The sequence below is a fragment of the Eubalaena glacialis genome, chromosome 3 (assembly GCF_028564815.1).
Source record: "Eubalaena glacialis isolate mEubGla1 chromosome 3, mEubGla1.1.hap2.+ XY, whole genome shotgun sequence".
Taxonomy (NCBI): Eukaryota; Metazoa; Chordata; class Mammalia; order Artiodactyla; family Balaenidae; genus Eubalaena; species Eubalaena glacialis.
Genome location: NC_083718.1, coordinates 194,955,897 through 195,016,737, shown reverse-complemented (window position 1 = coordinate 195,016,737; position 60,841 = coordinate 194,955,897). Strand labels below are relative to the sequence as shown.

At 64.1% G+C, this 60,841-nt stretch overlaps 5 protein-coding genes across 23 annotated transcripts; 3 read left to right on the top strand and 2 right to left on the bottom strand.

Moving 5' to 3' along the window:
• The first annotated feature begins 8,230 nt into the window (after positions 1-8,230).
• On the top strand, positions 8,231-27,146 carry SAMD11 (sterile alpha motif domain containing 11). 9 transcript variants are annotated; one of them, XM_061185212.1, is made up of 16 exons: positions 8,231-8,829; positions 9,882-9,973; positions 11,504-11,560; positions 12,513-12,725; positions 12,977-13,155; positions 14,492-14,542; positions 18,515-18,639; positions 21,739-21,828; positions 22,029-22,139; positions 23,831-23,993; positions 24,922-25,037; positions 25,256-25,334; positions 25,423-25,937; positions 26,143-26,267; positions 26,580-26,690; positions 26,806-27,146. In XM_061185212.1, exons 1-16 carry the CDS (start codon positions 8,313-8,315, stop codon positions 27,049-27,051), a joined length of 2,790 nt encoding a protein of 929 aa, XP_061041195.1. In that variant the 5' UTR covers positions 8,231-8,312; the 3' UTR covers positions 27,052-27,146. The 9 variants fall into 9 exon arrangements, with proteins under 9 accessions (XP_061041195.1, XP_061041194.1, XP_061041199.1 ...); XM_061185211.1 differs by having other exon boundaries at positions 22,005-22,139; XM_061185218.1 differs by lacking the exon at positions 8,231-8,829 and adding an exon at positions 9,175-9,252 and having other exon boundaries at positions 22,005-22,139.
• A 7-nt stretch (positions 27,147-27,153) lies between these two features.
• NOC2L (NOC2 like nucleolar associated transcriptional repressor) lies at positions 27,154-39,713 on the bottom strand. 6 transcript variants are annotated; one of them, XM_061185221.1, is made up of 19 exons: positions 39,661-39,713; positions 39,365-39,517; positions 38,012-38,210; positions 37,806-37,925; positions 37,061-37,181; positions 36,884-36,974; positions 35,084-35,162; positions 34,863-34,973; positions 34,417-34,530; positions 33,553-33,741; positions 33,241-33,380; positions 32,236-32,347; positions 31,325-31,438; positions 30,971-31,072; positions 29,645-29,788; positions 29,426-29,539; positions 28,475-28,616; positions 28,091-28,156; positions 27,154-27,799 (listed from the first exon to the last, which is right to left on the bottom strand). In XM_061185221.1, the coding sequence occupies exons 1-19, from the start codon at positions 39,684-39,686 to the stop codon at positions 27,693-27,695; spliced, it is 2,244 nt and encodes a 747-aa protein (XP_061041204.1). In that variant the 5' UTR covers positions 39,687-39,713; the 3' UTR covers positions 27,154-27,692. The 6 variants fall into 6 exon arrangements, with proteins under 6 accessions (XP_061041204.1, XP_061041205.1, XP_061041207.1 ...); XM_061185222.1 differs by having other exon boundaries at positions 37,061-37,178; XM_061185224.1 differs by having other exon boundaries at positions 38,012-38,186.
• Positions 39,714-41,216: 1,503 nt separating this feature from the next.
• Positions 41,217-47,031, top strand: KLHL17 (kelch like family member 17). Of its 3 annotated transcripts, none has more exons than XM_061187211.1 (12): positions 41,217-41,234; positions 42,245-42,504; positions 42,592-42,713; positions 42,874-43,095; positions 43,574-43,690; positions 43,871-44,084; positions 44,365-44,509; positions 44,594-44,761; positions 45,181-45,269; positions 45,355-45,428; positions 45,628-45,809; positions 46,148-47,031. In XM_061187211.1, the coding sequence occupies exons 2-12, from the start codon at positions 42,294-42,296 to the stop codon at positions 46,374-46,376; spliced, it is 1,773 nt and encodes a 590-aa protein (XP_061043194.1). In that variant the 5' UTR covers positions 41,217-41,234; positions 42,245-42,293; the 3' UTR covers positions 46,377-47,031. The 3 variants fall into 3 exon arrangements, with proteins under 3 accessions (XP_061043194.1, XP_061043193.1, XP_061043195.1); XM_061187210.1 differs by lacking the exon at positions 41,217-41,234 and adding an exon at positions 41,277-41,389; XM_061187212.1 differs by lacking the exons at positions 41,217-41,234; positions 46,148-47,031 and adding an exon at positions 41,277-41,389 and having other exon boundaries at positions 45,542-45,697.
• A 695-nt stretch (positions 47,032-47,726) lies between these two features.
• Positions 47,727-55,334, top strand: PLEKHN1 (pleckstrin homology domain containing N1). Of its 4 annotated transcripts, none has more exons than XM_061187209.1 (16): positions 47,727-47,955; positions 48,055-48,154; positions 50,632-50,778; positions 50,865-50,945; positions 51,066-51,138; positions 51,438-51,565; positions 51,671-51,766; positions 51,881-51,961; positions 52,726-52,801; positions 52,920-53,068; positions 53,204-53,332; positions 53,528-53,668; positions 53,836-53,967; positions 54,130-54,339; positions 54,594-54,642; positions 54,724-55,334. In XM_061187209.1, the coding sequence occupies exons 1-16, from the start codon at positions 47,873-47,875 to the stop codon at positions 54,837-54,839; spliced, it is 1,791 nt and encodes a 596-aa protein (XP_061043192.1). In that variant the 5' UTR covers positions 47,727-47,872; the 3' UTR covers positions 54,840-55,334. The 4 variants fall into 4 exon arrangements, with proteins under 4 accessions (XP_061043192.1, XP_061043191.1, XP_061043190.1 ...); XM_061187208.1 differs by having other exon boundaries at positions 51,635-51,766; XM_061187207.1 differs by having other exon boundaries at positions 50,916-50,945; positions 51,438-51,766.
• Positions 55,335-56,238: 904 nt separating this feature from the next.
• Positions 56,239-59,385, bottom strand: PERM1 (PPARGC1 and ESRR induced regulator, muscle 1). The gene is made up of 3 exons (XM_061187204.1): positions 57,316-59,385; positions 56,616-56,741; positions 56,239-56,354 (listed from the first exon to the last, which is right to left on the bottom strand). The coding sequence occupies exons 1-3, from the start codon at positions 59,324-59,326 to the stop codon at positions 56,269-56,271; spliced, it is 2,223 nt and encodes a 740-aa protein (XP_061043187.1). The 5' UTR covers positions 59,327-59,385; the 3' UTR covers positions 56,239-56,268.
• Between the last annotated feature and the right edge of the window lie 1,456 nt (positions 59,386-60,841).

Here is a 60,841-nt window from a genome sequence, read left to right as displayed (position 1 = left end):
CCCACCCAACCATCATCCACTCAATCACCCACCCATCCACCCATCCCTCCATCAGCCATCCACCCATCCATCCATCATCCATCCAGCCAGCCAGCCAGCCAGCCATCCACCCACTCACTCATCCATCCAGCCAACCCATGTTTAAGGAGTGAGTAAGGCAGAAGGATCGGGAAGGAAGGAATGAGGAGTGAGGGAATGGGAGGCTGATCTGAGAGGAGGCTCTCAGGGCATGTGCCCACGAGTGGAGCTCGTCTAATATACATTCACCAACTGAAAGCACTAAGAAAGATCCCAATGTGCCAAGGCCAGCGTACAGCAGAAACAGGAAGCAGAACATCAGCACCAAGCGGAAGCTGACGAGTTTGCTGAGGGCCACGTTCCTCCTGGAGGACGGATGACCCAGCCCAAGTCCTAGGGTTACCCTTGACCAATTTTTTGGTTTTTTGGTTTTTTTAAAAAAAATACTTATTTCTTTATTTTGGCTGCGCCAGGTCCTAGGTGCGGCTCACGGGATCTTCGTTGCGGCATGTTTAGTTGTGGCATGCGGACTTCTTAGTTGCGGCATGCAAACTCTCAGTTGCGGCATGCTTGTGGGATCTAGTTCCCCGACCAGAGATGGAACCCGGGCCCCCTGCACTGGGAGCGCAGGGTCTTCCCCACCAGACCCCCAGGGAAGCCCCCCTTTACCAGTTTTGAATCACCTGTCACATCTCTGAGGACTCAGGGGCTCAGGAACCCACACATACCCACTGGATTTCAGACACAAAATTACTCAACTGCTGACATGGGGCAAACTCTCAGATTTTGACAGTGCCACCGAGTCCAGGAGAATGATCTGTCTGTTCTAGCAGGAGAGTCTGTTGGCATCTGCATGTACACAGAGCATCAAAATTTGGGCTCCTCTGGCCTGGCAGGGCAGGAGGACCCCACATTTGGAGATGCCTGCACTCCTCTATAGAGAGGTGCAAATACCTCAAACCAGCCCCAGCCCTGCCAACTGCCTCTTCTCCTCCCACTTCTCAGTGGCCTCTGAGCAGTCTTCCCAGTTCCCCAGTCTGCAGGCGGGAAGCCCCCAGTGCCAACCTGGGACTTTGTTAAATGCCCTGGGAAAAGCGTCAGGTTGTGGCCTTGGACAGAGGCATGGAGCTGCTGCCCTCCCATGTCTGTGGTAGGTCTGGTCTGGCCTCTGCACACGGGCTCCACTCAGGGTCTCAGCCAGTCCCAGGCTGTGCCCTCCAGCCAACCCACTTCTGGGCACCGTGCATAACTCCAGGGGCATGCACATCCCAGGGCTGCCCGCGTGACACCCCAGACATCAGCACAGAAGACAGGATGGCCTCGTGGAGAGCTCAGCAGGTCACACCCAAACAGCGCCCACAAAGACATCAAAGCACCGCACAAGGATGTCACTGACTCAACCTGCCCTGGAGGGATAGGATCGTTGGCAATGGGAGTCCAAGACTTGGCCTTGGATGGGGTCAGGCTAAGTCTGTGACCTCAGAAAGCCAGCCTGGGCCAGAGTTGTGAGGATAAACAGTAAAACTCACTATCCACCTCAGCTCTCCACTTCTGAAAATCCCTGACGGACAAATCAGTGCTGACAAAGTGATCGCTGGCCCTCCAGGTGACCCTGTGGGTGGGACTGTGTACGAGAGACTCAGACCACCCACCCCTCCTCCTGGTGCAGGCAGGTGCAGAGCACAGGTGGATGAGTTCCTAAAATATACAGCCAACTGTACGGTGAAGCCCTGTAAATTCTGTTGGGGTGCAAGTTTCATTAAAGAAAAATGAACGGGAATCAGGCAACTGCGGTTTACGTGATGTTCCTCAACACCCCTGGCCCCACTTAATGGCCGTGAGGTGGGCACCCTGGAGAGCAGCCGGAGGCGGCAGGTAGGTGTGTGCGGGGGCCGCAGGGGGGATGTTCCGCATTGCACACCCATGTGCATGGTCCCATTGTGTTGTGTGCCCACGTGCACTTTGCCGTTCTGTGTCACATGCTACGTGTACCCAGGCCACACTGGGGCAAGGGCAAGTGCCCATGTGATGAGCTCTACGTGTGTGCTGGGACCTGCACCTGGGCCGCTGCATCCCCACCATCTGTGTCGGGCTCTCCAGGGCTGGTTCTTAACAAGGAGCTCATTACCCAGGACAGAGTGGAGGCCATTTCCAGGTAACTCTGGCTGTTTTTCTTTATTTTGAGGTTCCACTCTGCTTCCCCTGTGCCTGAGTTCTGCCCTCTAAGGCCCCAGAGACCTTGTCACATGCTCGTGACCCCTCCACGTAGCACAGAGAAGGCACTTCGTGGGAGGAACACGGGGTCAGGAGGCCCCAGGTGGTCACAGCCTGTGCCGGGGGTGCAGCGTCTCGGAGCCCCCTCCAAGGCCTGCATCTGCTTCTTCACGCGGGAGCAGATGCAAGCCCTCGCCCACTGCTGCTGGGTGGGATCCATCACAGGGCCTCTGTGCCACCCCCAGGTCACCGGCAGGGACCTCAGAACAGACCACCACACCTGTCCTTGGACTCTGATCTCCCCCCTCAGTGTGGGCAACACCTGACAACAATCAAGGGTGCCCACCCTGACTCCTGCCGGGAGGGTCTCCCAGGCTCCTGAGTTTTCTCTCTTGCTCTGGTGAAGAGGATACCTGTGGCCAGCTTCTTAAGAAGCTTCTGGGACAGGAGGGTATTCAGAGTCCTGCCCGGGCAGCAGCTCAGCGGGCAGGCGCTGGGAGAAGAGGTGAGCAGGGGTGGAGCTACCCCAGGCAGGGAGGCCAGGCTGGGCTGGGAGGGGGCTGCACTGGTACGGTCCCTGAGGGCAGTCCTCAAACACTGACACGTGAGTGTGTCGGAGGACAAACCAAAGGCCTGCTCGCAGGGAGCTCACATTCGGCAGGAAGTCCAACATATAAACGGTCGCTGCTGGGCCAGCCTGGACTCCCTGCACAGCCTGGGAGACTCTCAGAGCTGGGCCTGGGGGCAGTGACTTCCGCCCCCAACCAGCGCCTCAGCTCCAGCTTCCCTCAGTCTCGAGGGTCCCTGCCTGGATGTCCTCTCTTCTTCAACTTGCGCCCAGCGGCCTGGCAGAGAGCCCGCCTGAGCCCCCTCTTCCACAACCCCCTCCTACTGCCCCCAGGGTCCCTGACTGGTGCCCTGTGGCTGAGGACAGCACAGTGGTGTCTCTGGGGGCCCTGGAGGACTCTATTCCTTCCCTTTGCTTGGCCCCACTTTTGGGGGGAGCCCTCCAGCTTCTGCACCCTGAGACCATTTATGGAGGAAGCATGTAGGGTATGCCAGGCCCCCTCACCGTACGGCCCAGGGACCCTGCAGCCACGTTTCACCCTGACCGCTCTGCTCCAAGCCAAAGGGGACCCCACAGATTTTGAGGCCCTCTCTCATTTTCAGATGGGGAAACCAAGGTCACGATAAGGGCAGAGGGGGCTATGTCACACAGTGGCCAGCCAGGAGGACTCAAGTCTCAGGCCACCGCAGGGTCTGCTCTCTCCACCGCCTGCTTCAGCCTCCCCAGCACAGCTCAGGCCCAGGCAGGGCCACAGCACCGAGCAGGCTGCCCTGAGGCAGAGCCTGCTCTCTGCCCCCAGTGATGCCAGTAAGGGGGTATTTTCACTCCTAGGGAGGGACCAGGCATGCAGAGCCAGTGGCAGCCAAGAGTCCCACCCATGTGAGCAGACAGCTTCCTCTGTGCTGACGTCAGTGGACCCAGTGCACCCCATGGTGTGTCAAGCACGTGTGTCACTGCTCGTGTCTGGGGTCACTGCATCTGTCTGAGAAGGTGTGTATATGTCAGCATGTGTAACATAGCCGGTGAATATCATGGCATATGTAACCGACAGTGTGTGCCCGGTGGGTGCCCCAAGTCTGGACACCAGGCCCTAACTCTTTGCTTCTTTAAATGGCATAAGTTAAGGTCAGTGGACAGACCAGCCTCAGAAACACCTCATTTCCTGAGGGAGAGGTGGCATGACCTGCAGCCAGCTCACAGTTGGCCAAAAGCAAGGCATGTCCCAGCAGGGCAGCCCCTCCTGTGTCTGACCTGGAGCCAAGAACAGACACATTCCTGGAGGCTCTGACCACTCTTGCAGGGGTGTCTGACGGAGCCCCAGCCGAAGAACCACGAACCTCTGACCTCCCAGGCTAACCCTTCCTGGTGGAACGGTGCTACACACCAGACCCTTGCACCAGACAAGCTGTCTTGGACATGACAACTCTATCCATCTGGCATTCATGCTGCAGGCCCGTGTGTCTATGTGTGTTTTGTGCACAGGTCGTGGTGGTGTCTTCGATCTTGGCTGCCGTGTAAGTTAGCACACACACTGTCTGTGCATGTTTGTGGCTAGGATGTCAGCATCTGTGCCTGCATCTGTCCTGTGCGAGCAGCTTTGGGAGCTGCTGTGCATGCGTGTGGGTGTGAGCACACGTGTGGGCTGCTGTCTGTGTGCTTTGAGAAGGCATGCATGTGTTGGTTGCCGTGGGTGCTGTGTGGGCATGTGTGTGTGCGCTGTGCCCACACCTGTGGGGCCCCTGTGATCTGTCCCTGCATGCCTTCCTGCGTCTGGGCAGGTCTCGGCCTGCGCTCCCAGCCCTTCAGGCACCCGGGCTGAGCACAGGAAAACGGAGGCTGAGGGGGGCAGGCCCGGCCCTGCACCTGTGGTCTCAGGGACACACTGCTTTCCTCTGCATCTCTCTCTTCTTCCAACCTCACCTCTGGGTTTCTCTTCCTGGGGTTTTACCACATCTGGTGCTCAATAAATGATTGATTGGTGAACGAATGGATGAGAAGGGGGCTCCAAGGGGGCGGTCTGGCGAGGAGGTAGGCGGGCACTCCCGGATGGGAGGGAGCACCAGCTCTGGACAGGCCGGGCAGCGCCAGAGGGGCGGTCAAGGCTGGCCGAGCCTGGGTTGGGGGCAGCAGGGTCTGTGGGCCGCCCCCGCGCTCCCCGGGGACGTCTCGGGTCACCGTCTGCACCGCCGGCCGCGCCGCCCCGCGGGTTATTTATGACCCCCTCTCCCTCCCTGGCGGCGGCGGCGGCGGCGGCGGCGGCGGCGGCGGCGGCGGCGGCGGAGGGCCCCGCGCGGGGGTACCGCGAGCAGCGATGGCGCCGCGGAGGCCGGCGGGCGGCCAGGGGCGGAGCTCTGCCGGCCGGAAGAGGGGCTGCAGCCGCCGACCCGACCTGTGTTCTCCGCGGGGCCGCCAGGCCTGAGGGCCAAGCAGCGGTGATCCTACCGCCAAAATTCTTTCCCTCTGACCTCTGGTTCCAGTCTGAGAAGTACAGAGGAACGTGCGGGCTCAGGTGCCAGACCTGGACACCAATGGACAGGCGGGAGGAAGTGAGCAGATCCTCCTGCGAAGAGTATGATGTCCAGGGGTGAGGATGCCTGGTCCCGTCAGCGTGGGAATGTCGCTCTGAGCCCCGTGGGCAGAGGGCGCTATTTCCCAAGGACAGGGGAAACATGTGGGGGTGGCGGTGAACTGCCCTGATCAGCCAGACCCCCGACAGCCCCTGGAAGGAGGTCTCCTCAGAGTCAGGGAGTGGCCCTAGAAGGAGACAGCGTCCTGCAGAGGGCTTTGGACCCAGTCACGGTCTTTTCAGGAGGGAACCCTGGTCCTCCAAAGAGGGCTGGAGCCAGATGGTGGCGTGGAGGTTAGGCTGGGTGAGCTAGGTCAGCCACCACACCTTGCCAGCTGGACCCCTCCCCTGAAAGCCAGAGTTGGGGCCCCCCATAACCGTTGTGGGCCAGTGTGTGATGAAAGAGGCCAGGGGTGAGTGAGGGGTGGTCCTGCAGAAGGGACGGGAGGCCCCCCTCCTCAGGCTCAGGACAGAGGAGAGGCCTGGCCTGACAGCTGCCTGGTACCTTCTCACATCTAGAGATGTGCTTTGCCAGCCTCCCCTCCCCAAACCGCAGTGGGAAGGTCAGGGGTTAGGAGGCCTAAGGCGCAACAGACAGGTGCAGGCAAACATTAGAAGGGCTGGGTGGAGGCTGTCTTTTGGCAGCAGGGTCAGGGCTGTGGCCAAACAGTGGGCACACAGGCCCACTTGGCCTCCAGCTGAGCCCTGATGGCCTCTCCACACTGAGCTATGACCACAGATTAACATGAAGGCTCCTCCATGGGCCTTGGCTCTCAGGCGAGGACAGCCTCCTGCATCCATTTGACATGGAGGCATCACACCTGAGAGCAAGACATAGGCCACAGAGGCTGGGTGTGGGGGGGAGCTCCCTAGCTATCACTCCTGGGGCCAGGTATGTGCAGGTGTCCAGGTTACAGAGAGGGCAATGGGGCTGAGGGTGGTGAAGTAAGGAGGGGTCACTCACATTCACACCCATATTCCCACCTGCCCCTTAAACTCCCACAGACAGAGATACAAGGAGTAAAGGGGCAGAGGTTCGCAGACACATTCCTGGTCTGAACCCAGACCTCACTCCCCAGGTTGGTCTTGGGGCTGGCTGGTACCTTAGCTGAGGATGCGGTGGGCAGCATGCATTAGCACACGAAAGCAGAGTGGTCCTCGGCAGTCAGCCACATGCCCAGGTGGTGCTGGCGTCTGGTAGGAGGGGGGTGAGGTGGATTGTTCCCTCACTCCCAGCCCCTCCCTTGCAGAAGGTGCGAGCACTCCTATGATCCAGCTCAGCAGCCCCCCGCCCAAGCCTGGTCAGGAAGATGCCCACATGGGTGCCCTGCCAGGTGCATCTCAGAGGGGCAGGGGCAGGGGTCTGGGAGCTGGGTTGGGATCAGAGGCTACTCTCTAGCTTGTCCAAAATGGCACACCAGAGAAATACAAGGTCTCGCCAGCTACTATCAAAACCACCGAGGTTCTCAGTTTCTCTTCCTAGTTATCCCACTGCAAGGCCACCATGCTGACCTGCAGGGAGGTGTGGGTTGATCCCAGGGGACAGCTGCCCTCATACCTGGCCTAGACCAAAGCTGACCTGCTCCCCCCAAGGCACGGAGGTGGACGTGGATGCGTAGGTCCCTCGTCCCCAGACTTGCACATGGCAAGGAACAGCAATATGCTCAGGTGCACAACCCCCCATTCAGCTGCCCCTCCTCCTCCCCACGTCCCCCACCCCTCACCCAGATTGGATCTAGCCCACTTTCTTGCCCCACCCTATGGCTCAGATACTGTTTGTCGTGGAAGCAGACAGCCTGGATTTGAAACGTCAGTACAGTTACTTGACCTCTTTGTATCTCACCTTCCTCATCTGTAAAATGGGGATAATAAAGGAAAACTCGTGTTGGGATGATCAGGTGAACTAAGTTGTGTGAAGTGTATGGTGAGGGGGCAATGGTTGATGGAACTGTTATCGTTGTTATTCACAGACCACGAACCCTCCCAAACACCTTTGCCGAGGCCACACAGCGCACACCCTGTAGAGCAGAGGAGACCACGCATGCCCTCCCCACTGATGCCCACCACCTACCCAGAGCTGCCGGCTCACACACACCCGCCAGGCAAGCGGCGATTCCGATCCCGGATCCGCTCCTTCGCAAGGAGCCAGCCCCCGCCCCACGTGCAGTCCAGGACTCCGGCTGGGGCGCCCAAACAGTGACTCCCTCAGCACCGACGCGGTCCATGCGCGCCGCGTCTCGCTGGCATCCGTCCCCCGCACCCCCACCCCCACCCCCACACACACCAGTCTCCTTTCCTCCTGTTCTCTCCCACTCGGGAATAGGGCAGAGGGTGCAGCCGGGGCCCGTCGGGTGCCCCGCATGAGCCCAGTCGGCCGTCACGCACCCCCTGCTGGAGCCCATGCCGCCCGCCCGCCGCGCCGGGGCCGTTTAAATGGGCCAAGTTGTGGCGGCGGCGGCGGCGCGCGAGTCTCCCAAGTCCCCGCCGGGCGGGCGCGCGCTGGAGTACGCGGGTGCGCGGCTGGGACGGCGGGGCGGGGGCCTGGGACCCTCCGGCGGGGCGGGGCACGCGGCCGGAGGCTCCACAACTCCTCACTGCCCGGCTCGGCCCGGCGGGCGCAGCAGCAAGCCGGGCGCGGGGCCGCCCCGGGGGGCGCGGGCGCAGGTGGCCCAGCGCCCTGTGGAGCCCCAGGGTCCTGGAGCTGCGGCGCTGGGCAGGTCGATCGGGGATCGATACAGCTCCGGCAGCACCATGTCTCAGGCAGCAGAGGCCCCGCCAGCCGGCCGGGCAGCGGTCCGAGGTGGCCCGGCTGGGGCGCAGTAGCGGCGAGGACGGGTGCGCGGCCAGGAGCCTCCCAGGCCCCCGCCCTCGAGACCCAACTCCAGCCCGGGCCGGAACTAGTTGGGCCGGCTGCGGAGAGCCAGGCTGCAGGACCACCCGCCCACCATGCCGGCGGTCAAGAAGGAGCTACCCGGCCGCGAAGACCTCGCCCTGGCTCTGGCCACCTTCCACCCGACCCTGGCCGCGCTGCCACTGCCGCCGCTGCCCGGCTACCTGGCGCCACTGCCCGCCGCGGCCGCCCTGCCCCCGGCCGCCTCGCTACCAGCCGCGACCGCGGGCTACGAGGCGCTCTTGGCCCCGCCGCTCCGCGCCCCGCGCGCCTACCTGAGCCTGCACGAGGCCGCCCCGCACCTCCACCTGCCCAGAGACCCTCTGGCCCTCGAGCGCTTCTCGGCCACTGCGGCCGCGGCACCGGATTTCCAGCCGCTGCTGGACAACGGCGAGCCGTGCATCGAGGTGGAGTGCGGCGCCAACCGCGCGCTGCTCTACGTGCGCAAACTCTGCCAGGGCAGCAAGGGTCCGTCCATCCGCCACCGCGGCGAGTGGCTCACACCCAACGAGTTCCAGTTCGTCAGCGGCCGCGAGACGGCCAAGGACTGGAAGCGCAGCATCCGCCACAAAGGTGCGGCCGCCGTGGGGGCGCGGGCCTCTCCGGTCCCTCCCCTCTGCTCCCCGAGGACCCGGTGGGTCCGGACCCCCCTCGTCCTGCCACCTGGGAGACTCCATCTCTGCCTAGAGAGGGCGCTGCGACTCCGGGGCCACAGCAGAGACGCCCCCTCCCCCCAAGCACGGTCGCCTAGTGGACCCGGGCAGAGCGCCCTCGGCTTCCGCGGTCCCCCCAGCGCTGGCCGCACGAGCCGGCGGCTCCTTCCGTCCGGAAGGTCTTTGCGGGATTCCTGGGCCTGAGGCTCCGGGGAAGTTTACGGGAACTCGGGGGAGCGGGCGGGAGGCCGACTGGGCGGGATACTCCCCTGCGGGGTCGAGGAGCCACCGGTTCTGGCGGGAGTGGAGGGGCACACGTGCGGCCGGGTGCGGACGCGCGCTGGTAAAGCGAACGGCAAGGTGCAGGGGTGGCGCAGGGGCGCGCGTCGGGGCGGGAGCGCGCGCGGAGCCGAGCGGCGGCGGGGCTGGGAGCAGCCGCTGCGGCTCCCGCAGGAGTCTGGCTCCGAGGGCGCGACGTGCGGGCGCCAGAGCGGGCATGCGGTGGGGGAGGGGGGGTGAGCGTCAGGCCGGGGGTGGGGGGTGGTTAGAAAGTTAGGGACCCAGTCACGCTCGTCGACTTTGGGGCTCGCGACTCCACGAGGTCAAGCGCAGTCCCGGGTCCTGACCGCGCCGCTCACCTGCGCCGGGCCCGACCCTCCTCCGCCCAGCTCCGGGTTCCGGCGGACCGGCTTGGAGAGGGTGGAGCGCGGGAGGAGTGGCGCAGGGTGGGGGGAGAAGGCCGCCCTTCGTCAGGGGAGGGCGCTCGCCGGATCTGGAGTTTCTGAGCTCTGCAGATCCCCGCGGCGTCCGCGAGAGTGGGGTGAGCGGCAAGGCCTGGCGGTGGGTTCGGAAGTTGGTCGGAGGCGGGTGTTCATAGTCGTGGTGGGAGAGAACCTGGCCTTGACCCTGACAGCGCCCCGGAAGCGTGCCCGCCCCGCTGCCTCACTGGTCCTGCCTCGGCTCTCCTCGCAGGGAAAAGTCTGAAGACGCTTATGTCCAAGGGGATCCTGCAGGTGCATCCTCCGATCTGCGACTGTCCCGGCTGTCGAATATCCTCCCCGGTGGTGAGATGCGGGAGAAAAGCTGGGGCTTCGGGGTCTTGTTTCTCCGCTGCGGAGCTTGTGCCTGTATTTTCTAGGATCAGTCCTAACCTCAACCCTGCCGATGGGCAGGAGGGAGCCCCCAGGGACTAACAGAGGAGACGGCTTTGGGTGGGAATCCCGGGGCACCAGAGCCCTCGCCCCCTTGATGCAGGGCAGGGTCCTGCCTATCCTGGAACCTCTCCTTGGGAGTCTGGGAGCTGCTTCTTCTGAGGTCCTGGGGACAGCCCACGCTGTGAAGGATTCCTCCCTGGACAGTGTCACCTGACTGGGGCTTGGGGACTTTGCCTTGTCACAGGTCGGGAGGGGGTCACCGTGTCAGCTGGCCCAGCCCGGGAGAGGGACCGGTCCTAAGGGAATGCTTGTTCTGGGATGTGACAGTGTGACAGTGTCGTCTGGCCTGGATGTACATTCTGGGGTGGCCACAGGCTTGGATGTGAGTGACGTGCATCTCTGGGAGCCCAGGGCTGGAGCCCTACAGGGCAAGGTTCTAGATGTCCAGGAGTGTCTGAGGATACAACCCGGCTGGCGGCACAGGAGGTGCAGTGTGGGCCTTGGGTGTCAAGAGAACTGCAGCTGGGAGCTGGTGTGGGGCCTCTAACCCAGTGTAGACGTCTCTTGATCCCTCATTAGCCTAGAGGAGCAAGAGAGATGGGGCCTGCGCCTGCCCCTGCAGCACTGCCTTCCCCATCGCATGCCCGCCAGGCAGCAGTGGTTGGAGGGTGGACCTGAAAAGGAAATTTCGCCTTGAGGGGGACAGTTTGAGCCCCTGGGGGAGAGCCCATTAGGGCCATGGTTCCTGGCACCATTCAGTAGCCCCCTCTGCCAGGAAGGCCTGAGAGGACCCTGCAGGCTGCCTTCAGCTTGTTTACTTTGGACTGGCAGTAGGGTGGGGGAGGGGATGTCCTGGATTCCTCGTGGGCCCTGGGGGTGGGCAAGCTGGGAAGCCACACACAGTCCTGTAAAGACACACAAGTTGGGCAGGGGAAGAGGACACAGCTGAACCTCCCCGCGTGCCCACCCCACACACTGTCTGGCATGAGCTCGCCATACTCACAGGCATGCCCGCCCCCAGAGCCCCCCAGACAGAGCATGTACACAGGCAGCCCCCCCTTTGCCCGCTGCCACCATACCTGCCTGGGGCAGGAGGCTGAGCTCTCGCTCCCCTTCTCAAGCAGCTGGTGCCCAAGAGGGCACTCTCCAGGCTGGTCTGGGTTTTCTGCTCGGGTGGGAGGAGCCCTGCCTCTCCCATCATCCCCCTTTGAAGGTCTCCCACAGGAGGGGGGTGGGCAGGTGGCCTGAGCACCGCATCAGTCCCCTCTAGGACATTGCTTGGCAGGGCTGCCTACCTGTCAGGGGCTCCCAGGTCCCTGCCCTGCATGAGGGATGGCTCAGACCTGGGCCTGCCTCTTCTGAGCCTGGTGCCTCCCAGGCCCATCCCTGCACCCCTTCCTTAGGAAGGAAGGAGCTTCATGGACCCCCTTGTCTTTCCAGGCCCCACCTTTTCCACAGAGAGACTGTTTCCCCTACTCCCCATGGCCAGGTACACAGGTATGTGCACACTTCACGGTCACAGAATATGGGTGTGCACACGGTGCAGGGGTCACGCAGCCGGCCTCCACACACCCCCCTCTTGCTGGCTGAGGAACCAGGGCTTGGCTGGGGCAGGGGCTTAGCACCCAGTTCTTAAATTTGTGGGCTGAGCAGGGGCGAGCAGCTGAGGTCTCGGGTGTGCGTGGGAGGCACGTGTGTCCCCTGTCCTTGGCCGGGGTCAGCAGGGCTGCCCATCCTGGTCCCTCTTCCTCAGCACCCCCCCCCCCACCGGAGCCATCCCAGGCCACCCTAGCTGGTCTGGCCTCACCCCAGGTGGCAGTCTTACTGCTCTGTTTCCCCCTCCTCTTCCTTGTCCCACAGATGAGAAGCAGAAAGAAATACATTTACTTTTTTCGTAAGACAATAGTTTAATTAGAGCGGAAAGGCAGGAGAGGAGGTCCTTTTGCTTGGGCTACAGCAGGCTAGAGGAGGGCACAGCTGAGAGGGCTTGCAGCTGAGCACGCGCCTGACAGGCCAGGGCTGTTGGGAACCCTCCCCCAGAGCCTGGCCTGAAGAGGCAGGGGGCCCAGATGGGCAGTCACCCCCCTCCACGCCACCCCGCCTGGCCTGAGCTCTGCTGTCGCTGGTGTAGCACCGAGCCAAGGCCAGGATCTTACAAGCACAGGGCGAGCCCTCTCGTCCTGCAGGCCTACCCCTCTCGTCCTGCAGGCCTACCCTGGCTCCTGCCGCCTCCACGCCACCCATCCCCAGCGCTGCCCAGTCCGTCTTGCTGAGTGTGTGTTGCAGAGCCGACCATGGGGGGCCTCCTGGGTGGTGTGAGGGCAGGTGTGGCAGAGACTGTGGCTCCCAGACCCTGTCAGGGGCACTGCCCAAATCTGGGGCTGGGGTGGGCCGTGCGTCTGGAGGTGGGTGGTCTGGGTCTGAAGAGAACCTCTCCTCTGGAGGATAGCACTGTGGTGGCTGCACACCGCTGCCCTTCAGATCCAGGGCGACGCTGTGTGGGGAGGGGCGAGAGCCCCCTGGACACCTTCTTCCCCAAGCCCCTGCGTGTGGCGGGGACACGTTGTCCTGGCAACAGGAGGGAGGGGTCCTAGCGTCCCGCGGGTACTCGCGGCCCCTCGGGGCTCCCTGGAGCTGGGAAAGCCGCGTTGGTCTCCAGCAGGTGAGTGCCTGTGGAGGGGCCTGGGCTGAGTGTGGAGTCCCGACAAGGCACTGCCCACACCCCAGCCCCCCAGGGTGGAGTGGAAGGCAGTCTCTGGAGGGGTTCCTGGTGGAGGCCTTGCCTCCCTGCTCTTGTCTTGGCCTCTGGCCGGTTGTGATGGTCCTGGAGGCTGGAGGCCCCTCTGCTGTAGGCACCCAGGAAGCTGAGCGACCCGGTTTGGCCTAACCTTCCTCTCCCCCCTCCCTGTCCAGAACCGGGGGCGGCTGGCGGACAAGAGGACAGTTGCCTTGCCCCCTGCCCGCGTCCTGAAGAAGGAGCTGACCCCAAGCTTCTCAGCCAGTGGTGACAGTGACAGGAGTGGCCCGGCCTGTGGGCAGCGGCTGGGCTTGAAGCAGGAGGACGACCCGCATGTCCGTATCATGAAAAGAAGGTGCTTCAAGGGCCAGGGTGGGAGGGCACGCGGGCTCTGGCAGGATGGGGACATCAGAACTGGGGTCTCCAGGCAGCTGAAGGCCACATCAGGCTTCGGGTGGGGGGCCTTTGCCCTGGGGATAGGGCCCCGGTTTAGCTTGTTGTGTCTCCGTGGACGCTGATAGCTGCCACGGCTGAAACAGAACCTGGACCCCCGGGGACATGCCGCAGGATGGCTTGCCCCCGCCTGGGGGCCGAGTGCTGGGCCAGGACTCGGTGGCGTCGCTGGGGAGCAGGCACCAGTGGTCACCAGTAGTCACGGCCAGAGCAGGCCAGGGAGGGCTGTGGGCGAGGAGGCACGGAGCCACTGGGTGTGAGGAAGGAAGAAGTCTCTAGGAGGAGGGTCTGGTGGCACCACAGCCAGGCGGGGAAGGGGGAGCTGGGCGGACCTCATGCTCGCTCTCACTGGAGCGGCCGCTCCCTTGGCTCCTTACTGACCCTCCCAGGCTTGGGGCCACCCTTCCTGACCTCCCACCTTCTCCCCTCCTGACAGAGGCCCCCCCCCCGTCCACTCACCTGTTTTTCCATCCATCCATCCATCTGTCCATCCATCATCTGTCTGTCCAGCACGTCTTGTGCATTCCCAGAATTTTAGGCCCTTTCTCTTCCTGCTTGGTCTTTTAACATGTTCCAATTTCTCCTACCCTAACCCTAACCGTCCGGGCCACCCGAGACACACCCCCCCGCCAGCCCCCACTCCCACCCGTGCTAAGGTGAAGCACCACGTGGGCCTCCCACTGCCCTCTGTCAGCCCGAGGGCCTTTTCAGGGGTACTGCTGTGATGAGAGTGCGGGCACAGGGCAGAGCTATTTCCTTTCTTGACCTCTCCTGCCTCTGCTGTGTGATGGTCACTTTCAGGAGGCAGGTTGGCAGCAGCTGGGACCCAGGGGCCACCACTGGAGCCGGCAGTGGCCACGGGGCTCATTCCCTGCCCGGAGCAGCTCTAGCAACTAGGAATTTGGGTTCAGTCACACGAGTGACACGCGCAGAGGAAGCTGCAGCCCCGCCCCCAGCACAGCATGGGGGCTGCTCTGGTTCCACTGCAACAAGAAGCAGAGACTCGGGCTCTCAGTTCTGCGCTTCCCGATGCCTGTGTCTGGTGAGGCCAGGAGCTGGCTCCTGCCCCGCAGGCCTGTCCTGGCGGCAGCCGCCGGCCTGTTGAGGGTGCTCTGAGCCAGCCCAGTTCCCTTGAGGCTGGCGCTCCAGGGCAGACACAGGGCATGCCACACACACGTCCTGCTGTCCCCATGCCGAGTCCTGGAGGCCACACTGACCCTCTGCTTCTCTCTTTGCAGAGTCCACACCCACTGGGATGTGAACATCTCCTTCCGAGAGACGTCCTGCAGGTAGGGCCGGGCCCGGGCCAGGCTGCCCCCACATGCTGTGCATGGGCAGGACAGAGCCTTGTTGCTCCACGTCCCCTGGGTCTGCTTCTAAGTCTCTCCAGCCTCCCTCCCCTCCTCCTCTCCTTAGTCCGTCGTCTGTCTGTTGACTTGTGCCTAGGCTGTGACAGCAGCACGGTCGTGGGTGCTGGACTGCCCAACCCTGAAGCCAAAGTGCGCTCCCCCTCGCACATTGAAGCCCATCTGCCCAGAGCTAAGGCCGTGACCAGCCCCTCCCACCCTCCCAGAGACCCACTGGGATGTGAGAATGGTGATGTGTGAGTGGGGTCTTGAAGGACGCATAGGAGTTCACTAGGGAAAGGGGATGTCTGCAAAAACATGGAGGAATGAGGGAAGGGGATGTGGGAAGGGAGGAGGGGAAGCTGGTAGGCCTGGCTCAACTGGATGCTAAAGGGCCTTAGATGCTGGGACCGTTGGCATTGTCCTTCAGGCAGTGGGGAGCCACTGAAAGTTCTTGAGCAGGGGAGTAACCAGTGTATGTTTTGACAAGGTCCTGCTGGAGGCCCCGCCCAGCAGGTTGGGGGTTTGCTCCAGTCCATGGTGATCCAGGTATGGTGGAAGCAGAGAGGCTGAGGGGGCTGCCAATCCAAGATGTAGTAAGGAGATAAAAATGAGGGGACCTGATGAGGAGGTTGGGGGGTGTTGGGGAGACCCAAGTCCCCCGTTTCAGAAGGGCAGGGGTGGGCAGTCTGTGGGCAGAGCCCAGACTGTGGTGCCTGTGGTGTCTGGTCAGTGGGGTCAAGTCTTGGCCCAGCGCTTCCAGGGAAGGCACAGGAAGGGCCCAACCAAGCAGGCAGTGGGCGTCCAGCACTGAGTGGCCCCACTTGCTGCCTGGCTTTGTGCCAGATGTGGTATTATTATTTATTTATTTTTTTGTGTGTGTGTGTTGGGTCTTCGTTGCTGCGCGCGGGTTTCTCTAGTTGCGGCGAGCGGGGGCTACTCTTGGTTGTGGTGCACAGGTTTCTCATTGCGGTGGTGTCTCGTTGCAGAGCACGGGCTCTAGGCACGCGGGCTCAGTAGTTGTGGCTCGCGGGCTCTAGAGCGCAGGCTCAGTAGTTGTGGTGCACGGGCTTAGTTGCTCCGCGGCATGTGGGACCTTCCCGGACCAGGGCTCGAACCCGTGTCTCCCGCGTTGGCAGGCGGATTCTTAACCACTGCGCCACCAGGGAAGTCCCAGATGAGTTACTATTTACATTTCTGAGAATGTCTGGGTCCTGGAGCCAAATTACAATGAAAACGTCTTTAAACTTATCTCCACCTCATTTTGAAGTTGCCCACTCAACTGATCATTTTTATGAACCGTCATGAACATTGATGACATTTTATGAGCCTTTTACTTGGGAAGCTACATGATAAATTTGTCAGCGGAGCCTGTAGGGAAATCCCAGGCTGCTCCTCTCCTGCCTGTAGCCCCCTGCTCACCCCACCTGGCCGTGGGATGTGGGAGAGGGCCCAGGCGTGCAGACGCAGGGAGCCCCTAGCGAGCGGCCAGGCCCCAGGGTGAGGGTGCGCCTTCAGCCTGGCACAGGCGCTCAGAGCAGCTGGGCTGATTTCCTGGACTTCACCAGAGGGGAGACTGAGGGGCTCAGCCAAGAGGACTTACAGCCCATCTGCCCCCCCCCAGTCCCCCACTGCACACCCCGGCGTCTGGCCAGGGAGGGCCGGGCAAGCACACGGCCCAGCAGCCTCACACTGCCCCCACCCCGGCTCTGTCTTTGTCTCTTCCTGGCTCCTTTTGGCCCTGTCCATGTGTCTTTCTGTCTCTCGTCTGCTGTCTGTACTTCAGGCTCTGTCCATCTGTTTGTCTGCTGTTGCCATCCTTTCTGTCGGTCCAGTAGCGCCTGTCTGTGTCTGTCTGTCCATCTCCGTCTGTCTGGTCATCTGACTTCATCCATCGATCTTCATCTGTCTGTCTGTCCATCAGTTCCATCCGTCGGTCCATTCGTCCCCGTCCCTCTGTCTGCATGACTGCAGTGAACCACCTGCCTGCTTGGAGCTCCCCCCCAGGCCCCATGCATCCTGGGCAGCAGGCCCTCCTGAGGCCCCTGAACTGGCCGAGGACTGGACAGTGTAGCAGGCACTGGAGGAGCCCGAGGGGCCCCTCGTGGGGAGATGGGGTCTGAGGGGTCACACGTATTCAGTCTGGCGTGTATAGAATTTCTTCACAGCTCTTTATATAAAGCCTGGCGTGAATGACACCAGGCTTTATATAAAGTGAATGACGGAGTGACCACACAGGTTTTCTGGGGCCGGGCCAGCCAGGCTGTCTTGGGGCCCGTGGGGCAAACCCCCAAGGCAGGGAGCAGGGGTTTGCTGGGTGGACCATGCCCTGGTTCCCACTAGGCATCACCTCCATGGGGCTGCAGCACCCCCCGAGTGCCTGAATGACCACCGAGTGAAAGAACTGTTGGCCACGGTGGTGGTGAGGGGGGCAGACCCAGTCCCTGCGTGGGGCACTCGGCTGAGGATTCACGGGGAGCAAACTGATGGGGCCTGACCCTACTCCTCAGTCTCTGGGGAGTCGGTCCACCTCCTGCAGGAGTCCTAGGGACACCAGAAGGGGGTCCCCTCAAGGGAGAACTCCGTGGCAGCAGCAGCCCTGCCACTAGGCACCCGCCGCCCCCCTCCCTGGTGCTGAGGACAGCACTTCTCTCTTCCACCACCACCACCCCACCCCCCCGCCCCCCGCATCGATGAGGATGATAGAGGGGGTGAGAACTGCTGCCAATTAATCCCATAAAGTACTTATTACCACCCCACCTGCCCTCTTGTTTGCATGGGGGGGGCCTTCTCGCCTCCAGGGAAAGGGGGTTGGGGGTGGGAGAGAGCCTGCCTCAGGGTCTCCCAGAGGCTCTAGAGCCCAGCCCTGGAGGCTTTGGAGCTGAAACTGATCTGCTTAGGGGCCAGCTCTGGATTAGCCTGCTCCAGCCACCCAGGCTGGGGGGAGGGGGTGCTGGGGGCTATTTAATGAGGTTTAGGGTTGGTTCCCAGGTCATTCAGTGGAGGCCCCCCTTGCAGTGGCCCAGACAGGAGGCTGCTCCATTACAGGTGGGCTGGGGAGCGAGGGTGCTGGGGAGGGAGTGCTGGCATGTCACAGGGTGCGCTCGGGTCCCTCCCTGCTCCTCTTCTGTCGTATCCCAACTTCCTGTCACTCCTGGCTGCATCTGCAAGGTGGCGAGTGGCCCTTGCCTGTGCTAAGGGAGATGCTCTCAGAGCCCCAAGAGCAAATGGGTTGGGGGACCATTCCCTCCCTCTTTTCTCTGGGGTTCTGTGATACAGGCATTGAGCTGATTTGACAGGAAGAGAAATGAGGGAACAAAGTTAAATTTGTGTTCATCCCAAGGTTCTTGGCGGGGAGCCCTGGAGAGAACAGAGTGTCCTGAGCACGGGCACACCGGGGACCACGGTGCGCGTCTGTGTCTGTGTGTGTCTGCAGGCCTGTGTGAGTGTGCGCGCGCCCATGTGTGTCACTGGACATGCGCACACCTCATTGGCTGCAGACTTTGGTCTCAACCTCGGTTTTCTTATTTGAAGAAATCGAGAGTCCGTGGGTGTTGCAAGTTTAGCACGTGCACAGGAGTAAGTGCTGGGCCTCTCTGGCAGCCTGCACCCCAGGAGCAGGCCCCCCAAGGCAGGAGGCAGGGACACCGTGGCCGGTCTCTCTGGAGAGAGCACTGCAGGACGGGGCCAGCCCTGCACTCCAGACAGACCCTCCCTGGGAGCAGCAGCGGGGTCTGAGGGCGAGGCGTCCACGTCCAGCAGACACTTGGCAGGTCCTGGTGGGCCCAGGTGGGGCCTGCGTAGGTCAGGGCGAGAGCCCACAGCCACCAGGGAATGGAGATGCTCACAGCGCGCACACGCAAGCTCAGTTAGGAGCCCCACGGGGTCTCACCTTCCCTGTCTGCTTCGCTGCAGCCAGGACGGCGACCTTCCCACCCTCATCTCCAGCGTGCATCGCAGCCGCCACCTCGTTATGCCCGAGCATCAGAGCCGCTGTGAATTCCAGAGAGGCGGCGTGGAGGTTGGCCTGGGAGCCGCAGGTGAGGAGCCAGGGCAGGGCGGGGGGTGAGGACGGGGCTGCCAGGGCCATGGCAGCTCTGCATGAGGATGGCCGCCCCACAGCCCTCCCTGCGTCTCTGCTCATCGGCTCTGGATGCCGCCGCCACCCCCAGCAGCCTTGGCGGGCAGCCAGGGAGGCCAGCGGAGGAGGCGGGAGGCGGCGAGGCCGGCTGTCCCCCGGGGCTCTGTGTGATGGTAATTGTGTTAATCCCGGCCAGCCGGGCAGACAGAAGGCGGAGGCAGTGGCTCCACCGTGGCTGCTGCTGGGGTGGGCTTGGAGTGGCCGAGGCCCCAGGGGCAGATGAAGGCAGGACAGTCAGGGAGGGCAGGCCTCACAGAGGCTCAGAGGCGCACACCTGGGAGTGGCTCCTGGATGGGCAGGGACACGCTCTGCACGCACGGAGTACCCACCGACCCCACAGAGCAAGGGGCCCCAGGAGGGAAGGGGACCACGCCCTGAGAGAAGGGGGGCTGGGGCCTGGACCTCTGCAGGGGTGGGGCAGGAGGGTGCTGGCCCAGGAGCTCTGTCCCTGAGGGGGGGCGGCTCCTGGTGACAGCGGGAGCTCAGAGGGAGGGACAACTTGGGGACCCACGAGGCACCACTGCAGAGAGTGGGGCACGGCTGAGCTGTGGCTGAAGGTGGGGGGGTGCTGAGAGGAGGTGGCAGGGGTCCCTTGCTGCCCTATGGACCAGGGCAAACCCGGGAAGTTCCCAGCAGTGGCTGCAGCTCTCAGGAAGGCTGGGCAGGGGATGGTCCACCGTCCTGGGACACCTGAGTACCCCCATCAGGGCCTCCAGGTGTGTCTGTGCCTAGGTAGGCCTCTGGGGGGGTGCTGCTTCTGGAGCCGAGTTGGGGGCGCCGAGCAGGCAGCTGATAAAATCTAATTGCCCCATCGATCGGGCGAGCCTCCGGAGCCCCACAGTGACTGAGATATTCTGAGCCGCCAGGCCCCCTGCTGCCTGCGCACTTGGAGGCCCCCTCATGGTGCACGGCCTGAGTGCGCGTGTGCGCCCTGCGCCCGGCCAGAGGCCTGGGTATCCACTCACACCCGTGTGACACGCGTGTATCAGGGTGCCCTCACTCTCTTCATGCTCAGGTGCAGGGCCCGCATGTGAGCACTTCAGGGGTCCCACGTGGTCTGCATGAAGCACCACGTGTGTCCTGTGTCCAGGTTTCGTCCGAGTCCTGCCCTCTTCTTGGGACTCCGCTTCTCACCGGCTTCCACACCTTCCTGCCGGCCCCTGGGTGGAGGCCTTCGCCCGTCCTCACCTCCTCCTCCCCAGGAGCACGTGTCAGTCCTGTTTGCACCCGGGCAGGAAGGGGCGGGAGGAGAGGGCTTGGGGCGGCCCTGCAGACATCTGGTGACTGTGTGTGTGTCTGCTTCTGGCTGCCCCGGGTGCGTCTGTGAGTAGATGTGGCCTCATGAGGGCCCGGTGAGCCCCAGACCCCCACGGCAGGAGCCCCCTGCGGCCACGGGCCTGGTTCTCACCGTGGGTCCCCCCCACAGGGAGGTGCTCCCCAGCACTTCTCCCAGGCAGAGAGGAGCCCCGCCCCCAGTGTGGAAGATGGGAAACAGATCGCAGGGAGCTGAGAGCCCTGGGTCGTTCTCGGGGTCCAGGAGGCGTGCGTACAGGGTGGGGTGTGGGCAGCAGGTGTGGACCCAGCCCAGACCCACCTTCCCGCCTGGCACAGCTGGACGCTGCAGCCCTGCTGGCCCTGCTGGCCGGAGACCCTTTGGCTTCCTGAGGGGCCTTGTGCTGGTTGAGCACCCCCCACCCATCCTGCTAGGTCACTGAGGTAGGACCCTTCGTCTGGGCGGTGGGGACCTCGTCCTCGTCCCTCTCTGGGCAAGGCCTGGGGCTAGGCCACTGGGCCCCGGCCAGTGGCAGGAGGTAGCCGAGATCAATAAGTTATTAGCACCATTCTGTCAGCTGTAAAGTGGAGATTGATCGGCACTCCGCTGCCGCCGCACTTCCCCACCTGATAAAAATGACAGATTAAGGGAATAAGGAAAAGGAATTAGGCTCTGGGGCTGACGGCCCGGGCTTCTCGGGAGCTCCCCTTGCCAAGGTGTCATGGCGGGCCTGGGTCGTAGATGGGGTGGCCCCTCACCCACCCACCCACCCAGAGCCCCGTGAGGATGGAGAGGGGGCCAGGAGCACGGGGTCTGGACGGGAGGCCAGCACTGTGGTGGGTTAGGGTAGGTAACTGTGGTGGGTCCAGGAGCCCGAGACAATCGCTGAGCTTTTCCGCAGAGACCTCCCAGGACTTCGGCTCGGAGGGAGCCTGGCATCTGGGTGCAGGGGCTGGGAGGGAGGGGAGCTGGTGCCCGGGGATGGATGAGTATGGTTTGGATGTGGGACCTGAGAGAGGACTTCAGGATGGGGCGGGGGCGGGGCCTGGGCCACGTGAGGGGCTGTACACAGTGGGTGAGGCTGCTTGGGGTGCCCTTGGGGGCTTAGCCCAGCTGGGCAGGTGGGCATGTGTGTGACAGGCCAGGCCAGGGTGGTGGCTCGGGCTTTCTGGGGGCAGTGAGGGGTGTGGCCTGGGGGCAGGGGCCCAGGAAGAATGGATGTGGCAGGTGTGCCGGGGTCTGTGGCCTCTAGGAAGAGGTTGGGGTACCCTGGCATGGGACCCTGCAACGGCCGGTCCTCACCCCTATCCTAGAAGGAGAGGTTGGTTTCCAGTCAAATCAGGGTGCTGAGGAGGGCTCCTTATTCTGCAGAGGAGACTAGTCTGGCTGGTGCGGGCAGCATGGCACCTGTGGGGTCCCGAGTTGCTACCTGAGGCCGTAGCTATGAATCTCCCATCATATCTACGCACACACAGTCCAGAGCCCAGGGTCTGGACCGTCCCAGGCCCTCGCCCCGTCCCAGCCCCGCATGAGGGACCCCGGGCTGAGCACGGCTTTAACCTGGCCAGGACCCACTGGCACCCCTGAGGAATGAGGGGTGTGGTTCCGGGCTGAGCTGGAGCTGGGCCGGGACTGAGGCCGGTATTGGGGTGGGCCTGAGCTGTTCCCGCCCTGGCCCCTACGAGCCCTGAGAGGCAGGGTGGGGTTCACTCTGCCCTCTCCCAGGTGACCTGTTGGGCAAGAGGCTGGGTCGCTCCCCCCACATCAGCAGTGACTGCCCTTCGGAGAAGAAGGCCCGAAGCAAGTCCCCTCAAGGTGTGAGCCCGACCCCTGGGGGGTGGGGGCACAGGCACTGGAGAGGAAGGGGGACAGCCTGGACCCTCTGCAGGGCAGGGTCAGCACAGCAGCAGGTTCTAAGAGGGGAGCCCCTGCCTCTCCCCCTCGGCTGTATCTGAAGGGGAAGACCCCTCTCCTGTGCTTGCCCAACACAGAGGCTCTGTTGCTTCCGGAACTAGGGCCCGGCATGGCCCCCGAGGATCATTACCGCCGGCTGGTGTCCGCCCTGAGTGAGGCCGGCACCTTTGAGGACCCTCAGCGTCTCTACCACCTGGGCCTCCCCGGCCACGGTATGTAGCCCCTCCCCACGCATGAGAGTCCACCACGTGCGCTGGACTCGCCCTGTCCTGAGAGGTCTCTGCTCACCCTGAAAAGAGGCCCTGGGGTCTTTGGCTGTTGACACCAAGACTGGGATTGGATGCAGGTCTTTTGGCCCCTCAAACCTCAAAAGCCCTTGTAGGTGGGCAATGAGGCCCACCTCCTCCCTCTGCCCAACGCAGCCGCTTGTTTGGGTAGATCTGGGGGAGTCCCCCACCAACAGGTCTCCCACAGACTCTCCCAGCCAGGCCTCGAATGGCCACTGTCATTTCACAGATGAGGAAGCTGAGTCTCAGGGGAGCCCACGCGAGAGTGGGAGGCGGGGGTTTCCCCAGGCCCAGCACACGCAGGTCCCCGTGGCCCCTGGTCTGGACGGCACCGTACCCCTCCTCGGGGAGGCCAAGAGCAGGGCAGCAGTCAGCCCCTGAACGTCCACTGTGGACGTCCGTCCAGAAGCAGGACGGGCGACGGTTCAGGTTTGGTCGCCCGGCCTTCACAGCCTTCACTGGTGCTCAGGAGGAGCTCCGGCCAGAGGCGCCATGCCCATCCCACCCAGCTCCCAGACAGGACGCTTGGAAGACCCCTACCACCGCGAGGGCACAGTCCGGCACCCTGTCCAGCTGCACCCGGGCTTTGCAGACCCCAGTCCGGGGGCTGGGGCCGGGCGCTTGCCTTTTCTGGCTGGAACTGGGTGAGAGGGTGCTGGGAAAACGGGCCGGATTTCCTCTCCTTACACAGGCACTGTCCCCCAGGGCAGTCAGGCACCGAGAGCCTGAATAATTCACCAAATGTTAATAATTTAAAAATCTTCCTTTTTAATTGCTTTCCCTGCCCTGCCTGGGGCCGGCTCCGCTGGCCTGCGCGGGGAGGGGCGATGGCCGCGGGGAGCGGCGCGGAGTCGGGCTGTCAATCAGGCCCCCGCCCGCCGCCCCCGCCCCCGCCCCCGCCCCCGCCCGGAGCCGACGGTAAATAACCCAGGCCGCGGGCGGGGGCGCGGGGCCCTGCCGGGATCGATGCGGGCGGCCGCGCCGGCTGGGCTCTGCGGCCTGGCACCCGGCCCCGGGCAGGACCCACCTCCGCTTTTCGGGTAATTAATTTATAAACAGGCGGTGGCGGCGGAGCCTGCACAGTGGGGGGGCTGCGGGGGGGTACTCTGAGGTCCGGCCCTGAGCAGGACAGAGGGCCAGGGGTGGGGAGCAGAGTGCATAGACCGCACAGTGGGCCCGGGTGTTACCTAGGAGGGGGTTGGAGCCCCGCCCCAACTCCTGGACAGGTCCCACTGCCCTCACTCGGGGGCCTTTGCACGACCCCTCCCCTCACGGGCCCTGCAGCCTTGCTCTCGGCAATCTCAACTCTGGTTCCTGCACCACCAGACTCCCCTGCGTGGGACCTTTCCCTCTCTCCATCCCAACCACTTTTTTGTTCCTGACATCCCCATATCCCTTACAAATGCTCACCTGACCCCCCTCCCAAGACCGGTGGGTGCCACCAGCGGGCCTTGCGCTGGGACGTCTGGTGTCAGCCGGTGACGAACCAGCAGGGTCGGTGGGAGAATGTGCTCCGGGTCTGCGTGTCCTTGGCCAGTGTACTACAGGGTGTGGGAAACGTGAGGGCCTGGTGGGGGCTGGCCTCTGGGTCACTGCTGGTGCCTCCCCCTCCTCAGATCTCCTGAGGGTCCGGCAGGAGGTGGCAGCGGCAGCTGTGAGGAGCCCCAGTGGCCTGGAAGTCCACCTGCCCTCATCCACAGCAGGTCAGCGTCGGAAGCAGGGCCTGGCTCAGCACCGAGACGGCACCGCCCCAGCTGGTGCCCCGTCCTTCTCAGAGAGGTATCGGGGTGCCTGCATTTCAGAGAGACTGCTACATTCCCTGTGCTTGTTTCGGGGCTTCAGAGCTGCGGTTGGCAGACCTATATCACCTGGTTTCTGCACGCGAGGTCCACAGCCCGCACCTCCCCTTCGCCGCTGTACAGCAGCAGGGTCCTGAGTGAACCGGGCACTGTGCTCGGGCCTCGGTTGGTGGCAGCCGGGCAGAGGCCCAGAACATTTCTGGGGTAGAATGTGTGGGGATGACCATCCCTCTGGGTGGGATGTGTTTCCATGGAGCAGCTGTGGGGCCCGTTGAATCCAGGTGCCCCTGAGACAGCTGAGGGCTTTGCTCCCCCAACAGGTAGGTGAGGGGGCTTGAGGCAGATGAGGGGGAGCAGTGCGAGGTCTGGGAACCCCGAAGTCGGAGGAGAGCTGGGGGCGGGGAGAGCCCCCCAGCAGCACCGATTCAGACACCGGAGCCGCTGGCAGCACAGACGAGGCCTCCGGGGGTTGTAGGGGCCGGGAGACCCCAGGAGGGGGCGGGGGCGGAAGGACTTCGGAGGCTCCCCGCCCCTCGCGCCGGGAGGCCGCCCCCGCGCCCGCGCCCGCGAGTTGTTCGCTGCAGCCGCCGCGTCCGCGTAGGGTTGGCTAGGGGCAGGGGCCGCGGGGGCGGGGGCCCCAGCGCGGTAATTACCGCCACAGTCGCCGCCGCCCGCCGGGCCAGCGCCTCCGCGCCGCCGCCGAGATTAATTGGCGCCGCCAGCGGGGACGGAGGCGACCTGAGCCGCGGCGGGCGCACATCGACCGCCCGCAGGGCCGGCAATTAGCAGAGGCGGCCGGAGCGGGGGGCCGCGGGGGCGGGGGGCGGCAGTTCCGGGAAGAAGGGGGCGCGCGGGGAGGGGGCCCCCGAGCCTGCGGCGCGCGCGGCTCACCACCCTGCCGTCCACAGGGAGTTGTCGCAGCCGCCCCCCTTGCTGTCGCCCCAGAATGCCCCCCACATCGCCCTGGGCCCCCACCTCAGGCCCCCCTTCTTGGGGGTGCCCTCGGCCCTGTGCCAGACCCCAGGTGAGGAGTAGGCTGGTGTGCGATTCTGTCCCCCGGAGGTGGGGTGGGGGCTGTTGGTGCGGGGCCATCCGGGTTCATCTGTCACAGACCGCGTGTCCATCAGTGCTCCCAGCGAACCCGCCCCTTCCCCTGTTGAAGCCAAGGACAGACCAGGGCGGGCTTGGGTGGCCCTGGACCACTCGGCCACCTGGCCTCGTGGTCTGTCCCCTTCCCACCAGGCTACGGCTTCCTGCCCTCTGCCCAGGCGGAGATGCTCGCCCGGCAGCAGGAGCTCCTGCGGAAGCAGAACCTGGCCCGGTAGGTGCTTCAGCCGGGGGTGGGGCGGCGGGGCGGGACGTGTCACTGCCGAGCTGGCTGATACTCTGCCGTCTGTCTCCACGGCCAGGCTGGAGATGTCAGCAGAGCTGCTGCGCCAGAAGGAGCTGGAGAGCGCCCACCGGCCGCAGCTGCTGGCACCCGAGGCCGCCCTGCGCCCACCCGACGGTGCCGAGGAGCTGCAGCGGCGCGGGGCCATGCTGGTGCTGAGACACAGCTCCGCGCCGCTGCTGGCCCTGCCTCCCCAGGGACCCCCGGGCCCCGGCCCTCCCACCCCGCCCCGGGAGCCTGCCCGCCGAGCTCCTCGGAAGGGGGGCCCCAGCCCTGCCTCAACCCGGCCCAGTGAGCCCAAGGAGATCACAGGGGCTGGGCTCTGGGCACAAGACGGCTCTGAAGATGAGCCCCCCAAGGACTCAGACGGAGAGGACCCGGAGATGGTGGCTGCTGGGGGCCAGGGCCCCATCCCAGGCCAAGCCCCAACTGGAGGGGCCAGCTCTGAGGGGAAGGGGCTTGCCTCAGGGTCCATGCTGCCCCCTCCACTGCCCCTGGGCCTGCCCTACACTGTCAACCCCTACTTCCACACAGGTGGGCACCCCCGCCATGCCTCTAGCTCGCGCCAGTCCCCCATCCCCCACCCAGGGTCTCAGGGAGGGCGTCCACGGGGACAAAAACCCCCTTCAGTCATCAGTCCAACATTTCTGAACAATTAGGGCGAGCAAAGGTCAGCAGACAGGGGTGGGAGCGTAGGAAAGAGCTGGCCAGAGTCCTAATAACACTATCCCCAACCCAGGCGCCATGGGGGGCCTCTTCATGGATGGCGAGGAGGCCACAGCGCCCGAGGATGTCAGCAAGTGGACAGTGGACGATGTCTGCAGCTTTGTGGGCGGCCTGTCCGGCTGTGGAGAATATGCACCGGTGAGGGGCCCCCCCCCAGGATGGTTCTGAGCACCCCCCACTACCCAGCGCTGCTTCCCACCCCCGATTTCCCCTTCTCAAAGACTGCGGGGATGGGGGCACTGGTGCACAGCCCCCCCCTTTGTCAGTGTTTCCGCCTCCAAGGTGGGACATGTGCCCAGCACAGAGGAGACTTTCCTTCCATTTGACACTTTTTCCTGCAAGCTGCACCGGCAGCTCCTCTGGGCTCTGCTCTCTCTGGAGAGCTCTGAGGCCACCCCAGGACACACAGCCCCGGCACTCACGCCCTGACACTGTGCCCCCCACCTCCAGGTCTTCAGAGAACAGGGGATTGACGGGGAGACCCTGCCCCTGCTGACAGAGGAACATCTCCTGACCACCATGGGGCTGAAGCTGGGGCCTGCTCTCAAGATCCGGGCCCAGGTGAGCGCCTACTGGGGGCAGTGGTCTCCAGACAACAGAGGGGCAGCACTGAGGCTCTGCGTGTGGCTGCAGGGTAGCAGCCCCGCAGGCCCCATCCAGGCCCGTCTCTCCACAGGTGGCCAAGCGCCTGGGCCGAGTCTTCTACATGGCCAGCTTCCCCGTGGCTCTGCCGCTGCAGCCACCAACACTGCGGGCTCCCGAGAGGGAGCGCAACTCAGGGGAGCAGCCCCTGTCCCCAGCACCGGCCCCCTCCCCGTATGGGGGCGCGCAGCCCCCTGCCGGCCGAGCCTCACCCAAGCAGGAAAACGGAACCATGGCTCTGCTCCCAGGGCCCGCGGACCCTTCCCAGCCTCTGTGCTGAGCTGGTGTCAGACACCCCCATCCTTCACTGCCGGCTGCTCCCCGGCAAAGGCCCCCGACCCCACAGCTTATCCTCCTTTCGGTTTTGGATGCAAAAACACAATTTTTAAAAGGAAAACACGTGATTTAAGAGGAAAAGAATGAGTTTCCAAAGACTCTCTGGGGGTGCCTGCAGAGCCCGGTGCAGACAGCGCGGGGACCGAACCCAGGCCCGGGGTGGGGGCGCTGCACCCTGGGCGGCTGCAGACAAACCAGAGACGGAGGAGGCACAGGCGCACCCCAGGCCCTGCAGCGTCGGCCGTGCCCACGGCACGACTGCACGCCAACATTAGGCAGAGCCCTGCTCCAGGTCAGCCTCCTTCGTGGGGTAGGTGCGTCTCACCCGCCACCATAAGCTGCGGCAGGAGGCCAGCCCCACGGTGGTTTACGTCCCCACGGCCACCGCTCCAAGACTTGGAACAGCACTTGGTCCTTTCCGGTCTCTTATGTTGTAAAAATAAAGCCCTATCCACCATGTACGCCCTGCGTGGGCACGGACCCCAGGGCCTCGGCTCAGCCGCAGCCGGGAAGCAGCACACCTGACTGCCTGGTGAGGTGGGAACACCACACAGCAGCCCCCACAAGGCTCCAGGCGGGCAGCCCTCAGTCGTCCTCGGAGAGCTCTAGATCCTGCAGCTCATCCTCCGGCCCCTGGGCCAGCTGCCACGGCTCCTGGGGGTCCGGCCCCGCCTCTGTGTCTGGGCTTCCATCTGCAGGGAGAGCGCACAGAACGTAAATTCTGCTTTATCAGGAAAAAGCCAGCCTGGGAGGTTACTCATCACTAATTAATCACAGCACTAATTAATTTATCGCTGCTGCTGTTGCTTGGGGCCAGAGCCAGCGGGGATGGCACAGCTGGCCCAGCGTCCCCGGGGGCGGGGGCGGGGGCCCAGCTTAGAGCCGATGGCCCTGCCCACCCACCGGATCCCCCATGACAGTCCTGGGCTCCAGACAGATGGGCTCAAAAACCACAGCACCCCGCATTCTCAGGAATCACTTACCCTCTGAGTCGCTGACTTCCTCCTCCTCCTCCCGCCTCTGCCAAGCTCTCGGGGACCCAGGCGTCCCTGGGGACCAAGCACAAGAGCCCACGGGGTGGACCCACCAGCAAATGCACGGAGGGGCAGCTAAGGCAGGACGGGGGCTGGGGCACAGCCCTGGACCCCACTTTCCCTTAGGTCTCCTCTGTTCAAGTGGGAGAGGACCCAGAACTGCCCTGAAAGCTGGTGGTGGTGGGAGGGGGTGACACAAGGCCTGGGGGCCCCCACCTCAAAGCCAGCCCCGTGGCAGGAGGGGCAGAGGAGTGATGACAAGTGCCCTTCCTCTGGTTCCATGAGGTGGGAGGCCTGCCAGGCCCACCTGCTCCCTCCTCCCCCAGGCCCCACCTCTCTCTGGGAAGTCCGGGGCGTCCTCGTCCTCGTCCTCAGCGCTGTCCAGATCAAAGAGGTCCTTGAATTCTGCCCTGTCCTCAGACTTCCCGTCCGCCGCCTTGCGGCGCTTCACCTCTGGGAAGTTCAAATCTTCCAGCTGGAAGGACAGGGACCCCGAGCTGCAGGTGAGGGTGGGCTCTCAGGGCTGCCCGCCCACCGGCCACAGCCCAAAGCACGGCCCCAGCCCAAGCCGGACTCACATTCCCAGTGACAGCTTTACCCAGACCCAGTCCTGCTCCCTCCTGCCCCGCGAGCCCCTCCTCTAGCCTCCAGCCCACCCCCTCACGCCAGGACCCTGCTTGGCCACTTTCGGGACACTTGGCATACTGGGTAGGGTTCCTGGACAGCCGCCCTACCAGGCCAGTGCGGAGGCCGTTAAGGGACATCACAGCTGCAGGCTGCAACCGTCCTACTTCCCTAATTTTCAGCCGTCACTCCCAGAACAGATGGCCTGCCCATACTGACACCAGGACAGGGATGCAGACAGTCATGCCACTTGGCACGAAGCTGTCCCCTCAGGTCACAACGTCACGCACCCACTGATCGGGCCCAGACCCAAAGACAGAGCTAGAGCTCTTCCTGTTCCTCCCTGCTGGCCCTCCTGGTGTCCACAGGCCGGCCTAGGTGACAAGATCAGCCCAGCACTCGCTCCCCCAAAAGCCCCAGCCCGTCAGGCCTGAGGGGCAGCAGCCTCTCTGCCCCAGCACAGCCCTGGGGCCTCTGCACCTGCGGGTCGTGGGAGAAGCCCCCAGACTCTACCCAGTTCTGCCCACCATCCGCCGCATCAGAGCAGCACCAGCACACGCTGCAGCTAGGGTGCCCAGGGCAGCACCCACCGCCCCCCGCTGACATCCTCCCAGCTGTGCCCACATCCCCGACACACCTGCCCCCCCCCCCCCACCATACCCGCTCTTTGCCACTGATCTCCAGCTGGATCTCACGGTCCCTCAGCTTCCGCCACTGGCTGTAGTACTTTGTGAGCGGGGTCCCCTCCTCCCGGGTCCGCTTCTCCCAGGCATCCTGTGCAGGGAGATCCAGGGTCATGTCCCACCCCGGGCAAACCCCCAAACCTCAGCCACACACTGACCAGTGGCCCCCGGGCCCGGGCACCAGCCCCCAGCTGACCACTGCGCGCTGGTCGGACACGCCGAAGGAGACCCTCTGGCGGAGGCTGCGGACGTGTTCTGCGTTCTCCTGCACCTTCTCGAGCAGCTGGCGCACCTGACGGCAGTAGTTGGCCACCTTGCACTCCCGGAGGAAGGATTTCAGCTGCAGAAGAAGCGGGGCTCAGCCTAGCCGCAGGCACAAGGCTGCTCTGCACCCCGCGAGCGGTGACCGCAGGCAGGCGGGTGGGGGTCATGGGTTCCTGTGTCTCAGAGCCCCGGGGGACGCACCTGAGTTGGGGGAGAGCCCCAGTGCAAGTGTGTGTGTGGGGTGGGGTGGGGGGGCTGCGTGACTCTATGGCCCAGCCCTTAGGGACCTGTGGGGGTCGAAGGGCTGACGGGAGGATGCCCACCAACCCCGTGGGCCAGGCAGAGGGGTGGGCAGTGGCAGGGGCAGGATGGATCCACCCTCCAGGCCACATCCCGCCTGCTGCCTGTCTGTAAATAAAGTCGCGCTGGCACACGTCACACTCGTTCGTTCCTGCGTTTCTGTGAATTTTTTTGCACTTCTGTGGGAAAGTTGAGCGGATTGAGAAACCCCGTGATTGCAAAGCCTAAAATATCTACCATCTGACTTTCTACCAAAAACATTTGTTGACCCTCTTCTAGACCCTGATGCCCAGGACTCAGAGAGGGGACGACGCACACACACCTATGTCTGAGCAGCCCCACCCCACTCACCACCAGGGCCAGAGGGGCACGGGCCTCCCTGAACTGAGAAACACCTAGGCTGAAAGTAAACGGATCTCCAGGGGGCTTCTGAGAGGGAAGACCGCCCCATCCCACCCCAAATATCACCTGAAGAAAGCTGAGGTGGGCGGCCAGGGCTTCCTGTGACCCCCTAACGTCTCCTACCTCCTCACCCGGCCCAGGAGCACCTGGGAAAGCATGCACTGAGACCAGCCCGACCCAGAGCCGGGGGCCGGTCCAGCCTGCTGAGCCCCAACACCCCCTGGAGCCCTCACGGCTGGTCCGGTCCCTGGGCTGTAGCAGGCTAGAGGGGGGCTGACAGGTCCCGGGGTCCTCCTGACGCACCCGGGCCAGCGCCCTCCTCAGGCTCCACACCCAGGCAGGTACTCCAACACCACGGCCCCGGGGACCCAGCTGCCAGGTGGCGCCAGCACAGAAACCCCAAGCTGACCAGGCTCTGCCACTGGCCCTGTGCGGCCGTGACAGGGCTGCCTTGCTCCGGCCCCACGCGAGGGGCGCCAGCCCGTCAGGAGGCGGTCTGGTCTGCTGAGGGGTTGGGCCCACGGAGGGACTCGGGCGGGGGGCAGCGGGCACACACCTGCAAGACAGCGGGCAGCGCCAGCTCGGGGAACGCAATGCTGTGGGCCTGACTGTGCAGGTACTCCAGGCTGAGGTCGTACAGCTGCTCCACCAGGCCGTCCTGAGGCAGCGAGGGAGCGGACAGCGTCAGGGCAGAGGGGAGCTCAGACCTCGGAGCCACGCTCGGGCGCAGGCTCACCGGGCTCCCCCAGCCCCGGGAGGCCCACAGGGTTCAAGCCTGGAGGGCAGCGGGCCTTCTCCCATCCACACTCGTCTACCTCCAGTCACCCCGCAGGCTGACCTCAGTGCCCTGCGACATCCTGCCGTGACCCCGCCCAGGGCGTTCCCGGACCCCTTTGGAGGCTGGGCTCACCCGGTACGCCTTCTCCTGCAGGTTGACCTTGGACAGCTTCAGGATCACAGCAAAGTTGATGGGCCTGGAGCTCATGCGCCCCGGCCTCCTGTTGAAGTCGACCTGCTGGAAAATCTGCCCCAAGGACCCGTCAGCCCAGCCTGCCCACCCCAGTACCCTGGGTCTCTGGAGACCCATCTTGAGACCAAGGGCAAGTGGCCAGACACAGTGCCAGCCCCGCGGCCTCACAGACACCACCCCCTCCCCCCACAGTCTGCTCACCTTCCAGATCTCTGGTCCCCAAGGGAGTCACTCTGCCCTAGAGCAGGGCCCTGGCCAATGGGGCGGGACCAGGCCACACCCTTACACACTGCTGCTGTCCCCCTCCTGAAACTGGGCCAGGAAGCCATGAGAACCAGTGTCTGGAGACAAAGAAGGGTCCCTCCTGCACAGGGTCACCATCACTGCAATTTCCTCACCCACGATCGCATCCCCACAGCCTGGTCCCGGCCCTAGTGGATCTCTAGCCTTCGGACTGAAGCCTCTCCCTACCTAAGCTATGTGCACACGTATACACACAGGTACACATGCACAGAGGCAGCAAAGGGAACACAGCTTTGGAATCAGACGGGGCTTCCAGCCCAGCTCCGCCGCTCACTCTAATCTTGGGCAAACACCCAGATCGACCCAAGTCTGTGCCCTAAAACCAGTGCCATCGGGCCAGCCCAGCAGAGCAGCTGTACTCACCCACGGTGCCACTCTTGCCTATCGGGCAGGCACCGTGCAGAGTAACGCCCTCACAACACCTGTGTGCTATAGGCGAAGAGCCAGCACTCAGGAGAGCTGCACCGAGTTGAGGAGTGGTCGGGCCACACGCGGCAGGAGGCGTCTTCCCTCCCGCACCCTCTGCCCCACCTCGAGCACCTGCTCACCTCAAGGATGAAGGGCAGCACGGGGATGAAGGTGCCCGTGCTCTCCGAGAGCAGCGTCAGGGCGCGCACGCAGTGCATGCGCAGCGGGTAGAAGCGGGCAGTGGGGACCAGCCTGGGGATGTGGGAAGGCGGGAGTGAGCAGAGACCCCAGACTCAGAGACCCCCAAACCAGCCTCACCCGCCTGGCCCAGCCGCCTCTGAACTCTCCCCACCCACTGGGCTCCAACCTCAGGAGGGGCTCCTCCCCGGCAGGGTCAGCGGCCACACCAGCCTCAGACAGATAAAAGCAGGACCAAAGGCCCCAACTGAAGTCGCAGTTCTAAGGACCTGCCTCCTTGCTCAGTTACAGGGTGGGGGGGGGGGGAACCACCCCCCACCCCACCCCACCCCACCCCACCCCACCCGGCTAAGGACTCAATTTCATTTTAACACGTGAGACAGCAAAGCGGTGAGTTACTCGTTAAAACTTTTCTTTCTTCTCCCTTCAGGAGGACAAGGATGCCCTCTGCTGGCCACGTGTGGCTCCGCCAGTCTCTACCCCCAGAGACCAACACGATATTCATAGGCAAACCGCAGCACGTCACTCCAAGCCTGCTCTGTCCAAGACGTCCAGGCAGGTAACCCCAAATCCCTTCAAACCGCACAGTCCCCTCTACCCCGCGTCCCCAGAATGCACGTGTGTGCAGCGTCCTGGACTAAGGTACCAGGTCACAGGCAACCGAGAGGCCCAGCTGACAATGATTCTGGGATGCCGGGGACAAGGCCACGGACAGCCTCAGCCCAGACCTTCCTCAGGTGCTGCCAAGTCACAGACACCACACCTGGAGGCCCCAGCTGCCAGGGGCACTGGCCAGACCCTCTGTGAACAACCCTGACCCTACCCTGACCTCCAGGACAGCCTCCTGTAACCCTCTCCCTGTGTAACCCTGGCCCTGACCCCCAGGACCCCTACGTAACCCTGGCCCCACCTTCGGCCCTCGGGGCAAACCCCCGGCCCCGACTCACTTGATGCAACCGATGACAACCTGGGACAGGGGGTAGATCAAGGGCTGCAGAGCTTCGCTGGGGCAGATGGTGCTGAGGGCGCGGCACCACAGGTAGAGGCAGTGCACGAACTGCCAGTTGTACACTGACTGGTACGTCTCCTGGGCAGAGTGAAGTCCACCCAGGTCAGCCCTGGGGTCGCCTTCACCTACTCCACAACCCCTACCAGCAAGGACCCTGGCGCCACCAAGGGGCTGAGCTCTGTCTCGCAGGAGGCCCGGGCCCCGCAGTGGGTCAGGCTCCGCCCCCTGCCCCGCCCCCGCCCCCGCCCACCTTCTTGCGCATGGTCATGGCATTGCGCAGGTGGATGGCGAGCTGGCGGATGTAGAGGAACGCGTGCTGGTAGGCGACGCCAGCGTCCAGGGCCAGCAGCTCTGTCAGAGTCCGCTGCATGAAGCTGACGAGGGGCAGGGTGCTGGGGGAGGTGAACCTGCAGTTCCTCACGTACGTGATGTACATTTGCTGCCGGAAACACCTTAGTCAGAGCCACCTCTGAGCTCCCAGGGCCCCATGCCCCCACCACCCAGCTCCAAGCCCCCTCCAGACACCCGGGCCTTTCCCTCAGAGCTGGCCTCAGCAGGAAGCACAGCCCAGCCACGTCTGCCGCAGACCCCCCCTCCGCTGCACAGCCCTGCATCTCGAGGCCCCACTGCTGCTCAGCCCACCAGCCCCGGGCGAAGTCTGCAGTGCCGAGGGGAAGGGTCTTACGGGGAGGCCTAGACACCCAGGAAGGAGGGAGCTGCAGCATGAATAACCGTGGGAACGGGCAAGGGACGTGGACGGACCAGAAGGGGAGGAGGCAGAGAAGCCCCTGCTGCCCGCCAGGCTGATGCAGGGGGCTTCCAGAGGGTCCTGTGCAGGGCAGGCCACCCCAGGCTTACAGCCAGGCGGCAGGGTCCCTGCCCACTGAGAGGAGAGCTGTGTGGGCCAGTCCATGCGGAGCCCCAGGGGGACCAAGGGCTCCTGTCCCCGTGCCGTCCCGTCCCCCACTTCTCTTGGAGGAAGCCATGACGAGGACCTGGGTCTGCCCAGGGTCACAGCGCCCGCAAGAAGCACCGAACACAAAGGCAGCCTGCCCAGCCCTCAGGTCGAGACTTTCAACCCAGACCCTAACAGAAGAGCCGGGGGCACCGCTACCTTGAGGACGGGGCTCAGGAAGACGTCCTTCTTGTGCCGGCAGACCTTGACAAGGACCAGGAAGGCCAGCACGCGCAGCGTCTCCTCACCCGTGCCCCACAGGACCACCATCCTCTGTGGAGGCGAGCTGTCACCGCCTGCCCCGGCCAGAGACAGCCCTTCCCACAGCGCCCCGGGGAACTCCCCGAGTTAGAGCTCGGTCGGGGAGGAGGAAAACCAGAGCACTTCGCCCCTCCTGAAGGCCGTACGGTGAACACTGACCTCTGTTGTCCAGCGCACATATGCACGCGGGTGCCAGGAGGCCGCCCCCCACCGCCCAGGGGAGCCCGTCCTCGCGTGACTGGACTGTGCTGCCTCGAGTGTGCCCCCAAGACGGAACCCCACGGGCTGGCACAGATGCCCCCTGCCCTCCAGCCGGCAGCGGGGCTGCCCCGAGGCCAGCGCACCTTCAGCAGCACGCGGCACTGCTTGGGGAAGGTCAGGTAGTAGGGCACGGAGCTGCTGACATGCTGGAGGACGGCCGCCACCACTGTCGCCTCTGCCACACAGGCCACCAGCTGGGGAAGCAGGAGAGGTCAGCAAGGCCCAGGATACGAGGAAGGGCTGGACCGGTGGAGGCAGCCAGGCCCCCATGTGACCCGGCAGGCCCCGCCCCCCAGAACCGCACCTGTATGACGGAGCCCAGGTAAGCCTTGATGTCCAGCCGGAGCTTCCCCCACAGCGGGCTGCTGGATGGCTGCAGCACCCTGCAGGGAGACCGCACCCTCCAGCTCAGACACGAGGCCACCAGGAGGCCACCAGGAGGTCACCAGGAGGCAGGGGTGTGCCCCAAGCCACGTCCCATCCAGGACACACACAGTGTCCAGGACGCAAGGGCACATGGGCCCTGTGGTGAGACCCCCCCCCCCCAATCTTTCCCACGAGTTCAGGGACCTTTCCAGCTGGACGGACACGAGAGACACATCAGGACTCTCTCAAGGGTGGCCCACAGCTACGCCTAAGGAGGGGTACCACCAAGCCCCAAGCCCCCCCACAGGCCACCCCACCCGGCCAGAGGGCTGACCATCCTTCCTGTCTGAGCCCAGGGCCAGCCACTTCCCCCAGAGCCCCCAGACAGACCCCTGGCCTCCAGCTCCCCACACCTCTCAGTCACCCACACCGTGCAGTCCCAGGTCTGACCCAGGCATCGCCAACCAGCACCACAAGCTGTCTTCCTTTGGGCCACGTACAGTTTTTGTCGTTGTTGTTACCCTTGCGGCTTACGGGATCTCAGTTCCCCGACCAGGGATTGAACCCGGGCCACGGCAGTGAAAGCACCGAATCCTAACCACTGGACCACCAGGGAACTCCCTGGGCCACATACGCTTTACAGAGACCAAGTCATTTACACCTTAATTTCAGCAGCAGTGGCTGATGCTTCGGAAGTTTCTCAGAGGCATCACCTCTCAACACTTGCAGAACTCAGCACGTTAAGTGTCTGTTAACTCTGCTAACGTGTGCAAAAGAACCAAGGACAGGGACCCCTGATAGCCTCCCCATCGGCTGAGGCCGGCTGCTGGGCACCTGGAGCCACGACCCAGGCGGCGCTGCCGCTTCCTCCCAAGCCCACTGTCCTCCATGGTGACCGCTCTCCCCACTGCAGCAGCCCTCACGGGAGCCCGCACCCAGCCAACGCCAGCACCACTTGCACTACCTCTTTGCTGCCCACTCACTCACTGCCTGTGGCCCTCCACTCTCGCCGGCCAGCCAGCTGCCCTGTCCCCTCAGGCAGCCACCTCCACGTGGCCGCATCAGTCCAGCCCCGACCACCACCACCAGGCCCAGGTACTCCCATCCCCGAGTCCCGGCCTCCTCCACCTCCCCTCCAGGTGGTCCCGGCGAGACCTCTCCCTGGAGCTTCTTCCTCCCTCTGAGCAGCGTCAGGGTGAGTGTGACCCTCCAAGCCTTTCCTGCCTCCAGGGCGTGTGGCTGCAGGCTCCCGTGAGCCCCAGTGGAACCCACAAACTGCCAAATGTCGGCTGCTCCTCTCTCCCCTCTGAAAACCTTCCATGGTCTTCTCTGCTCAACTGACCTCTAACACGGAAGTCAAGGTCCTCAAACCAGCATGGATGGGGCCCCAGCCTAGACACACACACTCGCACCAGCCAAAGAGCAAGGAGAGCAGACGAGACTTGACTTGTCCAAAGAGAAAAGAGAGAATCCTGACCAGGGAAGACGGGGGAGCAAAGCCAAGCACACACTCTGTGGCCCTTGAGGAATTCTGGGCAGGAAGGAGGAAGGACAGGGCTACCCCCACAGGGCCCTGAGTGACCAGCCTCTCCCAAGAGCCCTACAAAGAGCCTGGCTCTGTCCTCCACATCCCTCTGTGCCAGTTGGGTCTAGAGGGAGCCCCTAGGACGCAGAGCCCCTGCCTTCCCCAGTGCAGAGCCCTGACCACGCCTCCCCATGCCATTCTCTTCCCTCTTACCTGCTACTGTCCTTTGGGGCCTTTCTAAACAGCAGCTCCTGGAGACAGCCAAAGAGATCTCTGATGCAGAAAGTGACCAGAGCGTTGAACACTGCAATGAGGGGACCAGAGACGCCACTCTCAGAACAGAAAATGGAACATAGAGACTGTATCCCTGGTCCCCTCACCCCAGCTCACCAGCACTGTCCGTGACCTGGAATTTGCTGGTCTCAGTGCCTTCCTGTTCTCCTTGGGTGGTGGCCACGGCTGCTCGAAACGCCTGCACAACTTCGTGGAACAGCTTTGGCGTAAGGTGCTGCTAAAAGGGCGGAAGGACCCGGAATGTTGGAGGAGCAGTCAGCTGTGCTCGGCAAAGCGAGAGGCAGCCAGCTGGGGCTCCAGGAACCTGCTCTGTGCGAGAAAGGCATGCTCGGCCACATCCTCAGACCAAGAGCAGAGGTGGGAGCAGTGTTACTGAGCCACGTGCAGGGAACAAAAAGAGTCCAGAATCCTCCTGGAAGGGCCATGGAGGAGGGGCTGAGGAGCCTGGATCTAAACGATGGCCAGCTCCAAGTGGTATCTGGAGTTCTCCCTTTCCGTCCCGTCCTTTCTTTTCCCTGCAGAAACCACTGCAAGGCCCTCAGAAGGACCCTGGCTCCACCAGCGAGCAAAGGCACAGAGACTATGTCCTGCCCACAGTGGACTTCAGAGAGCCCTGGAGAAAAACAGAGAGGAAAGGAGAAGGCAGAGGCCCTAGTCTCTGAATGAAGGAGAGAATGCAGTCCTGAGCCCTCCTAGCATGCAGGGAAAACTGTGAGATTCTCTCGTGCTGAACCGGCTCAGAGAAGGGCTCCTCCCACCTGCACTGCCCCAGATAAATGAAAGAAAGCAAGGGGGCCGGAGCTGGGGCGGGGTCAGCGGCCCAGCCCACACCACCTCTCACCTTTGCTGCCTGCTTCCATCTCTCAACCATGGCGAGGGTCACAGAGGCAGAATCCCTCCTCTTCCCCGCAGGTCCTCTGGGGGCCCTGTCCTCCTCATCTTCCTCCTCCTCACTTGCTTCCTGCACCAGACACAGAGGGCCCCACTGGACCAGATGCAGAGGCCACAAATATGCCCCTGCCCCCCCCACTGTGCACAGGCTCTCACTTCCAGCACGTCCGGCAGGGGGTGGAGCCGATCCCCTTCGTCCTCAGAGCTGTCCGAATCACTGAAGTGCAGCAGGCTCTGGTCATTCTCCTGCAGGAACTTGTAGAACTCGGGGTCTTTGTCCTTCAGTCGAGAGAGCTGGTCCTTGTGCTCCGACGCACGGCCCTTCCACCGGCTGAGAAGGCGGGGGTCATCAAGCCTGACCGGCAGGCACAGCCAAGGCCAAGGGGGGAGGGGGATCAGGCTTCCTGTCCTCCTCAGAGAACCTAGGAGGCTTAGTCTGCTCCCTCCACGGCAGCTGCCAACGACTGCGGCAGGGGGATTTCCAGAGAGGAAGTTTTCAGCAGATCTCCCTCTCCCCCAAAATCCAGACTCATACATCCAACAGCCTCTGCACACGTGTTTCAAACCCAATGCGTACAATGCTGAACTTGCAGCTTCCCCCGAACTCACTCTGCCCACACACTGCTCTACCTCAGCTGTCGCTAACTCCCCCTTTCCAGGTACTCACGTGAAAGGTAAACCCTCTCTGTCTCTCACACCCAGCATGCACTCTGTCACGAGATCTCATCATCAATACTTCCAAAAGTCTCATGATTCCTCTCAAACCAGCATCATCTCTCAATTCGCTTGTCCACTCCGGCCGCTTACAACCTGCTCTCGGCACAGCAACCGGAGGGACCCATCCTGTTACATGTCACGCGACGTTACTTCACTACTCAAAACCCTAGGATAATTTCCAACTGTACTGAGACGCCATATAAACGGTCTACAAGATCCAGCCCCATCACCATCTCTCCAGCTTCACCTCCTACTACTCTCCTCGCATTCCTGCCACAGCCATGCTCAACTCTGCGTAAGGCTCACTCTCAACTCAGGACCTTTGCTGTTCCTGCTGCCTGAAACACCCAGACATTCTTCCCCTACTGCTGCAATTTACTCCCTCAGGTTTCCTAAAACGACCTTATCCACTCCACCTAACGCTGCCGCAGAAGCTCCCACCTATGCTCCCGATTCCTCCAGCTCCTTCTGCTTTTCCTTCCTGTCTGCAGCACTTATGTCTTCCACCACCCTACACGCTGTGGTTTATCCAAGGCCGAGTAAGCTCTCCTAGGCCAAAAATGAATACTATTCTCCAGCGTTTCCCAACACCGGGATGACTTGGCACAGAGCAGTCATTCCGTAAATACCGGATGGAAGAATAAACAAGCCGAAAGGTCTGGGAGAGAGGTCAGAGGTCCCTAGGCCTCAGTCCTGAGGCCCCAGGAGTGGTCAGCACCCTTCTGGTGGGGCGGGCCAGGACCGTTAAGTGGGTTCTGCTTACACACGGCCCGTAGAAGACGCTCCACTCACCTGGCCAAGGGACGCCCACCTGGCCCATCCGGGCTCCGGGCCGCTCCGCGCGCCGCCCGCGTCTCCGTCTCTGGGGCTCCTTCGGGCTCCGAGTCGGACTCGGAATCAAAGCCCGAGGCCAAGAACTCGTCCACCGTCAGCTCCGCCAGGCGCCTGCAGGCCATGCCGTTGGAGTCACGACTCCCCGCCAGCCCGGTGTGCCCCAGCCCGGCCGCCCCAGGAACACAGAGAGGCGCAAGGGGAGCCTCTCTGGATGCAAACGCCCGCCGGGAGGCCTGATCGGAGCCTCAACTCACCGCTTGCGGGTCCACGCCGCAGCCATGACTGCAGGCCCGTAGCGTGCGCCCCACTTCCGGCCCCAGCAGGCCTTGCGCCAGGCGCACTTCCTGCAGGCAACCCCGCCCCTGGCCCCGCCCCGCCGCGCCCCCCCAGGTGGCTTTAAGGTTCTCCAACCTTGGCTGCGGCGGCATCCAGGCGGGAGGGCGCGTTCAGCTCTCTTTTTGGGCGGGCGGCGCTCGGCTTCCCAGGGTGGCACGCGGGACGAAAGCACCTGGCGCAGGCCTGGTTCAGTCACGGCTCCCGCTCGCTTCCGCTGAGGGACAGACTGCGGAGCTCCAGCACCTGGCATAGGGCGGAATCCCACCATTCCGCTTACAAATCTGTGACGTTTACCAAAAAAGGCACTAATAACGACACCGACCTGGGGGAGGGCCGGGCCGGGTCACCCTCGCCCAGCCCAGCCCACAGCCCCCCCCCGCCCCCCACCCCGGGTTCCGTGAACACTTGCCTGTGAGGCTGTCAATGCATTGACCACGGAAAAAATGCATGGGGGGAAACATGCGTCAGAAAGGACTTCTATACAAAGAGCTATTAGAAATCAATAATAAAAAGCCAACAATCTTTAGTAGGAAAAACAAACGAAAATAGAAATGGTGATGCTATAGATGGGCTGTTTGCGAATTGATAAATGACACTCTGGTGAGGATCAGAACGATGAGAGCCGTTTCCACTTCACTGGACAGCCCCATAGCACCTGCGCTGGGGGAGCAGGAGGGGTCAGACAGCGGGCAGATCCGAGCACTGTTACTGAAACCAGGTTGGCCAAATCTCCCTGAAAGAGGATGGCTGATATTTCAGTCCAGCGAGTCCTCTGCTGGGAATTCAGCTACGAACACATCTGCCTAAGTCCCCAGGCCGGCCCGGGCGGGGACAGCCACTTTTGCTCTGCCCTATCTGTGGAACAGCCTACAGGTGCAAAGGCCCAGAGGCTGGAAGGTTGCCTTGGGGAAGGAAAGAGGTGGGGAAGCCAACCTTTGCCCTCCCCTCCCCCCACTCGTCCTAATGGCGGAGGTCCGCGGGCCTGGACAGCCAGATCCCAAGACAGGGGACCCCACAGCGCCCAGGGCGTGCATCCCACCCCCTCTCCCGCTCTGCAGCCAGCGTCCAGATCAAGGCCAGACGGCAAAGTGGCCTGCGTGGGGTTGGAGAGAGGAGGGCAGACGCGGCCCCCGGCTGGCTCAGGTCCCAGGGGCATCACGTGGGGCCATTCGGCCCCCCAGGAGATGCGGAGCCCCGGAAGGGGCGAGGGGTGCTTCTTGAACGAGTTGAGGCGGGCGGAAGGTCCGGGAGGTTTCTTGGGGATAGGCGGTGGGCGGGGCCCGGGGGGCTTCCTGGAGGAGGAGGCGGAGGGGGCGCCGAAACATTGGGAGGATTCGCGCGCTACGCGGCGCCCCCGAAACCTCGGGGGAGCGCGGGAGGCGGAGCGGGCGGCGCCGAGAAACAGCGGCTGCGGGCAAGCGGCGGGAGCGAGGAACGCGGAGCCTGCCGCCACCGCCGAGCAGCCCTCCAGCCGTCCGGCGTCCGCTTGTCTGTGCGTCCTCCGCGGATCGGCGGCGGGCCGGCGGCCGAACACATGCAGCCGCGCAGCGAGCGCCCGGCCGGCAGGACGCAAAGTCCAGAGCACGGCAGCCCGGGGCCCGCGCCCGAGGCGCCGCCGCCGCCGCCGCCGCCGCCGCAGCCGGCAGCGTGAGTGGGCCGGGGGCCTGGCGACCGTGACTGGCCAGGGCCGAGGAGGAGGGGGGAGGGGGGAGGAGGGAGGGAGGGAGGGGCGCGCCGACCCTGGCAGGCTGCCGGGAGGGGGCGGCCTCGCGCCCCGCAGGCTCGGCCCGACCGCGGAGGGTCCAGGCCCCCTGCGTTACCCGCGCACACGTTCGGCGCGGGGCAGGGCGTCCCGAGGAGGCTGCTCCCGGAGGCTCTGTTCCCTCCCGCCGCCCTTGAATTCCGGCTGCGCCGTTCAAAGACGCGGGCGGCCTGTCTGAATGATGGGGGGGGTTGGCGGTCAAGAGAGGTCACGCCTGCTGGTCAGTGTAGGGGTCTGCTTCAGAGCCACCGGTCAGTACGGACCAGTTTCACCTCGTGCACTTCCCGCATGCCCAGCTCGTGCCGAGGACACCGGACTCTGATGGGGGCACGGGAAGGGTTGCCAGCGATGGACAGAGAGCCTAGTCCCGAGGAGGGTCTAGAGAGCCGGGTTCTTAACGGAGGCCCCCGGGCGGAGGGAAGTGTGGTGCTTGAGCAGGGGTCGTGGCAGAGGAAGATGTACAGGTTCAATGACGGACCGGGGTCTGGCGTGGGATCCGACCTCACTCTGGTAGCAGGTTGGAGCAGAGTCTAGTTGGACGCCCTGGATGCGAGGGAGCAGAGTGGGGTGGCGCCTGGAGAGCAGGGGAGGTCCTGAGGGGAGTGGGTCCTTGATGGAAACCTGGTTCGGGCTGCTGGGGGAGGGTGGCCTCCTGGGTGCCCAGGCCCTGCCCAGGGTCTCAGGGGTGAGTGAGCAGCTCCCTGCAGAGCACACCATGACCAGGCACTGCCCACCTACAGCCCCGAGGCAGAGCGTGCCCGGCCCCGGCAGGCCCGGCCCACGGGCCCCATGGAGGGTGCAGTGCAGCTGCTGAGCCGCGAGGGCCACACGGTATCCCACAACTCCAAGCGGCACTACCACGATGCCTTCGTGGCCATGAGCCGCATGCGGCAGCGCGGCCTACTGTGTGACATTGTCCTGCACGTGGCTGCCAAGGAGATCCGGGCACACAAGGTGGTGCTGGCCTCCTGCAGCCCCTACTTCCACGCCATGTTCACAAGCAAGTACTGCCCCATCGGGTCCGGGCACTTGGGGGACTCTGCAGCTCTCCCAGGGTGGGGACCAGCCTGACTTGCTGTCCCCACAGATGAGATGAGTGAGAGCCGTCAGACGCATGTGACGCTGCACGACATCGACCCTCAGGCCTTGGACCAACTGGTGCAGTTTGCGTACACGGCCGAGATCGTGGTGGGGGAAGGCAACGTGCAGGTGAGGCTGCCTTGCCCCTCACGTCCCGTACCGCTACCCTGCTTGTGCCTCCGTTCTCCCCGCGCCCTCAGCATCCCCTGTACCGCTGCCACCCCTTCAGTCCTCACGTCCATTTCTCTGTCCCTGCTCCCCTGGCCCTCTCTCCCACCTTGCCCCATAGACTCTGCTCCCGGCCGCCAGCCTCCTGCAGCTGAATGGGGTCCGTGACGCCTGCTGCAAGTTCCTGTTGAGTCAGCTCGACCCCTCCAACTGTCTGGGCATCCGGGGCTTCGCCGACACACACTCGTGCAGCGACCTGCTCAAGGCGGCACACAGGTACGTGCTGCAGCACTTCGTGGACGTGGCCAAGACTGAGGAGTTCATGCTGTTGCCGCTGAAGCAGGTAACGTGGCAGCTGGAGCACAGCCTGGACCTTGACTCGGACCCCGACCCTGACCCAATCGCCAGACCCCAGTACCAGCCTTGGCCCCCCTGGCCCCCATCATCTGGGCCCATAAGACCTGGTCCTTTGCTCCTCAGTCTTTATCTCCAGTCTCTGACCCACATTCCAACCCCACCACCCATCCCCTGGGAACCCCCCACCCCCATTTTCTAGCCCCACACAAGCCATCACCATTGATACCTGACACTCTCCTGTTTTGATCACATACCTGCCTACAGTCTCCCGTCCCTAGTTCCATATCCCCAGGACTGCTCTGGAGCTAGGCCCCCGGGAACTGGATCTGTGACTCCTGACCCTGCTTGGCTCCTCCTCGTAGGAACACTGGGCCCCCTTGGACTCTCCCTCCCAGGCACCTTCAGGGCTCCATGGGCCCCCCAGCCCCTCCCCAGATCTCAGGTCTGAGGGTCCCCACCCCCAGGTGCTGGAACTGGTCTCTAGCGACAGCCTGAACGTGCCTTCAGAGGAGGACGTCTACCGTGCCGTCCTGAGTTGGGTCAAGCACGACGTGGACGCCCGGAGGCAGCACGTTCCTCGGGTGAGGCCAGGCCCTGGGGGGCCTGCGGTGCTTGGGAGGGGACGCAGTGGCTGAGGATGAGGCGTGCCTGGGCTCTTCCGTGCCCAGAGGTGCCCCAGGGGTGATGCAGGCACGTGTCTTGAGGAGGGTCCAGGACACATGAGCAGGCCTGACCGTAGCAGGCCTGCTACCACACCCCAGCTGATGAAGTGTGTACGCCTGCCCCTGCTGAGCCGGGACTTCCTGCTGGGCCACGTGGACGCCGAGAGCCTGGTGCGGCACCACCCGGACTGCAAGGACCTGCTCATTGAGGCCCTCAAGTTCCACCTGCTGCCCGAGCAGAGGGGCGTCCTGGGCACCAGCCGCACCCGGCCCCGGCGCTGTGAGGGCGCCGGCCCTGTGCTCTTCGCTGTGGGTACGCCCAGCTGTCCCGTCCCATCCGGTCCCCCATCCCTGCCCCGTGTCCCTAGCCACAAGCCCAGCACAAGCCCCCCCCACCCCCCCACCCCATGCCGTTTCCATCCTGCGCTCACCCCACACCTGCTCTTCCACCCACCGTGGTGTGACCCACTCACTGGTCACTGGCCCCACTTGCCCTTGGAGCCTCCCGGCCCTCAGCCTCGAGCTGCGCTAGAGCCTCCTAGCCCACTGCGTCCCTGGGCCCTTGTCCTGCCCCGTCACCTCCCCCTCCCTAGGTGGTGGGAGCCTGTTTGCCATCCACGGGGACTGCGAAGCGTACGACACACGCGCTGACCGCTGGCATGTGGTGGCCTCAATGTCCACGCGCCGGGCCCGGGTGGGCGTGGCGGCAGTTGGGAACCGGCTGTACGCCGTGGGCGGGTAAGAGTGGGGGCCGGTCTCGGGTCAGGGGCTTGGCACGTGCCCACTGGGCCAGCCCTGACCAGCAGCGAACCCCTCCCCTAGTTACGATGGGACTTCAGACCTGGCCACCGTAGAGTCCTACGACCCTGTGACCAACACCTGGCAGCCTGAGGTGTCCATGGGCACGAGGCGCAGCTGCCTGGGTGTGGCTGCCCTGCACGGGCTCCTGTACGCAGCCGGTGGCTACGACGGGGCCTCTTGCCTCAACAGGTAGTGGCTGGGGTCAGGGCCGCGTGGCCTTTCAGGGTTGGCTCAGCAGGCGCGGCTGCGTCAGGACTGCAGAGGTCCTGCCTGAGGGGAGCCAAGGGGGACCCTGCCTGAGTCAGGTCACCAGGGTCTCCTATGCCTCTTCATCTGGGCTAGCCCAGTGGCCCCTTCTTTCCTCTCTGGCGTCCTTCCCACCAGGCCAGGGGCTGGGCCCAGGTGGACACTTGCCCAGCATTATCCAGGTAGCCCGTGGCCTGTGTCCACCCAGTAGGCCCTGCTTCCTGCTCCAGTGGGACTCTGGGGTCAGCCTCCGTGACTGCCTAGCACAGAATTTTAGTCATTCCTCGGGGGAGGGCAGGTCCTGGGGCCGGGACTGCTTTTCTGCCAGTGCTCAAGGTCAGCGGCCGTCCTGGTGTCTACAGCGCCGAGCGCTACGACCCCCTGACGGGAACATGGACGTCGATCGCCGCCATGAGCACCCGGAGGCGATACGTGCGCGTGGCCATGCTCGGTGGGTGACAGCTGCGCGTCGTAGCGCCCACCCCAGGCACGCCCGCACGCAGCAGGTGCACCATGGGTGTGTTGGCTCCCTGCAGATGGGAACCTGTACGCCGTGGGCGGTTACGACAGCGCGTCACACCTGGCCACCGTGGAGAAGTATGAGCCGCAGGTGCGAAGCACCCCAGTCACACGCTCCCCTTCCCAGAGCTACTTCGCGTCATCACTCTCTGGCCACCCCCGTCCCCCAGAGGGTCATCCCTTTACGTCCACCCTGTCCCACAGACACCCCACCCTGGAGTAGAGTCCTGCACGTGGAGGCGGAGGGAGGCTGGTAGTGGGTCTGCCCCCAGCCCGTCCCTCCACCGCAGGTGAACTCCTGGACGCCCGTGGCCTCCATGCTGAGCCGGCGCAGCTCCGCGGGCGTGGCGGTGCTGGAGGGGGCCCTCTACGTGGCTGGCGGCAACGACGGCACCAGCTGCCTCAACTCTGTGGAGAGATACAGCCCCAAGGCGGGTGCCTGGGAGAGTGTGGCGCCCATGAACATCCGAAGGTGCGCCGGCCCCCACACCTGTCACCACCACGGCGGTCTGCACCCCCGACCCCGACAGATGTGTCCCAGGCTCTCACCCCTGCGCGGCGTGTCCCCCCACCTCCCTCCCAGGTCTCCCTCTCCGGGGCCCCGCCCCCACTGCTCCAAGGCCCCGCCCCCATCATGCCAAGGCCCCGCCTCACCGGCTCATTTCCCCCACCCATCCGTCCCGCCCCCAGGATGCCTCCCAAGGCCCCGCCCCCTGAGGCTCCTCAGATGGCTACCGCCCCAGACCCGGCCCTGCCCCCTCCTCACCCCCAGCCTCACCCCTTACCCCTCCCCGTCCGCCCTGCCGGCAGGAGCACGCACGACCTGGTGTCCATGGATGGCTGGCTGTACGCCGTAGGGGGCAACGACGGCAGTTCCAGCCTCAACTCCATTGAGAAGTACAACCCGAGGACCAACAAGTGGGCGGCCGCGTCCTGCATGTTCACGCGGCGCAGCAGCGTGGGCGTGGCAGTGCTCGAGCTGCTCAACTTCCCGCCGCCCTCTTCGCCCACGCTGTCCGTGTCGTCCACCAGCCTCTGACCCGTGGCGCGGCTGCACAGAGGCCCGCCCGCGGCCTCCCACGTGCCTTAAGCCCCCTGGGCCCAGCGCCTCCCTCCCCTGCGCGTGGGGCGGGGCTCGGCCCCCACCAGGAACGTCCGGGGCCGTCTGTCCAGTCTCCGCGCGTCTAGGCCGTGGGTTTCTGTGTTCCTTCCTCAGTGTTTGTTTGTGTGTGCCATTTATTTATTCACTCGTTTATTTATTGATTGGTGGCGAGCAGGCTGCAGCTGCCAGTTTCTCCGTTTGCTCTTAAAGTGTCGTATCTCTGGGACCAAGCTGCCCTCTTGGGTGTCCTCCCACCGTGCTGGGGCCACTGGGGAGCGACAGGGTGGGCACTGGCGTTGCCTGTGGGTAAGGGGCCAACTGGGACTCTGTAGACCTGGAGGGACCGAGGGGTGATGCAGAGCAGTTATTGGGGGGTGGGCTTTCTGAGCAGGTGCAGACCCCCAGCCTGAGCTTTGCACACCTCCTTGCCTCGCCCAGCCAGGCACACTCCTGGCAGGGGGGCACGAATTGGGCTTCCTTCCCGTGGCTGTGGTGTCATTTCTGGATCCTGCACTGAGCTGGGCACACGTGCACCGCAGACCGCATACAGCAATATGAGCCACTTGAACAATAAACATGTTTCCTGGGCTCTGCGGGCCTGTGGCTGAGTATCCATCTCTGTCTTTCAGGGTCCTGTCTGGGGTGACCGGGAGGGCCTGGGGTGGCTATGCGGCTGGGCCGAGATGCTGTGTTGGCACCTGGGGGCTTTGAGGCAGCACCATCACATCCGGGGGCAGGGCTGTGGTGGCCAGTGTCTTACTCCAGGCTCTGCATGGCATTCCCCCTCACCATGGCTGTCCCGGGCGCACCTGGGAGGGTCATGGCCTCCCTCCTGGATTCTGGTTAAGCCTTGGGGACCCTGACCTTGATCTGGGGTGAGGACTGGACTGAGGCAAGAGAGGAGGCTGCGGGAGGGTCCTGGCTTCCCCTTACCCAGTTGCAAACTCCTGCTTCAACAGCTGAGAGTAAGCACACGTCTCCTTACAGTCACTGGTGACTCAGCAACAGGCATTTAGGTGGAAACAGGATGTGTGCTCACATGGTGGGGAGGTCTGGAAGGGGATCTCTGGGCTCACGGAGCTCCAGCTCTAGGCACCCCCAGTCTGACGCAATCACAGACTGGCCTCTGGGCCCCCTCCTCTACAGACTGGGGGCTCTTCACTGGGCGGTGAGAGGAGGGGAGGCTTTCCTCCCCATCCCCCACCCCCCCAGGCTGGCTGGCGTGTGTGGAGGACCCTGGGCAGGGAACTGAAAGGCTCAGCTCAGCCTCAGGTAGGGGCCAGGTCCCTCCCAGAAAGGCTCCGCCTCCCCAGCCCTTGGGTACAGGGCAGGCTGCCCCAGAGCCCCGCCCCAGGAGGTGGGGCAGGAGGCTCGGGACAGAGGGACCCAGACCTGTCGACCTGCTCTACTCGGGCCAGCTGCCACCGCCGCCCATGGGGAACAGCCACTGTGTCCCTCAGGCCCCTAGGAGGCTCCGAGCCTCCTTTTCCAGAAAGCCCTCGCTGAAGGGAAATAGGTGAGGCGGGGCAGGGTACAGCTGCGGCCACTCGGTCACAGGATCTCCCTCCATCTGCCTCGGGGGCCAGGCTGTGAGCACCCCTTCCCTTGTTCCCAGAGAGGACGGCGCCCGGAAGCTGGTTGGCCTGTTTGGCACCGAGGCCAGTCCGGATGGGGACACCACTGCCGACAAGATCTTCCGCTACATCCCTGGGACGGTGAGCAGCCGGGCTCAAGGGGGTGTGGCAGTGGTGGTCTGCGTGTGACTGCGTGTGCGTGTCCTGCCTGTGCCGGGCCCGGGGTCTTCCCCGTCGGACCGGGGGAGTCAAGTCCACAGCACAGGGAGGAAGTAGGTGCAGCCCTGCCCTGGGAAGCTCATCGGCCGAAAGTCTGAGCAGAGTGAAACTGAGACCCGGCCCTGAGTCAGTGGAGCGGTGGGGCGGGGCCTCCACGCCTCGCCACGTGCCAGCCCTGCCTGGGGGCTCTGGTGTCCGCCCCCCGCCCCGGGCCCTGGCCCAGGACAGCCTGTCTGGGCACGTTGGAGCTGGACAAGCACACGTGTCTTGGCTGCTGCCGTGTGGGCACGGGCGTCAGGCTGGTGACGGGGCCGTGAACCGCCACACCCCACTGTCACTCCGAGAGCTAGGGGCTTCGGGTGCGCAGTGAGCCGGCCTCTCCCCTTCCCTCGGCCCCGGTTTCTCCAAGGGGTGTCCCTTCAGTGTCCACCGCTGCCTCATCCCCCAGCAGCCCCTGCGCCCCGCCCCCCAGGCCCCGCCGCGGGGACGTGGCTCCCAAGCACACGGCAGGCCACCCTGAGCTGAGCACGACCCCAACCCCCTGCCCAGCTGGCCGAGGGGGAGAGACACCCGCCCTTTAACCCAGCATGGCAAGGGGCGGGGCAAGGCTCTGCTGTGTGCAGAGGCCCTGGGGTGTGAGGGAAGTGACCCCCCAGGTTCTTGCCCCAGACACAACTGCCCTGCACCCCTCGGTCCTCACAGCAGCTGGTGTGGGCTCCCGAGCCAGCTTTCCAAGTGTTCCAATCAGGCTGTCCCCTCTCCTGCTCCCTGGGGTGTCCTGGGCTCCCTGTGGCCAAGTGCTGGCTTCAGAAACTGGGCTGCCTCAGGGGAGTGGGCAGAGCACTTTTGACAAGTCCCAGCCAGCGTCCCTCTGTGTGGCCGCATCTCAGACCTCAACTCCTTCTGTCCAGGCCCAGGGCACATCGTGTGGTCCTGGTGGTCCTCTTGGGCCAGGACATGGCGGCTGGCGAGGGGACCCGGCTTGCCGAACCTCGGGTGGTGGGGCCGGGGGAGGAGCCAGCACTCCTGGAGCCCTGCCTGGGCGCGGGTTCTACACCCAGACGAGAGCCTGCCCAGCCACGGCCCCAAGGCTGAGCCCAGGCCACAGGGCCAGCTGTGTGGCCCTTCCTGCTCCGTGGCCTATTTTTCATGGGTCCCATCCGGCATCATTCCCCGCACTGGGTGTGGGTGCAGGAGGCCCCACCCAAAGGCAGGGACGCCAGCAAGCTGTGAGTCTGTCTGTTCACATTCCTGGGCTTGCCCAAGGGGTGGCTCAGCTTGGCCAGGGCACAGCAGCCCCTGCCAGCTCCCCAGCACACCCTGATCCCAGACCTCAGCCCCTCCAGCCCCAGTTCAGCGCCCGTCCCGGCCTGACTCCATTCTGACAGTCAAGCCCCTGTTTATAGAGAATTCTCTGTGTGCCAGGGTCAGTTGTTGGTGGGCACTAACCCTTCCTCCCTTCAGCAGACAGGCATTGAGCCCCCAGCACACTCCAGGCCTGTCCTAGGCCCTGGCCCAGCAATGGGCCCTGTTCTCGTATCGTTCTCACCCCATGACCGAGCCAGGTGATAAGACAAAGAAGTAAAAGACGGAGTAAGCCAGATGTGGCCAGCGCTGAGGAGAAACGTACAGGAGGACCAATGGGCGGGGGTCAGTGAGGCTAGAATGTTGGAAGGGCACCCAGACAGGGGCTCACAGAGAAGGGGGTCTGAGCCAGGCTCTGGATGGGGTGAGAAGGGGCTGGGCTGAGTGGTCCAGGCAGAGGGGGCAGCCTAGCAAAGGTCCTGAGACGGGCACGTACCTGATGTGAGGGGAGAGGACCCCTTGGCCATTGTCAGGACCTTGGCCTCTGCTGAGAGGGAGATGGGGGGCGTGTGGCAGTGTGCTGGTGGCTTGAAATGGGCTGTGACGGGAGTACTTACACCAGGGAAATTGGCAAATACTACAAATCAGCCCCTCCCCCCTTTCTTGGTAGAACCAAGTTTTAAAATGTTAGTAGCCAACCTTGAGGTGTGGGAGGGATTTGAGCATCGTCTCACCTGGACACCTGAAAACCCTTCTGACCAACAAGTCTTGGGAGGTTGAATAACCAAAATAAGGGAACGCAGTTAGGAAATAGCGAAGCTAACGGTTGTATCTCTGTTGAATTGAAACCTTGCTGATTCCAAGACTAGACCACAGAGTTGTGACCAGCATGGAGGTTGTGTGTGTGTGTGTGTGTGTGTGTGTGTGTGTGTGCGCTGCATTGTTTTCACGTGGAGAGGCTGTGAGTGTGTACAGGGTTCTGTACACACGTGTGATGCTGTGTGTGCGTTCTTAACCCGTGTATTGTGAGACTGGGGGCCGGGGCTGCTGGCCGCTGGTCAGGCCCCCTCCCCTGAGCTCTGCCGCCACCCCAGAACATCCCGAGCCTGGAGAGCCAGCAAGAAAACCTGGAGCAGCCTTTCCTGAGTGTGTTCAAGGCAGGGCAGCGGAGGGCGCCCGTGAGGAGCCTGGGCAAGGTTGTGCGCTACAGCAAGGTCCAGCTGCGTCTCCAGCACAGCCAGGTGGGGGCCGGGCCGGGGGGGGCATGCTTGAGGGCCACCCTGGGGCCTGCCCCTAGCCCTCAGACCTTGGCCCCACTCTCCCCCAGGACATCAGCGACTGCTATCTGGAGCTCTTCCCCTCCCACCTCTACTTCCAGGCCCATGGTTCCGAAGGACTCATTTTCCAGGTGAGGGGAAGTGGGCAGAGGGGGGAGCTGGGGGAGAGGGAGAGAGCAGCCCCTTGGGAGGCACGTGGCCCAGTCCTGCTCGGGGTCCCCCAGCCGTTCCCTCCCGCTGTGCTCTGGCAGGGGCTATTACCACTGATGGAGCTGAGTGTCTGCCCGCTCGAGGGATCCAGAGAGCATGCCTTCCAGATCACAGGTGCGCAGGGGCACGGGGGTGCTGCCAGCGCTGACCTGGCCCTCAGGAGGGCGAGAGCACTAAGGCTGCTCAGTGAGCCTGGCCGTTGACCGGGCCCCAGGACCTTGGCGGGGCTCTGAGCATGTTGAGGGGTCCTGGCTTTTCCTCTGATGGGCACACGTGCATATGCCGGGCTGGGGCGGAGGGCAGTGGGTCGGGGGCCTCCAGAGCTGTGCGTGTGGTCATCAGTGGCTCCCCCCAACCCTTGAGGAGCCTTTCCTGTGGCCGCCGGCCTAGCCTACTCTGCCCCTCCCCCGCAGGCCCGCTGCCCGCCCCCCTTCTCGTGCTCTGCCCCAGCCAGGCCGAGCTGGACCGCTGGCTCTACCACCTGGAGAAGCAGATAGCCCTCGTGGGAGGGGTGCCGCGCTGCCACCCAGCACCCCCTCAGGTCAGTGCTGGGAACCCCACGCCCCTTTCCATCCCCACTCTCCTCCTGCCCCTGACCCCCTTCTACCAGGGCCCGCCTGAGAACGAGCTCCCCTGGACTCTGCAGCACAGGCTGACCCCGCTGCGGACGGCATCAGGGCTCCAGGTGGTGGGCACCGCCGTCTGTGCCTCGAGGGTCAAGCTGCAGCATCTGCCCTCACAGGTGGGTGGAGGGGCGCAGAGGTGGGAGGAGGCGGGGGAGGGGTGCAGGCGGCAGGCGGGGGCCCTGGGTGTGTGCTGGTGGAGACCCTGCTCCGCCCTGTGACCCCCCTCACAGGATCAGTGGGACCGGCTCCTGGTCCTGTACCCGACCTCCCTGGCCATCTTCTCCGAGGAAGCAGATGGGCTTTGCTTCAAGGTGGGTCCCTCCCCACTGTGGATCCGCCCCAGGGACGCGCCCTCTGCGTGGGGGTGGGAGGGGGCAGCAGCTCAGGAGGAACCTGTATTTCGGGGCCTGTTGGGACAGAGAGCACTGGCCCCACCCACCCAGCCCACTGCCCTGGTCAGTCTGGTCTTAGCCTGACGTGGGCAAGGAAGGTGGGTGCCCTGCCTCAGCATCCCGTGTCATCCTAGAGGGTCCTCAGGCACCAGCAGACCCATCACCTGGGGTGGGTGGCATGGGGGCCCCTCGTGCCCCTGAAAGGGGCCTATACCTCTGAGCAGGCATCTTCCTGGTGCCTGAGGCTTATGCGTGTGCGTGTGCACGTGTGGGCATGGGCGCGGGTGTGAAGGTCCTTTGGGGCCAGAGCGAGTGTCACGTGCGTCAGGGTACGTTCTACTCTGGGGGTGATCATGGCTTTCAGTCACTGAGAATCACACAGGGGGCTTCCTCGTGATCCCTTCCCACACCCCCCCATCTTAGCGGGTGGCCCAGGGGACCAGTCCCCGACCGGTCCTGTGTCGGCCATGGGCTGGCGAAGGCCCCACCTGGAGACCGGGGGTGAAGGCATTCCCCAAGGACAGACGGGGAGTGCCTGGCCTCCCACGGGGTGTCGGCCTTGGACCTGCCTTGCCCTCTGCCTGGCGTCCAAGTGCCCACCAGCTCGGGAGGACAAGACGGGGCAGTGGGCACAAGGGTTGCTTCCCCTGACTAAGGCCTCGTCCCCCCTGGATGCCCCGCAGGGGGAGCTCCCGCTCAGCGCCATCCACATCAACCTGGAGGAGAGGGGGAAACAGATCCGCTCTTTCCTGATCGAAGGTGGGCAGAGGCCAGGCCTGGGAGAGAGGGTGTGAGCCTAGTGGGCACCCAGCTCTGCACCGGGGCTTTGCAGGGGGCACCCTGCCTGCCAGGCCCCCTCACGGCATCTGTGTGCCAGGCCGTCTCATCAACACCATCCGTGTGGTGTGTGCCAGCTACGAGGACTATGGCCACTGGCTGCTCTGCCTGCAGACGGTCTGCCGCGGGGACAGGGCCTCCCCACCGCCCGGCCCCGAGAGCTTCCCGGGGCTGCAGGCGCCCCCACAGGTGAGGAGTCAGCAGGGGAGGTGCCGCCAGGCAGCGCCGGGCGCCGGATGAATCAGGAGGGTGGGCCTGGGCACGGGGAGGTGGGGGGAGGGGCCCTGCCATCCGGCTCACCCTTACCCACCGCCGGCTGCCCAGGTTGTGGGCAGTGGCCGAGGCTCACTCTCCTCTGACGGACGGACCAGCTGGGACTCGGGGTGCCCAGCAGCCGCCTCCAGCCGCTCCACGCCTGAGTCCGCCGCAGGCTGCCCTGCCCGGCCCGCACCGGTGAGTACCTGGGGGGGATGGGCAGAGGACGGAGGCGGGGGACAATGAGGCGAGTTTGTGTTGGGGACCCCACTGCAAGTAGGACCCTAGTTCCTCAGGGGAGGGGACTCAGACCGGAGGGGCTCTGTGTAGCCTCAGAGGGGTATGTGGGAGAGGGCCCCGGGGAACCTTCTGGAAGGTCCTTGGTCCCCACAGGAGCAAGCCAGCCCTGGCTGCACCAGCGTCGGTGGGCACAAGGCAAAGCTGAGATGGGCCGGCAGCAACCGATCACCCAGGAGCCAGGCCCAGGGCGAGGGGCCCGGCCCAGCCATCCCACTGCACCTGGACCTGACCAAGGTGGGCCCAGCACGCTGCCCCCGGCTCCAGGCATGGCTCTCCCTCCCGCCCTCCATCTCCCCGGCCTCCTCGGTCCTGGAGCCACCCAAAGGCCTCTTGCACAGAGAAGGGAGGGCTTGGCCGCTTCCAGCTCCGGCGATTCTGTCTGTTCTGTCTCTTGCCTGTAGTTGAGGCTGGAGGATGGCCCTGAGGCCCCAGACCATTCTCTGGAGACACCGCACTCCCCGCTCTACGCTGACCCCTACACACCACCTGCCACTTCCCACCGCAGGGTCACAGACATCCAGGACCTGGACAAGGTCAGTCCCCTGCTGGGTGACAGAAAGAGCTGGACGTGGCCCCAGCCTGAGGCTGAGGTCTGCTCAGGCTGCCGCGGGAGGCTGGGGGGTTCTGGGGCAGGGGCCCCTCAGCTGCACGGAGGTCCCAGCCCAGGGCCTCGGTCACCAACGCTCTCCTGACAGTTCCTCAGTGCGATGCAGAGCTCGCTCGGACCTGAGCCCTCGAACCCATTCCCCTTGGTCCCCGTGTCCGTGCCTGTCTCTGACCCCAGCTCTGGACTCTCCGGCCCCCACTTGCTGTCCGAGAAGGGGGTCCTGCAGGCCCGAGCCCCTCAGCGGCATCGCGGCTCCATCAAGGGCCGGGGGTCCCGGCCCCCAGGCTCCCCTCAGCTTGTGAGTAGCAGCCCCCACCCCGGGCAAGGGGTTCTGCAGGGGAGAGGAGACCGCGTGGGGCCTCCTGGGACCCTGAGGGAGCGGGAAAGATGGAAACCGGTGAAGGGAGGATGGGCGGAGACCAAGGACGGGAGCAGTGGCAGGAAGGGGGTGGGGGCAAGAGGAAAGGTGGGGGTGGGGTCTGGCAGGTTCCTGAGCTGGTCGCCAAGCCCGTCCTAGGGCCCATCCCTCAGACTTGTCATTGGGGTCCCCAGGTCTCTCCTGCGAGGGAAGTTGCGCCCGAACCCCCGCCACCTCCCCCAGGTGAGTGAGGGCCCTGCCTCTTCCTGGGGAAGCTCTGGGTGTTGCTTCCTGAAGGCACACAACCTCTGCCCTCCCCACCAGACGGCCGCCCCCCAAGGAGCTACGACAGTGTGTGGGACAAAGCTCTGTCACCTTCCCACCAGCGGTGGCCTCGTGGAGCACCTGAGGCTGAAGGCGGGCTCGTCCAGTGGATCTGACGGCCACCAGGAGGCTGCTTCTCGGGACCACCTGCCGGCATCGACCCTGCAGGAGGGGCTGAAGCAGGGCCTGGGGCTTTTTAGTGGGGCCACAGGCACCCAGTATCGAGTCAGGGTCTGACCCCAGCAGGTGGAGGGGGCCTCCAGAACCCTGAGTTACCCTGGGCTCTTGAGGGGTCAGGAGGGCCTCATCCTCAGGACACCTTGGCCAAGGTGACTGGACGCCCAGAGGGGCCAAACCTCGGCCTGCCTCTCAGGGAAGGAATGAGGGAGGGGACTCGGGGTAGGGGCTTCACCTGGGAGAGGGAGGATGGCACAGGTGTAAAGGTCAGAGGGCTGAGAATGTCAGGTTAGCGAGAGTCAGAGTATGTGAGGCCAGAGGGCACAAGGGTCTGAGACATCACAAGCAGAGGCAGGAAGGTGGCCTGGGCGCATGTGAGTGGGATGGTCGGGAGAAACCGGCAAGAGAGTAAACAAGAAAGAGATTTTATTGGTGCTGTGTGTCCACGCATTCTGTCCTGAACAGCCAGGAGTCTCCTGCGTCCCGGGGACCCTGTATGTGCTGCCTCGGAGCTGGACGCCCACCCAGCACCTAGGCTGGCAGCCCCCTTGCTCCACTACTGCCCGCACCCTGCCCACCTTCCTGTCCCATCTCCGGCTCCTGTCAGCTCTGGGCGAACCCAGGTGTCCCGTCCCTCCACCTGATACCCTTGCCTTCTGCCTCTGCCCCTCCTCCAGGGCTCCCCAGAGGAGGGGCTCCAGGCTCTGCCCTACAGACCCCCAGCCTGCAGGGCCCCTCTGGGTACCTGCTCACCATCTCGGGCAGGAACCAAGGAGGTCTTGACCACAGACCCCTGGGGTTCAGGGGTTAGAGAGGCCTTAGAGGCCTCCAACGGCCCAGCCCACTTAGAAACAGGGCAGAGGGTCCCTGGGATACCGCCCCCCAGCCTCAAGGCCCTCTGCCCAGATCTCCAGCTGGGGCCTCGCTGCTGCTCTGAAGCCCCATCATACCCCTCCCTCCAACAGGATAACCACATAGGATTAGGACTCCGATTAACTCTGGTTTCAGATAAACCACAAATAATTCCTTAGCATAAGTAGGTCTCATACTGCGTGTCTGAGATTCCAGTCTCACTGGACACCTTGTGTTTTTTGTTGCTAATCTGGCCACCTTACTAACCAGCTCCCTGCTTGGCCTACCCTCCCAGCCTTCCAGAATCTCCCCACTCCCAAGTGTGGAGCACAGCCTCGGCCTCGGCCACGGGCTGGACCTCGGGTGGAGTCCAAGGGAGCCAGGACCAAGGACGCAGGCTCCTTCCTAGACGCCGCAGAACACAAGGGTCAAAGGGCAAGGCCTGAGGGCAGCACCTCATCCTGAGCACCTGTGGACATCTCCTCATCCTGCGTCTTCCTGGGCGGAGCCTGGGTCCTAGGAGCTGGGGTTGCGGCGCCCCCGCCCCACCTGCCGGCGGAAGTACCGGATAGCGGAGATGGTGCCGATGTTAGCCAGCAGAACTGCAAGAGAAGCACAAGACCTCCTGAGTGCCGGCTCCATTCCGGCCTGGTCACCACCCTCCATCCACACGGCGGGGTTCTCAAAGGATCGGGGGAGGCCAGCGGGGCGAGAGTGGGTCAGCGACGCAGGAGATCAGTCAGGGAAGAAACCTGCGCCTCCCCATGTGCCCCTCATCCCTGCTGGCCCAGCAGCTGGGACACCACCACTGCCCCTCCATTTGACTTCTAGACACCAGCCCCCCACCCCCCGGGCCCACAAACCTGTTTTCCAGGCGTCTGGGGCATGCAGGTCTGATGTTCTCACAGCCCAGGTAGCGAAGGCTACAAACACCAGGCACATGTCATTCTGGCTGAAGGTAAACGAGGTGAGGGGACCCCAGAGTTCCCCTAGGAAAGAGAAGCGTGTCCTGAGCTCCTGCTGGTGTCCCACTCAGACGCACCTGCCCTGGGACGTGTCTCTCCTGGCCATGTCTGTCCTGAGACATGTCTGTCCTGAGTCACATCCTCCCCGTGATACCTTTGTCCCAAGACACGGGGTAGCCTGTGGCGTAGTTGAGTCAGGCTGACTTGGGCGAGTACGTCTGGGGCACCGTTTCCTGGTTTGTAAGATATCTTCCAGAGGGAATGCGAGCCGGCTCTGGCAGGCAGCGTGGCCTGAGCTGGAGCTGCCCCAACGCCTGCCTGCTACAGGCTGGGGGCAGGCACTGCTGTTATCTGGGCCTGAACACAGGGTGACGGTCAGTGTGGAGCCAAAGCCCTGCTCGCCTTGGGCTGCCTCACCTGGACTGGGTCCTCGGATGGCGAGGAGCTGGTCCTTCCTGCCCAGATCATCCCCGAGGGCCCCCACCAGCTCACAACCCAGGGTCCTGGCTTGCCCCTCCCCAGTGGCCCTCTTGGCCCAACTCCCTGGACAGTGTGTACCCAGGTCCTGGACAGGCCATGGGGTCCCCGCAATACACACCTGCTTGCCTGATGGCCGGGGTAAGCTGCTCCGCTGAGGCTGGGCTAGGCCCTGGTGGGGTGCCGGTCCCCACTTCCCCGGGGACTGACCTGGGGGGCTCCGTGGCCTGCATCTGGAGAAGGGCAGCCAGCCCCAGCGTGCCCCCTGACGTGTCCTCCCAGAGGAAGTGTTCATAGGCCTCGGGGATGGAGATGGGTATGGGATCTCCTGGTGGAGGGGCCGGCAGAGGCTCAGCCTGGAGGGGTGGGGCCTGGGCGTGGCCTTCCCAGTGCCTCGACCTCTGGGCTTGGCCATCCTGGAAGAAGAACTCGCACACATCCGGCCACTGGACTTCAGCCAGAGCCTGGCTAGCCTCTGCTTCCTCCTCGACATCTTCCTCCTCCTCCTCAATGGTGTCACAAAAGAAGAACTCATAGGCTTCTGGGAGGGTCACCGCAAAGCAGCAGCTGGGCCCAGGCCCCGCTGAGGCAGAGGGGGCGGGGGGAGGCAGGTGCTTCAGGATCCGAGGCTGGGGGGTCCGGGGTCCAACTGCCACAGCGTCCCAGGCTGCAGACGCCCTGCGGCCCCCAGCTGCTGTCCTGGGGGCTGTGGCTGGGAAGGCTGGGCCCGAGGCCTCTCCTGACCCTGGCTCCTCGGGGCTGGGCACAGCCATGGAGAATCGCACTTTCTTCTTCTTGGGGGCTTGGATAGGGCCTGGCGGGGGCTCCCCAGTGTGGTGTCCAGGGGCACCTGCTGAGGGCTCCCCTCTGGGCTTCTGTCGGTCCCCCTCTGGAGACCAAATAGGGCTCAAACCCAGCTTGGCCACTGGGGCAACCTCCAGCTCCACCATGTCAGGCCCAGCCTCGGGGATGGGAGCAGGTGTAGACACACCCACATCAGACCCAGCCTCAGAAACCAGGTGAGGCAGAGCTGTACGTGGAATAGCCTTTGAGACAGGCGTAGATGAATCCACCTCCAGCTGGACCACTGGGCCTGGCGTAAGCAGGTCCACATCCAGTCTAGGCTTGGAGGCAGGTGTAGACAGAGGCTCCTCGGGTTGAGGCTCGGAGGTGGGTGTGGACAAAGCCACGTCTGACTTAGCCATTGTGACATCTAGAGAAGCCTCCAGGTCAAGCGTGGACATAGTGCGTGGCTCAGTTCTGAGGGTCATTCCGATTAGGTCTGTACCCTGCTCAGTGGTAGGGACGGATGTAGACAGATCCACACCTGGCCCTTGCCTGGCCACCTGCTCAGGGGCTTCTGGAGACTCTGGCCCCAGCTCGATCTGCCCAGCTCCTGCTGTCTGCCCTGTTGTCCCCACCCGGAGACCCTTCCCCCTGGACCCAGCCAGGCCAAGGCCGTCCTCGGCCCCGGCCTCAGTGAGCAGTAGGGAGCCCAGCTGGGTGGGAGCAGGGCCTGGGTCACCCAAGCGCCCACCCGCCTTGGTGCCTGCAGCCCGCCTCTTCTTTCGGCTGGGGCTGCGCAGCAGGGCTCCAGGGCTGCCAGGGGGCCTCTGGGGGGCAGCGCTGCGGCCAGGGGAATCGGGGCTCCGAGCGGGCTCACGAGTGGGAGTAGGGGCAAGACCCCGGGGGGCTGGCCCCTGCAGAAGCCTCTGCCTCTCGCCTCTGGAAGACACTGGCCCCAAGAGGGATGAGCCCTGGACCAGAGGGGCAGCACCAGGGCTGAGGGACGGCCGAGCTTCTGACCGCACGGACATGCTAGGCATCTGCTGACCGGCCTCTGGGGCCAGCACGGGCTCACGCCAAGACCTGTTGACCAGCTGCCGGGTGGCTGCCTCGTCCTCCTCCTCAGAGCCGGGCCAGTCACTCCCCCTGGGAGCCAGCTGCCCCTCAGGAAGGGGCGGGGGCCCTGGGGGGCTGCTGCCACTGCTGTCCCTTTGGTCAGTGTCACTGGACAAGAGCTCATCCCCAGAGGCCAGGCCGGCCTGCAGGAGGCCACACTCTTCGGCAGCGGCTGCAAACTCAGCCCAGTCCTGCTCGCTCAGCTGGATGCTGTACTGGAAGTTCTCCATTCTGGGTCAGCAGAGGCACGTGAACCACAGACCAGGCTCTTCACGGGCCCAGGCCCGGGGCCCTGGCCGGCACCCACTGCCCCCACCCCACCCGCCCCCTGGGGCATCCCATGCCTCCCTGGCTCAGGGGCCAGCACTCCATCTCCGTCCTGAAAGAAAGCAGAACAAACAGAGAATCCAGAGGGAAGCTGTGCTGATCTCAAACCTGATGGCTTCCTGGAGCTAGAACGTCCGAAACGCACTTTCCGTGCTCCCAAACTGACCGCAGATGATAACGTTACAGTGACGTATTGCTGCAGTCCTGCATTCAAGTTAGTGAAGTTCACTAAAGAATAGGGTTCCTCATGTTTGAGTTTTCATCCCCAGGAGGAGTTTTCCTCCACAACGTTACGCATTTTCTGTTCAGGTGGGTCAGCCTCCAGCTTTCCTGCAGAGTTGTTGGTACCAAGGCCAACTCTATATAGCAAAGCCCATTTCAAGGACCACCCACCAGGGCTCAGTTTACCTGGGCGATAGCGCTGGACTATCCCAACATGCCTCAGGTGGCAGCTGGCCATGGGGGGAGGAGCCGCAGTGTCCAGCAGGTGACCAGTCTTTGGTGATGACCTTCCACCAGCCTTGGCTGGGACAGACTGCTGGGCTTCTCTGAGCTTACCAAGGTCAAGCTAGTGCTGGCCAGAGCCCACTCAGGGGTCATCAGGGAGAGCCTGGCTCTGCCCCTGCCTGGGCAGGAGGTCCCAGAATAGAAATGAGCCTCCTGATTCCCACCAGCCCCCCTGGGGCCATCCTCAGTGTCTGTGCCCCTGACCAGATCTGCCCAGCCGGCAAAGGTCCCCTCCCCGCGTCTCAGTGAACTAAGGCAACCCTACCTGGCTGACAGCCCCTAACCTCTCAGCCCCCTACAGGGGGCTGCCCTTTGGCCCTTGGTCAGCTGCCACTGGACCCAGGGCGGTGGGAGGTCACTCTGGCCAGGCAAGTCCTGCGATGGAGGTGCCGTGAGACCAGGGCACTGTGGCTTCCTGACCCCGCTGCACCGAGTCCCCCTCTCTGGTCCTAGGGGAGGTCCCTGTGGGGGCTGTCTGCCTTGGGCCCCCTTAGGGTGGGAATGAGGGGCTGATAGTACTGTACCTGGGACCCCACAGCCAGCCGGGGCAGCGGAGTTGGGCATCCAAGCTACCTGTCCCAGAGCGGCATGGTGCAGGGCTTGCCACGCAGGCCCCACCCCCATTGCCCAAAATACCACAGCCCCGCAGTCACATGTCTTCTGCCAGGCGGCAGGGTACAGGCCACAAATAGATGGCATTTGAGGGGCTGCCAGCTACGTGAGGGACGCCTTCCTGGTCAGGTCAGATGCCAGTCAGAGAATGCTGACCAGCAGTCAGGCCCACAGGACCTCCCTTTCCCAAGCTGAAGGCTTCTCTGCTGCCCGTCCTGTCCGGAGGCTGCCCTTTCCTCTTAAAGTGGTCCCGCCCACTGTGAAAACTCAGCCCTCCCCGCTCCTCCTGCCACCTCGCC

Bases quoted from the DNA above. Each gene is read 5' to 3' on its own strand.
- SAMD11 (XM_061185211.1), top strand. From the start codon at position 8,313: ATGCCGGCGGTCAAGAAGGAGCTACCCGGCCGCGAAGACCTCGCCCTG. The intron at 14,543-18,514 runs GTAGGGCCGGGC...GCTTCGCTGCAG, and splicing joins TTCCGAGAGACGTCCTGCAG to CCAGGACGGCGACCTTCCCA. The intron at 18,640-21,738 runs GTGAGGAGCCAG...GCCCTCTCCCAG, and splicing joins GGTTGGCCTGGGAGCCGCAG to GTGACCTGTTGGGCAAGAGG.
- PLEKHN1 (XM_061187205.1), top strand. From the start codon at position 47,873: ATGGGGAACAGCCACTGTGTCCCTCAGGCCCCTAGGAGGCTCCGAGCC. The intron at 51,139-51,437 runs GTGCGCAGGGGC...CCTCCCCCGCAG, and splicing joins GCATGCCTTCCAGATCACAG to GCCCGCTGCCCGCCCCCCTT. The intron at 53,069-53,203 runs GTGAGGAGTCAG...CCGGCTGCCCAG, and splicing joins GGCTGCAGGCGCCCCCACAG to GTTGTGGGCAGTGGCCGAGG.
- NOC2L (XM_061185221.1), bottom strand. From the start codon at position 39,686: ATGGCTGCGGCGTGGACCCGCAAGCG. The intron at 37,182-37,805 runs GTGAGAGGTGGT...CCGCCCTTTTAG, and splicing joins GATGGAAGCAGGCAGCAAAG to CAGCACCTTACGCCAAAGCT. The intron at 34,531-34,862 runs GTGCGCTGGCCT...TCGCCTCCACAG, and splicing joins AGTGCCGCGTGCTGCTGAAG to AGGATGGTGGTCCTGTGGGG.
- KLHL17 (XM_061187210.1), top strand. From the start codon at position 41,277: ATGCAGCCGCGCAGCGAGCGCCCGGCCGGCAGGACGCAAAGTCCAGAG. The intron at 43,096-43,573 runs GTAACGTGGCAG...CCCCACCCCCAG, and splicing joins TGCTGTTGCCGCTGAAGCAG to GTGCTGGAACTGGTCTCTAG. The intron at 45,429-45,627 runs GTGCGAAGCACC...CCTCCACCGCAG, and splicing joins TGGAGAAGTATGAGCCGCAG to GTGAACTCCTGGACGCCCGT.
- PERM1 (XM_061187204.1), bottom strand. From the start codon at position 59,326: ATGGAGAACTTCCAGTACAGCATCCAGCTGAGCGAGCAGGACTGGGCT. The intron at 56,742-57,315 runs GTGTGTATTGCG...TCTCTTTCCTAG, and splicing joins CCCGGCCATCAGGCAAGCAG to GGGAACTCTGGGGTCCCCTC. The intron at 56,355-56,615 runs GTTTGTGGGCCC...CTTCTCTTGCAG, and splicing joins CCCAGACGCCTGGAAAACAG to TTCTGCTGGCTAACATCGGC.